Source organism: Sinohyriopsis cumingii, chromosome 2, assembly GCF_028554795.1.
Source record: "Sinohyriopsis cumingii isolate HCF-2022 chromosome 2, ASM2855479v2, whole genome shotgun sequence".
Classification (NCBI taxonomy): Eukaryota; Metazoa; Mollusca; class Bivalvia; order Unionida; family Unionidae; genus Sinohyriopsis; species Sinohyriopsis cumingii.
This window is the reverse complement of record NC_142962.1, coordinates 155,359,308-155,431,396: the sequence shown is the minus strand read 5'-3', so window position 1 is coordinate 155,431,396 and position 72,089 is coordinate 155,359,308. Positions and strand designations below refer to the sequence as shown.

The 72,089-nt window shown below is 35.3% G+C and overlaps 3 protein-coding genes across 4 annotated transcripts in view; 2 read left to right on the top strand and 1 right to left on the bottom strand.

The window, feature by feature from the left end:
* LOC149806161 (dynein regulatory complex subunit 3-like) overlaps nucleotides 1–308 on the top strand; it is a 39,737-nt gene extending 39,429 nt beyond the window's left edge. The window contains exon 11 of the mRNA XM_089951059.1: nucleotides 1–308. This exon is cut by the window's left edge and continues 433 nt beyond it. The gene's annotated coding sequence lies outside the window, so the exon portion shown is untranslated.
* Nucleotides 309–16,651: 16,343 nt separating this feature from the next.
* Nucleotides 16,652–41,937, bottom strand: LOC149806160 (ATP synthase mitochondrial F1 complex assembly factor 2-like). 2 transcript variants are annotated; one of them, XM_089951057.1, is made up of 8 exons: nucleotides 41,817–41,937; nucleotides 40,579–40,623; nucleotides 38,634–38,779; nucleotides 35,988–36,085; nucleotides 34,133–34,213; nucleotides 29,247–29,359; nucleotides 22,423–22,538; nucleotides 16,652–17,005 (listed from the first exon to the last, which is right to left on the bottom strand). In XM_089951057.1, the coding sequence occupies exons 1-8, from the start codon at nucleotides 41,920–41,922 to the stop codon at nucleotides 16,856–16,858; spliced, it is 855 nt and encodes a 284-aa protein (XP_089807183.1). In that variant the 5' UTR covers nucleotides 41,923–41,937; the 3' UTR covers nucleotides 16,652–16,855. The 2 variants fall into 2 exon arrangements, with proteins under 2 accessions (XP_089807183.1, XP_089807184.1); XM_089951058.1 differs by lacking the exon at nucleotides 40,579–40,623 and having other exon boundaries at nucleotides 41,817–41,935.
* A 99-nt stretch (nucleotides 41,938–42,036) lies between these two features.
* LOC149806159 (glucose-induced degradation protein 4 homolog) lies at nucleotides 42,037–67,466 on the top strand. The gene is made up of 5 exons (XM_089951056.1): nucleotides 42,037–42,225; nucleotides 46,439–46,606; nucleotides 54,429–54,533; nucleotides 58,905–59,035; nucleotides 64,445–67,466. Exons 1-5 carry the CDS (start codon nucleotides 42,085–42,087, stop codon nucleotides 64,506–64,508), a joined length of 609 nt encoding a protein of 202 aa, XP_089807182.1. The 5' UTR covers nucleotides 42,037–42,084; the 3' UTR covers nucleotides 64,509–67,466.
* Nucleotides 67,467–72,089: the final 4,623 nt, after the last annotated feature.

The following is a 72,089-nucleotide window of genomic DNA, read 5'->3' as shown; positions in this document are numbered from 1 at the left end:
GGAATATGAAGCCAAAATGAATTTAGTAGTCTGATGATTCAGAAGCAGAACACTATAATTAAATGCATGAAGCTGTAATTTGAAAGGTACATAGTATGAATTATGCAGGTATCCCAAGAAAAATAATGGCAAAAGTTCAGTTTTTGAAGTTCATATAAATTTGAGGATTCATTAGCTATAATAAAAATTGCTTCAAGATCCACACATTTTATCAATAAACATTATCTATGATAATTAACTGGGGCTGAAAGCCTGCAAAGTTTGTACAGTAGGTCAATGTAAATTTGTAAATAAAAGTCTTAGCTGTACCTTGTACTTGTTATTTTTGTACCATGCACTTGTCAGAATGTACATTAAAAGCTTGAATTTTACTAGGTACTGATCTCATCCTTGCATAATCTAGACAAAACATTTTTTCTCACAACAATGTTCCTTGTCATCATCATCATTTCTATTATCATTACTATTATCATCATAATCGCTATCATCATTACTAACACATCATATTCAACACCATTTTTGTTATCATCATTGCTGTCATCATCACTACCATCATAATCATCATCATTGTGTTCATACTTTTATAATTACATTTTTCTTTCATTATTACAATTTCCAACAATCTGATTGGCTAGGCCCTTTTAAATTTATCTAGTTCATACCTTCATAAACAGAATTTTTTTTATATAATTTATCCCAGCTCACTGGCACTATTTTCCCCACATTTGCATTCAAATTTAATATGTGTAAAATGTTTGCAAGTTACATTGACATAATGTTGGCTTACATCAACAACGAGGGCAATGGGATCATGAACATAAAATAAAGCTGTGAATGATAAAAAAACAAATAAAAACCTAATGAACAAAACTGACATGATAAAATTCTGAAAATATATCGCTGAAAGTTGTGCGATCAAAAATGGAGAGAATCAGCACAGCAAGTAATGATCCCTGAAATTGAAATTTCAAATGTTTGTTCAAGTTACAATCCATTTCATAAAAGTTACCATGTCATATAAGACCAAGATGATTGATTATTTGAGCGGGACTGAATAGCTGATTTCACCTCTTGATTAGTCAGAGATGCTCTAGTTGTCTGGATTAGACCTATAGTAGTGTTTTTGTTTTGAATGAAATTAGAGCCTGAATAAAAATGACGGAAGTTAACCTTTTCAGTTTGTAATTCAAATTTTAATAAATAACTTGTTGTAAATGGTAACCAGAAGGGTTGAGCGCATTCGCCCATGAAAATGGTGAAGCCATCCTTGACTGTTGTGCAAAACTTGAAAGTAAAAAAATCAGCTGAAACTGAAGCTAGTGTTGGGATAAATAGAGATGGTAAGCATATTTCAGAAAGGAATTTAATAAGGATACCGCAAAGAAGTAAAATATAAGCTGTGCAATTCAAACTGATGAGTTCTAAACCTGATGTTTAAGAAGTCATTCTTTTTTCTGGTGTGCACCCTGTCTTTCTCTCCTCACACACATACAAACACACACAAATGCACCTACATGAACATTTCCATAGATACTGTCAATCAAAAATACATAGGTTAAAACTGTATACTGACCTTTAATTTGTCATCTTTACAAGAAAGATATTTTTTGAAACAACTGCTTAATTTTTTTATATAGAAAAGATTCTTCATTGTTAGAATTCACAAGCATCCCCATTCTCCCATCCTCTGGAGCTTTAGCAAAGAGATTTTTGCTATCAGCTCTTGTCAGCAAGAATTTGAGTATTTTAATCACTTTTTGCATTGATGAAGTCCATAAACAATGGCAATTTTCTCTCATGGTGTGACAAAAATACTGTATTAAATATAAATATTTGTCACTTCCAGTCAACTATATGCAATATTGCAAAAGCAAAAGAATACTTTTTTTTTTAAAATACTGAATTTTGTACATTAGGTAGGACATGTCAGTTTCACAGATCATACAGTTTGCACAGCATTTTGTGTTTGTATTCATACTAAAATGAACAAAAAAAATATTTACCCAAATATTCTTCTAGATAAAACTCGTGTATTATCAGTCGATATAATTCATGCAAACTGTTGTTTGTTCCACATGCAGCTGAAATCATGTAGCCACCAAACTTAAGTTACCAAGCATTTTGGAAAGCAGGTTCTAGGTTTCACACAATGCTTAACTAATGATTCCACAGTAACAAAATTTTTTCATGCAATAATTTCAGGGTATGTAAATTATTTTGCAATAAATGAATAACAATGTATAAATTTAATAGACTTCCACAGTAATGGACATATTTTGCAAAGGCTTTAGAAGTTTTGAAACTTATTAAATATGAGTTAAAAATATATCAAAATTATTTTGAAAAACTTTGACGAAATTACATAGATGCATAAAAATACATCTACACAACTGTGAATAAAAGTAATAAATTATGTACACTATTTGTTGTAATGGACATTCATGATTTTATTGTCCACCTTTTATGTTTCTATTTAAAACACAGTATGATAACTACTCCAATAATTCTTTTTCTTTAAATTTATAATTTTTTCACCAAGAAAGAATAAATGCCTATAATTTCACCATGTGTACTTAATGACCACTCTGAAAACTTTTCATATAGTATAAGAGTCTATGGGATTTTCAAAGGTAAGAACTTGTTTATGATCAATTACTCAAAGTAACTCTATTTTGCCTCATCTTTAAATCTTACAAATAATCATTTAAGATGTTTCTCTTAACAAACAGCTGACAATAATTGTCAAACTATTTTAATCAGAGAACTCAAAATTTTACACTAATTACATTTGGAACAATTTGATTTTTGTTTTCTTTTCGTGAAAATAATTCAAAAAGAATTTTCCTACAACTTAGCTATAATAAGTTTAATAGAAAGGTTTCTATTAGAAAGTATTTTTACCTCTTTTAGTCACTTATCTGTGAAAGACCCTCTTAAAGGTTTCAAACATTGGCGAGAAAGAAAAGGTATGTTTATTGTTCTTGTTGCAAAACCAGATCTCTTGCATAAGCATTTAAAAAAAAAAGGTAATATGAAATATTTTCTGAACTGGACTGGTTTAGTTTTGTGGGATTGACTTTTATGGGTTTTCTGCAAAAAATGACATCATCAGTACTTAAATACATGGATTCAGGAATGAGTTTGATTCCTGTCACTAAAGGAACTTGCTATCACAAGAAAAACACTGGATTAAATTCACATTAATGGCTATCTACAATTTATTCTCCTTGAAATGACTTGGAATCTATGCCACTCAGAAACATAAGACGTAAACAAGACTGTTGGATAAACAGAAGAGATTTTCATCTGATTTTGTATAATTTAAATTTTAATTTGATTTTGTATAATTTTGATTTTAATTTGATTTTGGATAATTTCTTAAAGTCATGTTAATGTATTTCAAGTAAGTCACATGAACAGAACTTGGAATAATGAGACTACTGTAGACTGGATTATATTTTATGGAAAAGTATTAAAAAGAACATCAGTTCTATATGATGCCACAAATGGGAATGCATTCTTACACTGAATCTGGTTATCAGACAACCGCTGTTACCAAATGTATTTAGTGGCAACAATTTATCTCAGATAATGAAATACTGACTGCTTTTCTTTGTTTCATTTACATTACTGTGTACTTTGTCCAAACTCAGTTACACTGCACATTGTCCAAACTCAGGTTACACTGTACTTTGTCAAAACTCAGTTACACTGCACTCTGTCCATACTAAGTTATAATGTATTTTGTCCAAACTCAGTTACAATGTACTTTATCCAAACTCATTTACACTGTATTTTGTCCAAACTCAGTTACACTGTACTTTGTCCAAACTCAGTTGCACTGTACTTTGTCCAAACTCAGTTACAATGTATTTTGTCTAAACTCAGTTACACTGTACTTTGTCCAAACTCAGTTACACTATTTTATCCAAACTCAGTTACACTATACTTGTCCAAAACTCTGTTACACTGTACTTTGGCCAAACTCAATTACACTATTATCCAAACTCAAATTTACAATGATTATGCTCTGCTAAGAAGAATGAAATATGCAAATATATTTTACAAAAATACTAATGATTATATTTCAGGTGTGTATTTAAAGAGTATACTGACCATCTGTTTTATAAGTATATGTACAAGTAGAACCGTGACAGAGGTTATGAACCTTTCTCAATGCTTGGCCCTGTTGTCATGAGCATAAACCTAAAACTCAGCTTTAAATAACTAAAAGTTGGGATTTTCAATGATTTTTACACAGATAATGCAAAAGTAGCATCAAACAGGCCATTTTTTAAATACTCAAAATTAACTTTCAAATATTCAACATTTTTAAGATATATTTTGCAAAAAAACTCCTGATTTATTGAATCCCTTCAATTTAGAGAAAAAATAAAACAAGACATTATGTGTAATTTTGCAAATCATTTATTGGAGATTTTCCATACTTATCTTATATCACAAGGGAATACCAGCATAAATTTTGCTCCAAAATTCTTCTAACAATGCACTGTAGTTTTTATTATAAATTACATAGGTACTTGACTATATTGTACGTGAATGTACTCTTTGACCATGTTTTAAAGTGATATTTTATACATAACAATGCTTATGTCATAAATATGTCATTACTGACCATGTAATTAGTTTAGCTTAGTTGATAGAGTAATCAATGTGTATGACAGAGGTACTGAGTTCAAATTCCATTCAAGATATTATTTTTCTCTTTCACAACCTTATTAACCTGTCAGAATCACATCATCATTTTAATTTCTTTCTTTAAAACCAGATTACTTTTGCTTTTTCAGTAAATTGCTTATTTATAGTTTTAAAAATATACAGAAAAATATCATTGCAACATGGCAGCCTTTTTTCTTTGCCATGTAATAAAACATTATGTCTAGCTTTATAATAGGTTGTCATGTAATAAAACATTATGTCTAGCTTAATAATAGTTTGCCATGTAATAAAACATTATGTCTAGCTTTATAATTGGTTGCCATGTAATAAAACATTATGTCTAGCTTAATAATAGTTTGCCATGTAATAAAACATTGTCTAGCTTTATAATAGTTTGCCATGTAATAAAACATTATGTCTAGCTTTATAATAAGTTGCCATGTAATAAAACATTATGTCTAGCTTTATAATAGGTTGCCATGTAATAAAACATTATGTCTAGCTTAATAATAGTTTGCCATGTAATAAAACATTATGTCTACCTTTATAATAGGTTCAAAAGCAATTCTCTGCTCTGGCATCTGAGCTAGAAATAACTGATATGTGTCAGTTTATGCATACATTCAAGCAAACTGCTTTATCCAGATTTTTTCAGCAAAGTAAACCTTGTCCTATTAGAATTACTTTGATACTATCCCTCATACATATATGCACAACATCATCCCTCATACATATATGTACAACAGCATCCCTCATACATATATGCAAAACATCACCCCTCATACATATATGCACAACAGCATCCCTCATACATACATGTACAACAGCATCCCTCATACATATGTGGAAAACAGCATCCCTCATACATATGTGCACAACAGCACCCCTCATACATATATGCAAAACAGCATCCCTCATACATATATGCAAAACAGCATCCCTCATACATACATGTACAACAGCATCCCTCATACATATATGCAAAACAGCATCCCTCATACATATATGCACAACATCCCTCACACATATATGTACAACAGCATCCCTCATACATATATGCACAACAGCATCCCTAGTACAACAGCATCCCTCATATATATATGTACAACAGCATCCCTCATGCATATATGCACAACAGCATCCCTCGTACATATATGCAGAACAGCATCTCTTGAACATATATGCACAACAGCATCCCTCATATACACATGTACAACTTCATCCCTCATACATATATGCAAAACAGCATCCCTCATACATATATATACATCATCCCTCAAACATATATGCACAACAGCATCACTTATACATATATGCACAACATCATCCCTTATACATATATGCACAACATCATCCCTTATACATATATGCACATCATCCCTCATACATATATGCACAACATCATCCCTCATACATATATGCACAACAGCATCCCTCATACATATATACACAACAGCATCCCTCATACAGATATGCACAACAGCATCCCTCATACATATATGCACAACATCACCCCTCATACATATATGCACAACATCACCCCTCATACATATATGCACAACATCACCCCTCATACATATATGCATAACATCATCCCTCATACATATATTTACAACATCATCCCTCAAACATATATGCACAACAGCATCCCTCATACATATATGCACAACATCACCCCTCATACATATATGGACAACAGCATCCCTCATACATATATGCACAACAGCATCCCTCAGACATATATGCACAACAGCATCCCTCATACATATATGTACAACAGCATCCCTCAGACATATATGGACAACAGCATCCATCATACATATATGCACAACATCATCCCTCATACATATATCCAAAACAGCATGCCTCATACATATATGCACAACATCATCCCTTTTACATATATGAAAAACAGAATTCCTCATACATATATGTACAACAGCATCCCTCATACATATATGCACAAGAGCATCCCTAGTACAACAGCATCCCTCATGCATATATGCACAACAGCATCCCTCATACATATATGCAGAACAGAATCCCTTGAACATATATGTACAACAGCATCCCTCATACATATATGCACAAGAGCATCCCTAGTACAACAGCGTTCCTCATACTTATATGTACAACAGCATCCCTCATACATATATACAGAACAGCATCCCTAGTACAACAGCATCCGTCATATATATATATATATATATGTACAACAGGATCAATCATGCCTATATGCACAACAGCATCCCTTGTACATATATGCAGAACAGCATCCCTTGAACATATATGCACAACAGCATCCCTCTTATATATATGTACAACAGCATCCCTCATACATATATGCAAAACAGCATCCCTCATACATAAATGCACATCATTCCTAATACATATATGCACAACATCATCCCTCTTACATAAATGCACAACATCATCCCTCATACATACATGTACAACAGCATCCCTCATACATATATGCAAAACAGCATCCCTCATACATATATGCACAACAGCATCCCTCATACATACATGTACAACAGCATCCCTCATACATATATGCAAAACAGCATCCCTCATACATATGTGCACAACAGCACCCCTCATACATATATGCAAAACAGCATCCCTCATATATATATGCAAAACAGCATCCCTCATACATACATGTACAACAGCATCTCTCATGCATATATGCACAACAGCATCCCTCGTACATATATGCAGAACAGCATCTCTTGAACATATATGCACAACAGCATCCCTCATATATACATGTACAACTTCATCCCTCATACATATATGCAAAACAGCATCCCTCATACATATATATACATCATCCCTCAAACATATATGCACAAAAGCATCACTTATACATATATGCACAACATCATCCCTTATACATATATGCACAACATCATCCCTTATACATATATGCACAACATCACCCCTCATACATATATGCACAACATCACCCCTCATACATATATGCAAAACATCATCCCTCACACATATATGCACAACAGCATCCCTCATACATATATACACAACAGCATCCCTCATACAGATATGCACAACAGCATCCCTCATACATATATGCACAACATCACCCCTCATACATATATGCACAACATCACCCCTCATACATATATGCACAACATCACCCCTCATACATATATGCATAACATCATCCCTCATACATATATTTACAACATCATCCCTCAAACATATATGCACAACAGCATCCCTCATACATATATGCACAACATCACCCCTCATACATATATGGACAACAGCATCCCTCATACATATATGCACAACAGCATCCCTCAGACATATATGCACAACAGCATCCCTCATACATATATGTACAACAGCATCCCTCAGACATATATGGACAACAGCATCCATCATACATATATGCACAACATTATCCCTCATATATATATCCAAAACAGCATGCCTAATACATATATGCACAACATCATCCGTTTTACATATATGAACAACAGAATTCCTCATGCATATATGTACAACAGCATCCCTCATACATATATGCACAACAGCATCCCTAGTATAACAGCTTCCCTCATGCATATATGCACAACAGCATCCCTCATACATATATGCAGAACAGAATCCCTTGAACATATATGCACAACAGCGTTCCTCATACTTATATGTACAACAGCATCCCTCATACATATATGCAGAACAGCATCCCTAGTACAACAGCATCCCTCATATATATATATATGTGCAACAGGATCAATCATGCCTATATGCACAACAGCATCCCTTGTACATATATGCAGAACAGCATCCCTTGAACATATATGCACAACAGCATCCCTCTTATATATATGTACAACATCATCCCTCATACATATATGCAAAACAGCATCCCTCATACATAAATGCACATCATTCCTAATACATATATGCACAACATCATCCCTCTTACATAAATGCACAACATCATCCCTCATACATACATGTACAACAGCATCCCTCATACATATATGCAAAACAGCATCCCTCATACATATATGCACAACAGCATCCCTCATACATACATGTACAACAGCATCCCTCATACATATATGGAAAACAGCATCCCTCATACATATGTGCACAACAGCACCCCTCATACATATATGCAAAACAGCATCCCTCATACATATATGCAAAACAGCATCCCTCATACATACATGTACAACAGCATCCCTCATGCATATATGCACAACAGCATCCCTCGTACATATATGCAGAACAGCATCTCTTGGACATATATGCACAACAGCATCCCTCATATATACATGTACAACTTCATCCCTCATACATATATGCAAAACAACATCCCTCATACATATATATACATCATCCCTCAAACATATATGCACAACAGCATCACTTATACATATATGCACAACATCATCCCTTATACATATATGCACAACATCATCCCTTATACATATATGCACATCATCCCTCATACATATATGCACAACATCATCCCTCATACATATATGCACAACAGCATCCCTCATACATATATACACAACAGCATCCGTCATACAGATATGCACAACAGCATCCCTCATACATATATGCACAACATCACCTCTCATACATATATGCACAACATCACCCCTCATACATATATGCACAACATCACCCCTCATACATATATGCATAACATCATCCCTCACACATATATTTACAACATCATCCCTCAAACATATATGCACAACAGGATCCCTCATACATATATGCACAACATCACCCCTCATACATATATGGACAACAGCATCCCTCATACATATATGCACAACAGCATCCCTCAGACATATATGCACAACAGCATCCCTCATACATATATGTACAACAGCATCCCTCAGACATATATGGACAACAGCATCCATCATACATATATGCACAACATCATCCCTCATACATATATCCAAAACAGCATGCCTCATACATATATGCACAACATCATCCCTTTTACATATATGAACAACAGAATTCCTCATACATATATGTACAACAGCATCCCTCATACATATATGCACAACAGCATCCCTAGTACAACAGCATCCCTCATGCATATATGCACAACAGCATCCCTCATACATATATGCAGAACAGAATCCCTTGAACATATATGCACAACAGCATTCCTCATACTTATATGTACAACAGCATCCCTCATACATATATGCAGAACAGCATCCCTAGTACAACAGCATCCGTCATATATATATATATATATATGTACAACAGGATCAATCATGCCTATATGCACAACAGCATCCCTTGTACATATATGCAGAACAGCATCCCTTGAACATATATGCACAACAGCATCCCTCTTATATATATGTACAACATCATCCCTCATACATATATGCAAAACAGCATCCCTCATACATAAATGCACATCATTCCTAATACATATATGCACAACATCATCCCTCTTACATAAATGCACAACATCATCCCTCATACATACATGTACAACAGCATCCCTCATACATATATGCAAAACATCATCCCTCATACATATGTGCACAACAGCACCCCTCATACATATATGCAAAACAGCATCCCTCATACATATATGCACAACAGCATCCCTCATACATATATGCAAAACAGCATCCCTCATAAATATGTGCACAACAGCACCCCTCATACATATATGCAAAACAGCATCCCTCATACATATATGCAAAACAGCATCCCTCATACATACATGTACAACAGCATCCCTCATACATATATGCAAAACAGCATCCCTCATACATATATGCACAACATCCCTCACACATATATGTACAACAGCATCCCTCATACATATATGCACAACAGCATCCCTTATACATATATGCACATCATCCCTCATACATATATGCACAACAGCATCCCTCATACATATATACACAACAGCATCCCTCATACATATATGCACAACAGCATCCCTCATACATATATGCACAACATCACCCCTCATACATATATGCACAACATCACCCCTCATACATATATGCACAACATCACCCCTCATACATATATGCATAACATCATCCCTCATACATATATTTACAACATCATCCCTCAAACATATATGCACAACTGCATCCCTCATACATATATGCACAAAATCACCCCTCATACATATATGCACAACAGCATCCCTCATACATATATATACAACATCATCCCTCAAACATATAGGCACAACAGAATCACTAATACATATATGCACAACATCATCCCTCAAACATATATGCACAACAGCATCACTTATACATATATGCACAACATCATCCCTTATACATATATGCACAACAGCATCCCTCATACATATATGCACAACAGCATCCCTTATACATATATGCATGACAGCATCCCTCATACATATATGCACAACAGCATCCCTCATACATATATACACAACAGCATCCCTCATACATATATGCACAACATCACCCCTCATACATATATGCACAACATCACCCCTCATACATATATGCACAACAGCATCCCTCATACATATATGCACAACAGCATCCCTCATACATATATGCACAACATCACCCCTCATACATATATGCACAACATCACCCCGCATACATATATGCACAACAGGATCCCTCATACATATATGCACAACAGCATCTCTCATACATATATGCACAAGAGCATCCCTCAAACATATATGCACAACATCACCCCTCATACATATATGCACAACATCACCCCTCATACATATATGCACAACATCACCCCTCATACATATATGCACAACATCACCCCTCTTACATATATGCACAACAGCATCCCTCAAATATATATATACAACATCATCCCTCAAACATATATGCACAACAGCATCCCTCATACATATATGCAGAACATCACCCCTCATACATATATGCACAACAGCATCCCTCATACATATATATACAACATTATCCCTGAAACATATATGCACAACAGCATCCCTTATACATATATGCACAACATCATCCCTTATACATATATGTACAACAGCATCCCTCATACATATATGCACAACATCATCCCTCATACATATATGCACAACATCATCCCTCATACATATATGCACAACAGCATCCCTCATACATATATGCACAACAGCATCCCTCATACATATATGCACAACAGCATCCCTCATACATATATGCACAATATCACCCCTCATACATATATGCACAACATCACCCCGCATACATATATGCACAACAGGATCCCTCATACATATATGCACAACAGCATCTCTCATACATATATGCACAACAGCATCCCTCATACATATATGCACAACATCACCCCTCATACATATATGCACATCACCCCTCATACATATATGCACAACATCACCCCTCATACATATATGCACAACATCACCGCTCATACATATATGCACAACAGCATCCCTCATACATATATATACAACATCATCCCTCAAACATATATGCACAACAGCATCCCTCATACATATATGCAGAACATCACCCCTCATACATATATGCACAACAGCATCCCTCATACATATATATACAACATTATCCCTGAAACATATATGCACAACAGCATCCCTGATACATATATGCACAACATCATCCCTTATACATATATGCACAACATCATCCCTTATACATATATGCACAACATCATCCCTTATACATATATGTACAACAGCATCCCTCATACATATATGCACAACAGCATCCCTCATACATATATGCACAAGATCATCCCTCATACATATATGCACAACATCATCCCTCATACATATATGCACAACAGCATCCCTCATACATATATGCAGAACAGCATCCCTCATACATATATGCACAACAGCATCCCTAGTACAACAGCATCCCTTATACATATGTGCACAACAGCATCCCTTATACATATATGCACAACAGCATCCCTCATACATATATGCACAACAGCATCCCTCATACATATATGCACAACATCATCTCTCATACATATATGTACAACAGCATCCCTTATACATATATGCACAACAGCATCCCTCATACATATATACACAACAGCATCCTTCATACATATATGCACAACATGATCCCTCATACATATATGCACAATAGCATCCCTCATAAATATATGGACAACAGCATCCCTCATACATATATGCACAACAGCATCCCTCATACATATATGCACAACATCATCCCTCATACATATATGCAAAACAGCATCCCTCATACATATATGCACAACAGCATCCCTTATACATATATGCACAACAGGATTCCTCATACATATATGTACAAGAGCATCCCTCATACATATATGCACAACAGCATCCCTAGTACAACAGCATCCCTCATGCATATATGCACAATAGCATCCCTCGTACATATATGCAGAACAGCATCCCTTGAACATATATGCACAACAGCGTTCCTCATACATATATGTACAACAGCATCCCTCATACATATATGCACAACAGCATCCCTAGTACAACAGCATCCCTCATGCATATATGCACAACAGCATCCCTCGTACATATATGCAGAACAGAATCCCTTGAACATATATGCACAACAACATTCCTCATACTTATATGTACAACAGCATCCCTCATACATATATGCACAACAGCATCCCTAGTACAACAGCATCCCTCATATATATATATGTACAACAGCATCCCTCATGCATATATGCACAACAGCATCCCTTGTACATATATGCAGAACAGCATCCCTTGAACATATATGCACAACAGCATCCCTCTTATATATATGTACATCATCCCTCATACATATATGCAAAACAGCATCCCTCATACATAAATGCACATCATTCCTAATACATATATGCACAACATCATCCCTCATACATATATGCACAACATCATCCCTCATACATACATGTAGAACAGCATCCCTCATACATATATGCAAAACAGCATCCCTCATACATATATGCACAACAGCATCCCTCATACATACATGTACAACAGCATCCCTCATACATATATGCAAAACAGCATCCCTCATACATATATGCACAACAGCACCCCTCATACATATATGCAAAACAGCATCCCTCATACATATATGCAAAACAGCATCCCTCATACATACATGTACAACAGCATCCCTCATACATATATGGAAAACAGCATCCCTCATACATATATGCACAACATCCCTCACACATATATGTACAACAGCATCCCTCATACATATATGCACAACAGCATCCCTAGTACAACAGCATCCCTCATACATATATGTACAACAGCACCCCTCATGCATATATGCACAACAGCATCCCTCGTACATATATGCAGAACAGGATCTCTTGAACATATATGCACAACAGCATCCCTCATATATACATGTACAACTTCATCCCTCATACATATATGCAAAACAGCATCCCTCATACATAAATGCACATCATTCCTAATACATATATGCACAACATCATCCCTCATACATATATGCACAACAGCATCCCTCATACATACATGTACAACTCCATCCCTCATACATATATGCAAAACAGCATCCCTCATACATATATGCACAACATCATCCCTCATACATATATGTACAACAGCATCCCTCAGACATATATGCACAACAGCATCCCTCATACATATATGCATAACAGCATACCTCATACATATATGTACAACAGCATCCCTTATACATATGTGCACAACAGCATCCCTAATACATATGTGCACATCATACCTCGTACATAAATGCACAACAGCATCCCTCAAATGGCATTAAACCGCACAACAACAGCATCCCTCATACATATATGCACAACAGAATTCCTCATACATATATGTACAACAGCATCCCTCATACATATATGCACAACAGCATCCCTAGTACAACAGCATCCCTCATGCATATATGCACAACAGCATCCCTCGTACATATATGCAGAACAGAATCCCTTGAACATATATGCACAACAACATTCCTCATACTTATATGTACAACAGCATCCCTCATAGATATATGCACAACAGCATCCCTAGTACAACAGCATCCCTCATATATATATATGTACAACATCATCCCTCATACATATATGCAAAACAGCATCCCTCATACATATATGCACAACAGCATCCCTTATACATATATGCACAACAGGATTCCTCATACATATATGTACAAGAGCATCCCTCATACATATATGCACAACAGCATCCCTAGTACAACAGCATCCCTCATGCATATATGCACAATAGCATCCCTCGTACATATATGCAGAACAGCATCCCTTGAACATATATGCACAACAGCGTTCCTCATACATATATGTACAACAGCATCCCTCATACATATATCCACAACAGCATCCCTAGTACAACAGCATCCCTCATATATATATATATATATATATATATATATATATATATATATATATATATATATATATATATATATATATATATATATATATATATATATATGTACAACAGCATCCCTCATGCATATATGCACAAGAGCATCCCTCGTACATATATGCAGAACAGCATCCCTTGAACATATATGCACAACAGCATCCCTCTTATATATATGTACAACATCATCCCTCATACATATATGCAAAACAGCATCCCTCATACATAAATGCACATTATTCCTAATACATATATGCACAACATCATCCCTCATACATATATGCACAACAGCATCCCTCATACATACATGTACAACAGCATCCCTCATACATATATGCAAAACAGCATCCCTCATACATATATGCACAACAGCATCCCTCATACATACATGTACAACAGCATCTCTCATACATATATGCAAAACAGCATCCCTCATACATATATGCACAACAGCATCCCTCATACATATATGCAAAACAGCATCCCTCATACATACATGTACAACAGCATCCCTCATACATATATGCAGAACAGCATCCCTCATACATATATGCACAACAGCATCCCTCATACATATATGCACAACATCCCTCACACATATATGTACAACAGCATCCCTCATACATATATGCACAACAGCATCCCTAGTACAACAGCATCCCTCATACATATATGTACAACAGCACCCCTCATGCATATATGCACAACAGCATCCCTCGTACATATATGCAGAAGAGCATCTCTTGAACATATATGCACAACAGCATCCCTCATATATACATGTACAACTTCATCCCTCCTACATATATGCAAAACAGCATCCCTCATACATAAATGCACATCATTCCTAATACATATATGCACAACATCATCCCTCATACATATATGCACAACAGCATCCCTCATACATACATGTACAACTCCATCCCTCATACATATATGCAAAATAGCATCCCTCATACATATATGCACAACAGCATCCCTCATACATACATGTACAACAGCATCCCTCATATATATATGCAAAACAGCATCCCTCATACATATATGCACAACATCATCCCTCATACATATATGTACAACAGCATCCCTCAGACATATATGCACAACAGCATCCCTCATACATATATGCACAACAGCATCCCTCATACATATATGCACAACATCATCCCTCATACATATATGCATAACAGCATACCTCATACATATATGTACAACAGCATCCCTTATACATATGTGCACAACAGCATCCCTAATACATATGTGCACATCATACCTCGTACATAAATGCACAACAGCATCTCTCAAATGGCATTAAACCCCACAACAACAGCATCCCTCATACATATATGCACAACAGCATCCCTCATACATGTATGCACAACAGCATCATGTGTCCATCATAGTTTCCTATTTTAGTCTTGAATCTGATTTCAACTTCCATTATGTAAATACAGTGCCTGGTGAGCAACCCCAACAATTAAAATAAGTGAATGAAATAAAAAATAAAAAATTAAGAACAACTGAATATTAAATCATGATTTATTATATAGATGTCAAGTACATCTGGAAACATTTTCATAAATATCAATCAACAGTTTTGAGTCATTGGCAGTGTTATGTGACAGAACTGTGACAAGTACCACTCCGATACACATCTTTATGAAGCCATTGTTCACGATCTCATATTTAAAAATACTGTACGTATCATTCTGCATCAGTTCTGATTTACAAGTTTGATGACATCAACATAGCTTTGTGTTTAATAGATGAATTTTCACTGGTCCAGTAAACAAACAGGGTAGAGGCAGCAACACGACATTGTATTTCCAATGAGGTAATGTCATGATACCACTCCACATTGCCCCACCTGTTAACCTGAAAATAATATACAGTACATAAGAATAGCTTTTATTATGTACATGAGATTAGTTTGCTGTAAAATTTCTAACCATTATTTCTCCTGATTTAACATAATGAAATATGGAACATAATTAACTGGTGATTTTTCAGTCATTTGACAGCTCCCAATATCGTCTATACTCACTTACAAGACAAATCCAACTGCAAACTGCATAGATTCAGATCTGCCGTTACATAATGTGCCAGAAAATCTGGGTCTGCGCAGCTTTTTAGAAGCTATAAGTAGACCCCCAAAAAAGTGCCTGATCTGTAGGTGTGTTATGCTATGGCAGATCAGGATCTTTGTTGTTTGCTTTTTGATTTGACTTATAAGTGAGTATATATGGTAACAGCTTTAAATGAGCAAAGGCCTTATTTACATATGCAATCTCTATCAATTAATATGTCATCACTAATCATGTATTTTGGTGTTTCATCCATTACGGCATCATGGTTCATTCATGTTAGTTTTTTTCTTAAATTTTGGTTGGTATCATATAGTCATTTGCTCAACTTGGAAACAATCTAAACAATGATTATTTTCTTGACGGTGAAACAGATTAGTGCAGATTGATGTTTGATGTGACATATATACATATGTACTTACTTATAGGTCAGGTCAGGTCAAATTGCAAACATCATCGACCCTAATCTACTGTTACATAATATGCCAGCAGATCAGGGTCTGTGCCATACATAGCAGTAATTGTATTTACCTTGGTCCCAAGGCACTTTGTTCATGATAACCTTGAAACAGTTACTTTATTTATTATTCAAAATATGCATGTTACAAAGAATAATGGACCATAATAATGACTGTTCACACCATGTGCTTTGACCTGCAATTGTGAAAATGTGATTGCCAATCAAGGTCACAACAGAGGGCAAGATGTATTCTAGTTTGTAATCCCAGCATATATTTTACATTAAATAGATGTCATAAATCTATTATTTCTTTCTAAAATCGAAAAGAACATACATTTAGTATTCAATTGCGTCTAATAAAAGACATATGAAGGTTAACTGAAAATCTGATATTGTAACATGAATTTGTGTGGGTTTGGTAGGACAAGAGAACGAGGAACAGGGAAAAATAAAAGTGTTAATTTGATTAGTTTAAATGAGTATTCATGATAAGATTAAGGTTTATTTAGTAATATTAGGTCCATAAGTTTACATGGGAGCCAGAATGTTGTAAATCATCAGATTACAATGGATTCAAATCAGAATAATATAAATCACCAGTTTACAATGAAATTAGAATGATTTGAGTCACCAGTTTACATGGGAATCAGAATAATTTCAATCATCAGTTTACATGGGAATCAGAATGATTTTAATCATCAGTTTACATGGAATCAGAATGATTTAAATCATCAGTTTACATGGAATCAGAATGATTTAAATTATCAGTTTACATGGGAATCAGAATGATTTAAATAATCAGTTTACATGGAATCAGAATGATTTAAATTATCAGTTTACATGGGAATCAGAATGATTTAAATCATCAGTTTACATGGGAATCAGAATGATTTAAATCATCAGTTTACATGGAATCAGAATGATTTAAATTATCAGTTTACATGGGAATCAGAATGATTTCAATCATCAGTTTACATGGAATCAGAATGATTTAAATCATCAGTTTACATGGGAATCAGAATGATTTAAATTATCAGTTTACATGGGAATCAGAATGATTTAAATAATCAGTTTACATGGAATCAGAATGATTTAAATCATCAGTTTACATGGAATCAGAATGATTTAAATTATCAGTTTACATGGGAATCAGAATGATTTAAATCATCAGTTTACATGGGAATCAGAATGATTTAAATAATCAGTTTACATGGGAATCAGAATGATTTAAATAATCAGTTTACATGGGAATCAGAATGATTTAAATAATCAGTTTACATGGAATCAGAATGATTTAAATCATCAGTTTACATGGAATCAGAATGATTTAAATTATCAGTTTACATGGGAATCAGAATGATTTAAATCATCAGTTTACATGGGAATCAGAATGATTTAAATAATCAGTTTACATGGGAATCAGAATGATTTAAATAATCAGTTTACATGGGAATCAGAATGATTTAAATAATCAGTTTACATGGAATCAGAATGATTTAAATAATCAGTTTACATGGGAATCAGAATGATTTAAATCATCAGTTTACATGGAATCAGAATGATTTAAATCATCAGTTTACATGGAATCAGAATGATTTCAATTATCAGTTTACATGGAATCAGAATGATTTAAATAATCAGTTTACATGGGAATCAGAATGATTTAAATCATCAGTTTACATGGAATCAGAATGATTTAAATCATCAGTTTACATGGAATCAGAATGATTTAAATAATCAGTTTACATGGGAATAAGAATGATTTAAATCATCAGTTTACATGGAATCAGAATGATTTAAATTATCAGTTTACATGGGAATCAGAATGATTTCAATCATCAGTTTACATGGAATCAGAATGATTTAAATTATCAGTTTACATGGGAATCAGAATGATTTAAATCATCAGTTTACATGGAATCAGAATGATTTAAATTATCAGTTTACATGGGAATCAGAATGATTTAAATAATCAGTTTACATGGAATCAGAATGATTTAAATCATCAGTTTACATGGAATCAGAATGATTTAAATTATCAGTTTACATGGGAATCAGAATGATTTAAATCATCAGTTTACATGGGAATCAGAATGATTTAAATAATCAGTTTACATGGGAATCAGAATGATTTAAATAATCAGTTTACATGGGAATCAGAATGATTTAAATAATCAGTTTACATGGAATCAGAATGATTTAAATAATCAGTTTACATGGGAATCAGAATGATTTAAATCATCAGTTTACATGGAATCAGAATGATTTCAATTATCAGTTTACATGGAATCAGAATGATTTAAATAATCAGTTTACATGGGAATCAGAATGATTTAAATCATCAGTTTACATGGAATCAGAATGATTTAAATAATCAGTTTACATGGGAATCAGAATGATTTAAATCATCAGTTTACATGGAATCAGAATGATTTCAATCATCAGTTTACATGGGAATCAGAATGATTTAAATAATCAGTTTACATGGGAATCAGAATGATTTAAATCATCAGTTTACATGGGAATCAGAATGATTTAAATTATCAGTTTACATGGGAATCAGAATGATTTAAATCATCAGTTTACATGGAATCAGAATAATTTAAATCATCAGTTTACATGGGAATCAGAATGATTTAAATAATCAGTTTACATGGAATCAGAATGATTTCAATCATCAGTTTACATGGAATCAGAATGATTTAAATTATCAGTTTACATGGGAATCAGAATGATTTAAATCATCAGTTTACATGGAATCAGAATGATTTAAATCATTAGTTTACACGGGAATCAGAATAATTTAAATCATCGGTTTACAATGAGAATCAGAATGATTTAAATAATCAGGGAATCAGAATGATTTAAATCATTAGTTTACACGGGAATCATAATGATTTAAATCATCAGTTTACAGTGAGAATCAGAATGATTTAAATTGTCAGTTTACATGGGAATCAGGATGATTTAAATCATCAGTTTACACGGGAATCAGAATGATCTAAATCATCAGTTTACAGTGAGAATCAGAATGATTTAAATTGTCAGTTTACTTGGAATCAGAATGATTTAAATCATCAGTTTACATGGGAATCAATGATTTTAATCATCAGTTTACATGGGAATCTGAATGATTTAAATCATCAGTTTACATGGGAATCTGAATGATTTTAATCATCAGTTTACATGGGAATCAATGATTTTAATGATCAGTTTACATGGGAATCAGCAGGATTTTAATCATCAGTTTACATGGGAATCAGAATGATTTTAATCATCAGTTTGCATGGGAATCAGAATGATTTAAATCATCAGTTTATCTGGAAATCAGAATGATTTAATCGATCCATTTACACAAGTCTGATCAAAACGTGTTCAAAAACAACATCAAGGGATGCTGCTATATTCAAAACTGTGAGAGATCTTTGTGATATAAAATTAAATCTCAAATGCAATACCAGTAAACGAATATGAGAGTTGATCAAACTCCAAAATACAATCTATAGGATTGTCACAAGCTGATCAGATTAGAATTCAGATCATCTCATTAATTAGTCAAGACGTTGTTCTTAATATTAAACTCATCAAATATCTTCATAATAAGAGCTTGCATACACAAAAGTTCATTAATATCTGTTCATAAATATAGTTTTTCTGAGTTAGTACAATCCTGACAAATAAATGTAAGATCACTTAATTAATATGTGCAAATGTTCCTTCTAATTAAACCTGTATTTCATCTTGATGATATGGGTATATATTGAATAAAACTGTTATGAAATAACAGCATCAAAGGTAGCAATGAATTCCATCAATCAGATGCCAGATGTCACTTACGATTAAAGTGTTTGCATCAAATCTCATCAAACTCTATTTAGCAATACAGCTTATGGGGTAGCATATGTGTGTGTGTGTGATTTAGATTTTCAACGTAGCTTTAACAATTTTTCAGTCATATTGCTACAATGTCTGCAGTGTGGCAGTTTAAAGTGATGTCTAGCACTGGGACATTATGTGGAAGACATGTAGCATCAAATCCCACCCAGTCACATTATCCTGACACTAGTCCTAAAACTAACCTCTTAATGATGAATGTCAAGCGAGGCAGCTGCTAGTACCATTTTTATAAGTCTTTGGTATATCTTGGCCAGGGTTTGAACCTGCGACCTCATGCATCTGAGGCAGACAATCTAACCACTAGGCCACCGGATTGGTTTTTAGGGGTAGCAACAAGTTAGCCAATCATATGTAAGGTCACCCCATTAATATATGAACAGCTCATTCACTATTGTACATGCTGAGATTTTCTTGATGATACTCTTCTATACAACAAGTTTAAGTTCAGTCTGTTCTATATATATATATATATATATATATATATATATATATATATATATATATATAACACATGCATTTGTTGATAAACACCTGAAGTAAGACAGATGATACCCAAAAAGAATGATGCAATTATATACAATATATTGTCTTACAGTCAATATAGCACACAAAATTTAATGTTAAATAATGGCCATTAAATTATCTCACATAAACACATGGACATAAAAATATCTCACATAAACACATGAAAATGTTGTTTGCTGTGTGACTGAGTTTCATTATAGTTGATGAAGGCTGTCAGTTTTTTCTTCAGATGAACAAAATTATGCAAGCTGGAAAAGGTAAAGTTGCATCATATGGATCCAAGGCCATTATGAATTTGAAGCAAAAAATGAAAATTATATAAATACCTGAAAATCTTGTTCTACCCTTGAGAGTTGAACTGCCTTCTCCACATTTATATGTCTGTCTATTAACGCCAGAGTTAAAATGACTGACCTCAAAGCTTCCACGCAATACTGATAACCTACAAGAAAAATGCACTGTGTAATAAAAGGGAATCGGAATACTAGAGTACAAATCCTTTTCACTGATTTAATAGGTACAAATTAATTTTTACCATGAAAGGAAGCACAATTTTTTCTCATTCTCACAATATTCAAGAAAATTAACATATTAAAAGTAATATATATAAAAGGGTTACCGACACAATATAAACATATTGTCTTTATTTTTCTGTCAGGTACAGTGTAACCTACCTTAGTAGACACCAATTTATTGCAGACACCTGTTCATAATGGTTACTTTTAGTGATCCCCAATGACAATGCTTCTTTAACTGTCAATTAGATAGCAGACAGATGTCTAACATGGACAGCTGGCTGTGAATGGTGAACAAGGTTGCATATAATGGACGTTGTAGCCTAACATATACATGGATTTGCTTCCCTTGCAACAAGTGCTATCAAATGTATGCACAAATCTAGTTTGTTTTGAAAATTAACTACCAGTGTTCAATGAGGATTTTCCACTAGGTCCCATTACAACATCAGACTGCTTTGCATTACTTCCTAACTGATACGAACTTTGTTCCATCAGGCTGACAAGAATACAAAGATAGTAAAATACACCATATTGATAAACAAAATAACAGATGGAATGTCATGTAAACTATTGACATGTGACTTAATCTGGGTGAAATTTAGTACAAGGTTAATAGTGCTCTTGATTAAATGCAGTCAAGGTAGAATGTATTATGCTGACTTCAGTGAAAAAAAATTATTTTAAGGTCAGTAATATTGCACATGAGCATGTCTACTTCTGACTTGGGTCCACTGGCATTACAAGACCCATGCTTTTATGTTAATGCAATCTTTCCTTTATAAAGATTGAAGGTTACAAAGAGCAGAGAATATAAATGAAGCTAATTTTATATTTAGATTTTACCCCAAATTGCTTTTGATGACACTACCAACTGTTGGAATCAAATGCCATGTCGGTCTCTGTTCTTGGGGCTCATTATAAGCAATTATAATGGTACCTTGATTCCTGCAAAGCTTTTCAGTATCCCCCTTCCCCAATGTGTCACCTCAAAATAAGCCATACAATTTAACTGATTTGTGTTCCTATTTGGAAAATACTGGTAAGGAAGGGTAAATGAGTAGAAATACTAAACAAGTTGAAGACATTATCAGAAACATATATTTACTTAAATAATGGCAGTTAAAATTAGTTAGACTAGATGTATATACAGATATGCATATCCCTGGACTTAATGCATGTTCATATAATACTCCAAGCAATGCAAGGGGGAAAGTAAGGGGAATATGAATTTCCAATATACCCCTTTTTGTGAACAATTTTCTAAAAATTTGGCCAAAAGAGGAGAAAGGTAAAACCTTGGCACATTTACACCAATCACATATCTAGTTCACAAAGTTTCAATAAGATAATCCAAGTGCCAAAGAGCATTAACAAACTTAATTTGAAAAACAATTTCTTGATGAATAATTCTCAAAAATGGACAAGAGAAAAAAAAAAGTAAAACCATATTACACAGCTGTACAACCTCATGTCGAGCATTCTGTCAATAAAATCATTCAAGCAGTGTGGGACGGGAAGTGATGATGAGCTTAATTTTCAAACTATCCCCTTTTCTTGCCAATTTTTCAATAAAATATCCCCAAAATGGGCCAGAGGAAAAATAAGATATACCCATTGTTTTTCATCAATATCTGCTACATATTTAAAATCCTGCAAAGGGTGTGGGTGGAGAAGCAATGCCAAAGCTTCTTCACAGATGGATACAGACAGACAGACAAATACACTTGGCAACAATAATTTCCCCTTCTCTGAACTTAAATATGGGGATAAGAAATTCCTTAAAGCAGTTTGGAAGAGAAACACTGACAAGCTGAGTTCTCAAAATACTGCTTTTCAACAAGTTTTATACAAATCTCCCCAAAATGGGCCAGAGGAAAAAATTACTAGAAGTAATGACAAGATGAATTCTCAACATTACCTGTTTATGCAAAAAATGTTCAAGAAATTTATCCCAAAACATGCTTGAAAAAAAAGTAACACTTTATTGCACATTTTCATCAAACATGTACCTAACCTACAATGTTTCAGTAAAATTATACATGCACCCTCACCAGATCTTGGAGAAGACCCTGAGGTGAAGGGTTTCATGATGAAAGGTTTCGCGATGAAAGGTTTCACTACAAATGACTGATTACCTACGAATAGTCTGAAAGCAGGGGAATAAGTGAAATTGAACTATCAAGATTGAGCAGTAGATTCTTCAAATCAAATGAGAAAGCATGTATGTCACTGATTCCAAAAGCATCATGCATACACTATGGCCTTCATCTCTAGAAGACATATACAAAAGTCAGTCCCATGAGGACACAACCCACTGGCTTCCCAAAATGATGGTAAGCCAAGTGAGATTCTCCCACTTGCTGAGATGTGACCTCATATAATCAGAGACTAGAACTGTTCCAGTCTGCAAACTTTTGGTCACCACTGGGACAACAGAATAATCTGCAATCAACTCATGAACAGCCCACCCCGGAACAAGGAAACACCAGTGTGTGTCTAATAGTATGCACTTTTATCGCTGAATGGCAGTCATTGTTGTGTTGTGACAAGAAAGCTCTTTTGACACTTGGACTTACCTCTCTAAATAATGTAATAAGTCTGCCAGAATACAGTAAATGCATACATTTATGCATATCTTTGCTCAAAAAGAGATTGATGTGAACGTCGGAGTCCTGCTACTAGGATACTACTACTACTACTGATTATCACGATGATGACTTAATAGAACGCTTAATCTTTAGAAAAGCTCTTTACAAAATCAAACACAGGAGCATAAGAACCGTTTGCATACAGACAACATTAAAGCACATGAAAATGAAATATTACACAAAATAACAACATGAAACAGGTGTACAAAAAATAAAAAAAAACACAAAAGAGATTTATAATACAGTTTCCAATGATAAATGCTGACAAATGGATGAATGTCAAATATTTTTTTGCTGGTGGAAAATATGTGTTTTGAGAGCACTTGTGATTAACAACATGGTGTGTTTGTGTCTAAGATCCAGACAATTCATCATAAGTAAATGGACCCAAAAAAGCACAAGACTGTTTTTACATCAGGAATAATAAGAATATGGGTGTCGCATAATGAACAATAAGAATAATCCTAGTTGCAGTGTTTTTGACCTTTTTAAGTTCTACAGAAGACACAGTGGCAGACCAGAAAGAAGACTGTTACAATAGTCAAGTCTAGAGAGTACTACTGAACACAATGGATTTTTGTGGCATCAACTGTGAGAAGATTGCAAATAGTACTGACACATCTCAGCTCCATGTATGCTGTTCTACAGGTGTTCAGGACATGCTGGTGCCATAAGAGAGAGCTATCTTAAGTAACATAAAAATTTCTAAGTGGTGGTCTAAATTTAATGGGAATGTTGTTGACATTAATTGATTATGGTAGATGTTGGGCTTGAGAAATTCTTTGTAAAGCAACAAGCAAGGCTTCAGTTTTACCATCATTCATTTGTAGCTTATTATACTTCATCTATTACTTAACATCAGAGAGGCATTTCTCTATGCTTTGGATGGTGGAAGCAAGTCCATTTGGACAGCTAGATTGGTATAGTTAAGTGTCATTTGCATACAACTGGTGGGGCACTGGATGGTGATTTATAACACTTGACAGGGGCTGCATGTATAGAATAAAGAGAACTGGTCCAAGAACAGAACCCTGTGGTGCACCATAACAAAGATTATCTGGGCTGGAATGTTTACCATTTATTGAAATAATTTGATATCTGTCAGTCAAGTATTACCTGACACATGATAAAGCAGTACTGTGGTTGCCAAAAATATGCTGCTGATGGTGAAGCAAGATATCATGGTCTACTGTATCAAAGTAATGTGAAAACTGAAATCTTCCCATCATCTGAAGTGGATGGAAGGTCATTAGCAACTTTTAGGAGTCCAGTTTTATTGCTGTGATAGGGGTAATAGGCTGACTGGGCATTGCTGAAGAGATTATGTAAATTTAACTGAGATGCTATTTGAGACAGAAGCACTTTTTCTAAGACTTCATGAGAAGCTGGAGACAGAGCAATAGTTTTTCTAGTCATTAGGGTTGATGGATGTTTTCCTTCAAAAATGGTTTTGCAGTTTTAAAAATGGTGGAAAAACACCAGTAGAAAGAGAAGTATTTATGACGTCAGTCACACCAGGCAGTATAGCATTCAGACACTCAAATAGCAGTGGTGTAGGAATTGGATCAAGTTTACATGACTTTGGGGCACACTTCTTCAGGACTATTAACAAAAAATCTGTAGATATAGGCTGAAATGTTGTGAATGGAAGTTGTTGAAATTCTGCATCATAGTTGTAAAGTGAGGATTGCTCAGATAGTACAATGCTGTCAAGCTGATCTCATAGTTTTCACTTTAATGTGGAAGAAACTAGTAAACTGATCTGGTAGACTGTCTAGGGAGGCTTTGGTTGGAAGTGGTGTAGATTTGTTCCTTGACAATAATTTGTCCGTAATGTAGAAAAGCTGTTTGCAGCTTGTACTCTCAGTGAGTTGTGTACTGAACCAGGTGGATTTTGCTGCATGGACTACAATGGTGACATTCCTTTTGTCAACTTCATAAATCTGCTTATGTACTGTCAGACCAGATGACAGCCGTCTCTCAGCTCAACAGTGTTCCCTCTTTGTAGCATGCAGCTTGTCACTTATGCTGCTGTACTATGGAGCACATTTCTTCACCGAGACTTGACTAGAGGTTGTAGGGGCATGTTTATCAAGCATTGAGTGCAGTGTTGACAAACTCAGTTCTAATTATACCCCTTTGTTGACCCCTTCAGCTACAAATCTCTAAAGACACCTGGCTACAATGCATATCAATTTCTATAAATCTGATTACACTTGATACAGCCCTTACAAAATATGCTCAAAAATATTTAACAAGATTACCACAAATGTCGCACTATATGTCTATGTACATACCTCAAATTTTTGGTGCAGAAACCACTTTTTTCAGCGATCTTGACATTACAAATTGTGAATCAAATTTTCTGATAATGCTGGGTTTATCTTTTTCTGCTGTCAGTCATAATGATGTGTAAACACAAGTAAATGTACTTATAAAGATACGAAAATGTTGACATGGTTTCTTGTTTTTTTATACACATGTTTTACTTTGGGATCACTATTTTTTTATATTTTTTGTATCCCCAGCTTAAATAACAACAGTGATAATAATGGTGTCATACTGGTGATATTTCTGATTTGAGTTGTATAGGTAATGTATCCATTGCTTCATAATTTATCTTCTATCCATGGACCAGGCAAATGTGTGTGTGTGTGTGATTTGGATTTTAAATGTAGCTTTAACAATTTTTCAGTCATAAAGCTACCCAAGCAAATGAACTTCCACATTCAAACAATGATACTAAACAGTTTTATGAGTTCTAAAAGTTCATTACTGTTATGTATATCTATATTTCTTGTAACTCCTGGTATATGGCCAATGTGGGTATGTGAGAAAGCTTGCCAGTAGCTTCTCATGGGTCAGTGGTTCTTTCCGGCGTTTTCCCGGGTTCTTCCTCCACCATTAATACTGGCCGCCATGTATAGCCTATCGTGTGCTGAAAAATGGCATTAAACCCTACAACTACAACTACTACTCTTGGTACATGATTTTATTTATGCTTTGTAATTTTTATTCAATATTGTAAATTGTACAGAATATCTTGGATTTTGCCTATATGGCATAGGGTCTGTTAAGAGTAAAATTACATAAGATCTATAAATAGATACATATATGATGACAATTACTAATAATAATCTTAAAATAAGACTTAATAGTGCCATTGGATTAATTTCTCATTGGTTGATGGGGTTTGGATGGTTATAGAAGAATTCAGTAACTTTCCAATGGTTGGGTTAGGTCACAAGAATAGGTGTTTTTGAGACAAATTTAGTAAGATCTGTCATGTGGGGTATATTGTGAAATATAATCAAAATAGATGATGTATATAAGGAGCAAATGAGCGATCAGGTTCATTCCTATTTTTGGAGTTATCCTCATTTCTTGTTGTATGTCTGCAGGCCTGTTTTATGTTGTACTTAGATATTATCGGAGAGGAAAAACATTAGTTTGGACTGTTCAGTGGAAACAGACAGTGCTCATTACTTTGACTATAATATTATTCTGGGACTGTTGTGAATTATTCGTCAGAGTTCTGGACAATGCCATATTGATGTCATGATTCTTGGCAGACCAGTACATTTCCAGTTTTGAAATTTATAAGGATCTTTTCACCTATTTGGCCTTCATTGAACTGTGTCAGGATTATTTTGGATTCACTTCATAATACGGTAAGTTCCTCTCATAATTTCATTCATAACTTTGATAATTCAATCATTTGCTAAGTTTTAAAAACTTTTTAGTTTTTCTTCTTTCTGTTACTTAGTTTATGACCAAAAAGTTGTAACAGTTACACATATGCCATATATAATCTCCTGAATAATTTGTAGTATTGAAATGGCCAGAAAAATCACACTTATTAATGATGTCATGAACTTAATAATGTAATCAAGTGCAGTCATGTGAGAAAATATCATCCAACATGATTTCCTTATATGGGCACACTCTATCATGCACAATAATTTGAGAAAATGTTACTCTTACCAAATAAGGCCCAATCACTCATTGATAAGAGATGTCTTTCCAGGGTTAGGTATGTTTCTTTGGGTACTTTAAGACTAGCTATTCCTGTTGTTGTCCCGATCTCTACCTTATACCTGAAAAATGTATATGATATAATTATCCAACCTCCACCAAAAATAGAAACTGAAGAAAAAGCAAATTTTGAAGTAAATTATTTTTCTTGATAATACTTACCAGGTCACATTAACATTAGGGACATAAGCTGAACTGAAGAGGTAAGACACCTGTACGGAGTTGTCCAACATAATCAGAACTGACTTTTTGCAGATTCTGTCCTTCTAGAACTGAAAGGCATTTATGATGGATTTCATATGGAGGTTTATGTGATGAGGTAGTTCCCCTGGTCCCCACTTGCTGCTGACCATATTCAAAGTCAGGCAACAAAAGTGGGCTCCAAACTATGTTTTTTTCAGGTGCGCATACAATCACTTCTGCTTGGGGGTTTATCCAGAGGAATTCATGCCATGAACCAACTGTGGTTGCATCACTAACACAGGAATTATTGTGCCTCATTAGTGATAATGATTGAAAGGACTGGAAAAGGGCACCATTTAGCCAGCAACATAGCTGCCAACCTTCCAGGCTCACAATTAGTGAAAATAGGGATAAAAAGTCGTGAATTTGGACATGAATTCGTGAAAAATGCCATGACAATAACTCCATCCACTCTAACCACTCCGACCGTCAATACTACACTATATCAAGTTGCAAAATAAAAATAAAACACTACATATATGCAGAAATATTTATTTATCAAGACATGATACTGTGGCAGACTTGAACTTCCTCAACTGCTTGATCGTAAATTTGTTTTCTAAACAGTTCCGACTTCTTGCCTGCTGGTTGATCTTGGGGACTAAAATTGCTGACAAATTTTCTGCAGCTAAGGAGGCCCTAAAGTCTGTCTTATTTTTTCTCACTAAAGAAAATACTTTTCACTGTTGCTGTGAGGAATGCACAGGAGCTGCAGCATTTTTGGTTCTTCCACAGGAAAATCTGGAAGCGATTTTCGAGTCCGGGAACATTTGTCAGAACAAATGTTTAGCATGGTCTCCAGCTGATAAAGGTAGATTGTGTTTGACAAGAAAACTAACAAATAATGCTTCAGCGTTAGTAGCTTGCAGGTCTTCCGCCAATGGTTTAAAATATTCCAGAGCTGAAATCTGCGAATTCTTAATTTTCCCAATTTCTACGTGTTTTTTGCAACCAACATTCTTCCTCACATCGTCTCTGTGATGGCACACTGAGTGCAAAAAGCATGAATGAATATCAATGTTTAATGGCAGAATGCACGGCCAATTTTTGATATATTCCAAATTAAACTTTACTTTTTGAGTAATACATTTCTTTATCCTTGGTGGTGAAGACATTTTTAAGATCTTACATGCGATGCTGAACGGTAACTCAAATCAGTGTTTTGACGCATGCACGGAGCAAATTTCTGGTTAGGCCCCAGTTTCTCTCAAAAGCATTTGTAAAACTACTCTTATACATATAGATTAAAATAGGCTAAAATGCTTGCTACCGGGCCAACTGTACTAATCGGCTGTAGATCTACTAATATCGTGACCAGCAGTACCAGACCGTTTCGGCAACTGCGAATATCACGACTAGCACTTAACAGGAAATTGGTTATTTTATTAAAGATTTAAAATAATTGAGGATTGGAAAATTCGTGAATTTTTGGCTTATGGCGTGAATCTGTGAATCACTGAAAAGGTTGTGAAATTCACACCAAATTCATGAGGGTTGGCAGCTATGCAGCAAAGTCATATGTAATATGTGCGTATAAAGGCAGCCTAGTGGAATCAAATCTGCTGCCACATTGAATAACCAGAAGGTTTGCAAGAACTCTCTCACTGAAATACCCATCCAACAACTATACGAGTTAAACAAATCCATATGGCGCAGGCATGATGGCAACAAACAAGATTGAGACTAGTTATAACTTTCATACCAAGTGGACAAAACATTGGGATGGGTGACGGTCAAATTTTTCCCCAATTCAAGAAAAAACCAAAATAATCAAAAAGGGTCAATGGATCACTTCTGACCTCAAGGAGAATAGAACTTACCATACGTTTTTGGAGGAGATTGTCCAGATACACTGCAACTGCCATAGAGGAAGTCAGATGGAACAGGGTGGTGATGCAATCAATAATTTGGTAATGACCTAGGAACTGATATTTAGACTGAACAGAAGGACATGAAACTGGTAAACTTTGTCACAGTAAGCAAACCAAAGAAACTTTTGTGACACCAGATGAATATGGACATGAAAGCAGGCATCCAGATTGATGGCATACTTGTCCCTTTGGAAGAAGAGATTTAAATCTATTGCCATCTCTATCTTTAACCTCAGCAGAAGAAAGAATTCTTTGAGGGGACTAGGTCTATGATTGGCCTCAACTTACCTTTGGCCTTTTTGCTACAGAACTGCAGTAGAGCCCGGAAATTGTGGTTTTTCTACAATCTCCACTGCCCTGTTATTGATGAGTGGCTATATCTCCTGCTGAAGGATTTCAATCTTCTCCTGATCTGATGGCACATCCGTTAGGAGTGGAGAGGAAGAAAGAGGACATGGGACAACATAAATCTGAGGCTAGTCTGAAATAACATTGTTTTGTGGCAATAGGTTATCTAATGTTATTGGAAATGTGTGTTTCTGATGGCCCCTGGTGGACTGTCTGTGGGTAGTGGAAGTCAGCAGCTAGAGACTGGAGGCTTTGGGGTGGAGAAACTTGGTTTCCTACCCTGGACTGGTTTAGCTGTCTGTTGGCATGAGGTGGAGGTCCGAATAGCAATCAGGATGTAAAATATCCTTTTGCTTGACTTGCCTATCTTCTGTCCATTATGACAATATGGCAAGGATGGATGGCCTCTAAATGGATGATATGGGTGTAGCATCAAGTTGGAGGGGTAGTTCTTGAGCTGCCAATGTCTGAACTTCTTCAAATTAGCTCCCAAACAGCAATGGCAAGCCAAATGGAGTCATACTTAAAGCAAGACCATGATACTGTTTTTTTAACAAAGCATCATTGAGTGCAAAAACATGTCACAATGTAACAAATTAAGTCTGGCAGAGGCAATCAACATATTCACTATTGACTGCTGCTTTATTAATGGCCTGGGCAATTTGGGGCACTGACTCTCAGGCATGTTGGCTGTTTTCCATGTCACTCTCAAAATTGCCATGGAGGAAAAATTCAACACTGAAAACGCAGTGACAATATTCTGAACCTGCTTTGATGTGGTGAGAAACTTTTAAATCCACTTTATAAAAGACATGTTACCTACCAATACAATTTTATCTAATGCTGGACTTCAGTATGATAGGCAGTGGCATGTGTCTTGTACTAGACTGATTAAGGTCAGTGTCCATTTTATGAGAAACAATTTCCTGTGGCAATGATGATATAATGCCATTGTCTTTATATAGTTTATGGCAAATAAACTGCAGGTAGGCAGTGTGGACAAACCAGTTCTGATGGATGATTTTATCATACTGGTAAAATGGCTGGTTTGCAGGGAGTATGGCTGGCACAGTTACCAACTGTGCAGAAGGCAGTCTGGTTGGTGCCAGTACTGGCCATACCATGGGAATGGCTGGATGAATGTATCAACCACTAAAATCCCTGTCATAATGTGCTTGGGTAGTCTTATGCCTGGTGAAACATAACGATCTATCACTAAGATCTTTGTAATTGTGATTCTATGTAGCTCTTGGCAAGTTAGTATTGACAACTGTGTCCTTGGCATGTTAGTATTGACAAATCTATCCTTAAGATCTCTGTCAAGATATGAAGACCTGGTGAGATGGATGGATCTTTAAGTAAGATAAACTGGATGGCCAGCTCACCTGGTTGGAAGATCGCGGACGGCATCAGACAGTAATACAGTAGTAAAGGATAGACCCATTTGATCTATATATAAAAATACATGCATCCAGACATACAGGCCTGAAGGCAATGTTTCGATATGCAGGGGAACTTATGCCACATAGGCTGCCTAGAAATGGAGGTATAAAATCAAAGTTGAATATTTGGAGGGCAGATGCAATAACATATTGAGCAGGGTAATTACCTGAAGTTATAATGATATTCAAGTTCTCATTTTATAATGATTATAGATATTTACATGTACAAATTTGTTCAGAACATTCAGAATCATATATATTTAAAAGCTTTTTGTTTTTGTTTCTTCATATCTTGGCAAAATTTACAAAATAACAACCAATAAACCTGAGTCGCTCAATTGAAATGAATCCTCAAATCACGAAATAGTTTTAGTAATAGAAGAATAAGGAGCATGCCATTGTCTAATGACCTTCACTAAAAAATAAGTGTCGATTCAACCCAGTCAAAAATCCTCCTTGACTTTTGTTCATGTTTGTAGTTTGTGTTTGTGAAAAAAGGGACATAAAGGTAACAAAATATTCTTCCATTAAAAAATACTGTGATGTGATTTGGACAGGTTTGAATAACTTGTTACTGATATCAGATGGAAAAAACTTTTACAAAAGCCAATGTAAACAAACTACAAATCATTTGTAACAAAATCCTAGCAAGTTAAATACTTTAGCCATTTTTACTTCCTAGGTACTTCATTAAGAAGGTAATCTGGTGCTTGCTTCAGGATCATTGTTGAAAGAAATGGTTTAAGCAATCTTTCAGCAACTATTAATTTCAGTGACACAATAATCTTTATTCTTTAATCTGAGTTCTATTCAACCTTTACTCTGAGTGCTCTGTATGGAAAATCAAAGTTTGTGATGCTTCAAGTCTTTACAGAATTAAGTTCTGGTCTACATGAAAATTTTATAAGTTTCCTTTAAACCAGATCACTACCTTTTCATAAACCAGTCTATAATTGGATCCCACTGTTGACACTGGAACTGAAGCAATTCTTCTGGTTCTGCCAATCTGTAACTGTGAAAAGAAATAACAACAAAAAACAAAAACACTAACAAAAATATATTACTGAATATAAGACTGAATGAAAAGATGAATTTTAAAAACAAGAATTTCTTATTGCATTTCTCTATCATCACTCAAATAATTTTCATAAGTATACAAAATACAATCTGTTTTGTTGAAATGTTTCATAATCAGAAGATTGCCATATATTCTTTGCAAAAGTTTATTCCCAAGGTGACTCAAAACAGTGTGTTAGATGCCAACAGGCTGGTTCCTCATACAGTGTTGTGTCAGATGCCAACAGGCTGGTTCCTCATACAGTATTGTGTTAGACGCAAACAGGTAGTTCCTCATACCGTATTGTGTTAGATGCCAACAGGCTGGTTCCTCATACAGTATTGTGTTAGATGCAAACAGGCTGCTTCCTCATACAGTATTGTGGTAGATGCCAACAGGCTGCTTACTCATACAGTATTGTGTTAGATGCCAACTGGTATTATTAAATAAGCTGCATAATGAACAACATTTTCTTGCTAACAAAACATGAACTTTAATAGAAAATTGACCAGCATATAACAGTGTTGTCCTAGATTTTCAATGCCAGTAAATTACAGTTAAATCTGCTTAAGCGAGCACTGCATAAAAAGGTTATCTGTGTATAATGGCTAAGTTGAAAGGGTTTCATTTATATATAATCTCATTTACTTTAATATAAAGACCAAACCTGCTAATATAGATCACTTTTTGATGGTCCCCTGAGTGAAGTTATACAAAGTTTTAACTACTGTAAGTGTAGTTACTATTCTCTGAGCTTGACTCTCTCTTAGGAACAAGAGACATACTGATAAAATGACAGACGTTGAGAGAGAGATGGGAATATGAAATCACAGAAGATGTATCATACAAAAAGATGAGGAAGAGAAGGAGAAATATCCATGCAACAAAGCCAAGTTGTAAGTTGTGGTCATAATATATTAAATTACAGACCAATATGTATATTATGAAGCATTCTGAAGAAATAAAATTTCAATTTCAGAAAAAAAATTCAGCTAAAATATTCTGAATTTATTATATTAATAGATGCACTAGTCATTATGACATTAATCCATATCTTGAAATAGGTCAACTTATAACAATTTTCATGAGATAAAGAGTATGTAAAGTCATGAAATAAACTTTCCCACCTGAGTGAGTAGATAAAGTGTGCCTGAATAAACTAATAATAGTGTCACACAACTGGCTTAAATTGTTAAATGATCAGTGCTTGCACAAAATTGACTGACGGATGGTTATAAATGGCTTATCAAACTTCGGTGTTGCATGTATATTCTAAAGTCATGCTGAACACCAAATGAGATGACAGCTCTCCTAAAAGACTAGCTATAATGTTAAAGCTGAGAAAGACCCAGGTACACAAGTAATACTGTTCAGTTTAGAACAATCTGTTCATGACGATTTAGTTATTAAAAAAATTTCATTCTCAATTTTTCACTTTTAACATTTATTTTTTATGTATTTATTATTATCTTCAATAGTGCAATTAAAATGATCATATTTAGCAACTGTTTTAGTAAAAGGAAATAGTGAAACTGAAGCTAACACATGAAAATCAACTAAGAGATATATGAAGAAGCATACATACACACACATATGTGTATATATATATATATATATATATATATATATATATATATATATATATATATATATATATATATATATATATATATATATATATATATATATAATGCCAGAACTTGTAATCCACATGTTGAAAACTACCTACCATACTGTGTCTGTCTCTAGGAAATACAAACTGGCCTGTATTAGGTCCTCTCTGGTTCGCTGTGTTGGGTTATCTATTGCCATGTTACACAGAGATGTCTGTTAAAAATAGACTTCAAATCAGAGAACCATATTTAATAACAATAACACATCTACAAACAGCATACCAAACCCAAATCTATCATTGCTTAATTTGCTAGAAGGTCAATCAGCAGTGTTACTTGACATCCTCAGTAGTCAGTAGAGTGACAATCTGATCAATGGATAAATTATTGGACTGAAGATCAGTGCCTGTTATTGGGCACATGGTGTATATGAGGAAATATTGCCTGTTAAATGATTCTCACATAAAATCTCTTCAAAATTACACTGACATTTCATTACAAAAAACTGTTTTAAAGGAGTACTATAAGAAATTCAGACATACACGTTTCCTTACATATGTATAACTTGCACACCAAACTGCTTAAATTCTCAATAAGAGAGAGTAAATCAACACCGGGGGAAAGCTGCAGTGTCATGTAAAAATACAACAGTGGAGGGTATATAAAGTACCTATGATGGAGGTTAAACCCTTACCAAGTTGAATTTTTCCACTAGATGAAACTGATTTATTTCCACTTGGTTTAACCTTTACTGTCCACAAAATAAAGCAATAGAAAAAGCCACAACTAAGGCAACAGTGATATGGCTACAATGAATAAATCATTTTCAACTAATCACAATCAACATAGGACAGGCTTAAATGTTCCCTCAAGCTGTCATTTAGATACCAGGCAAATAAATAATAAAATGTTTCTACTAAAAGACTAAAACGTTTACTCAACACTCAACAGTCTGATATAAGTTTAACTCGAGCAATAATTTTGTGAACTTTGCAGAAATAATTCTTAGGAGAGAATCTGAGCCAGAAATTTCATGACAGTGTCATCAACAGCTTTGCATCTTTAAGAAAACTGCCAGTCTTAGTGTTGACGTAAGCTGTAGCTTCTGCCATGTTTCCATGCATGTCATAACTTATCACAATACTTTTTTTCAGTTGGTAATCCATCTGTCTGAACTCCATTTCTCTATCCAATGGTAAGCAATTAATATAATTCATCAAGATATATATATGCAAGGATAAATATATCTTAAATAGAAATTTGTGTATTATTTCAAATATCAAATGTACATACTGACAAATTTGACTTTAATTCAATCTGTTTACATTTAGGGAGTGGTTGTTGCAGTGTTTTATTGATCTATAGCATTTCCTTGCTGTATATGCAAGATTTTGTTATAGAAATAAAATGTCTTATTTTATCACAGGCTATCGAAGTACTGGTGACATACAACCTTATATGTACCAAGTGTCCATTACCAAGTGCATGTGTCCATTACCAAATGCACATGTCCATTACCAAGTGCATGTGTCCTTTACCAAGTGCAAAGGCATTTGTCCAATAGCACAGGCATATGTCCATTACCAAGTGCATGTGTCCATTACCAAGTGCATGTGTCTATTACCAAATGTATGTGTCCATTACCAAATGCATATGTCCATTACCATGTACATGTGTCCATTAGCAAAGGCGTTTGTCCATTAGCAAAGGCATATGTCCATTACCAAGTGCATGTGTCTATTACCAAATGTATGTGTCCATTACCAAATGCATATGTCCATTACCAAATGCATGTGTCTTTTACCAAATGTATGTGTCCATTACCAAATGCATACGCCCATTACCAAATGCATGTGTCCATTACCAAGTGCATATGTCCATTACCAAGTGCATGTGTCCATTACCAAGTGCATGTGTCCATTACCAAAGGCATGTGTCCATTACCAAATGCATGTGTCCTTTACCTAATGCATTTGTCCATTAGCAAAGGCATATGTCCATTAGCAAAGGCATGTGTCCATTACCAAGTGCATGTGTCTATTACCAAATGTATGTCCATTACCAAGTGCATGTGTCCATTACCAAGTGCATGTGTCTATTACCAAGTGCATGTGTCTATTACCAAATGTATATGTCTATTACCAAAGGCATATGTCCATTATCAAGTACATGTGCCCATTATCAAGTGCATGTGTCTATTACCAAATGTATGTGTCTATTACCAAATGTATGTGTCCATTACCAAAGGCATGTGTCCATTACCAAAGGCATGTGTCCATTACCAAATGCATATGTCCATTACCAAGTGCATGTGTCTATTACCAAATGTATGTGTCCATTACCAAAGACATTTGTCTATTACCAAATGCATATGTCCATTACCAAGTGCAAGTGTCCATTACCAAGTGCATGTGTCTTTTACCAAGTGCATGTGTCTATTACCAAATGTATGTGTCCATTACCAAATGCATATGTCCATTACCAAGTACATGTGTCCATTAGCAAAGGCGTTTGTCCATTAGCAAAGGCATATGTCCATTACCAAAGGCATGTATCTATTACCAAATGTAGGTGTCCATTACCAAGTGCATGTGTCCATTACCAAATGTAGGTGTCCATTACCAAGTGCATGTGTCCATTACCAAATGTAGGTGTCCATTACCAAGTGCATGTGTCAATAACCAAGTGCATTTGTCTATTACCAAATGTATGTGCCCATTACCAAGTGCATGTGTCCATTAATAAGTGCACATGTCAATTACCAAGTGCATGTTGTGTCTCTTGATGATGTTTTCTTGAGCATTCCACTCAGTGGCAACTGCAAGGGCAAGTGCTTCATTTGGAACCCTAAATAAATTTCCGGTTGGTGTCCTTAATTTCCTCTTGTCTAAGTTTATTTCAAACCAACCTAAGAAGTAACAAAGATTCATCATTAATCTATTAGTCTTTGAAATAAATTAATTTGTGAAGGTAACCACCCCATTATTAATGCCAATATATGATAATGAAAAAGAAAAGTCTTAAACACTTTTATAAAAACAAAATGTCAATGAAAGCTTTATGCACTTTGTTTCAATTAGCAATAATCAGTGAAACTGTCATTTACTGTACAGTTTACCAAATTACATATTTTAATACTCTTATCCTAATTATTTTCAGATTGCTACATGCCTGAAATGAACACAAATGTAATTAAAAATATGTACACGAGAACATGCTGAGTTGCAGTCAAGAGGCATATTTAATTGATTATTGCATGTAATTTCTGCAAGTTCACCTTTGTTTTTAACTGAAAAAATGGGATGCTCATATTCACTTATTTTCATAATAAAGTCAATTCTGTCTACCAGATCTACTATATTAAGCAATCACTTGTCTTAAACAGTCAACATTTCAAGATCTAGCAGCCACCTGTTTTGAGACCAATTCTCTCACTTTCCACAAGTATGTTTAAGATGGGTTTATTATTTTCACATATGCAATTTACATATTGCTGTCAAGTATTTAGCTGTATATGTTCTTTATTCTTCCCTGTGCAATTTACATATTGCTGTCAGGGCCCCCGAGTGGCCGAGTGGTCTAAAGCGCTCACCATTATGGATCACTGCCATCTCACCTCTGTCTGCGTTGGTTTGACTCTCGGATTCGGCTAATGTGGTTATGTGAGAAAGCTTGCCAGTAGCTTCTTGTGGGTCGGTGGTTCTTTCCGGGGTTTTCCCGGGTTCTTCCTCCACCATTAATACTGGCTGCCATGTATAGCCTATACTGTTCTGAAAAATGGCATTAAACCCTACAACAACAAGAACAACATATTGCTGTCAAGTATTTAGCTGTTCTTTATTCTTCCCTGTGCACTTTACATCTTGCTGTCAAGTATTTGGCTGTCATTCTTTATTCTTTACTGTACAATTTACATCTTGCTATAAAGTATTTAGCTTTTATTTATTTTTATGGGGCTATCCATTTAGTACATATGCAAAAATCTGGCAAAGCTTGACCCCTCCCTCCCTGTACACATGCATACTTTTTACACCCCACACCTACATAAGTATGCTTGATGCCCCACCCAAATTCTACAGAATGTCCTATATTTAATCCATGCAGAAACGATCAAGGATTAATAATATTAACATGTTTAATAAAACAGATAGTCATCCAATATTGAATGTCTGGCTGCATGAAAGAAATAAGCTGCGTAACTTTTAAAAAAACTGTCTAGTGTCCATTAAAATTCAAATGCCAACTGAACCTAGTTGAATAGGTTATGTATTAGGCAAATTAGTATCTAGGTTTCACCCCCACTGTTTCCTATGCATACATACATTATCAGTAGACACACACACCCCATATGCAAGCATATGTATTTGGGTTACCCCCCTCCATGTGTATGTACTAAATGGACAGCCTCTTACTGTGCACTTTACATCTTGCTGTCAAGTATTTAGCTGTTCTTTATTCTTTACTGTGCAATTTACAGTCCAACTCAACAAGCATCCATCTCAGAAACATAATCAACTGGCCTCTTACAACAGGTGGTTAATAACTGATATGGGTTCATTTCTTTAAAATTTGGTTGAAGGAAGTTGAGAACGTGGCTAATAATGGTGACCTCTAAGGCAGGTCTGACTATAATTGACTGACCAAGAAGAACAGCAAGTAACGAGACAAGTTCAAAATGAAACATTAATACAACATGAAAGTACATACCATTGTGTTGGGATATGTATGCATGTCTGTAGAATTTCTTAAGTTCTGAAATAAAGAGATTCATACCTCTTAATATAAAGATGGAGTTTTAAAAAATGGAGAATAAACAACTTCTTGACTCTATGGCCCATTCAAATATTTTCCCCAAAATACACTTTGTAAGATTGGAAATAATTCCTATTCAGAAAACTCTTGTTTATTCTTTAAAAAAGTTGATATCCATGGCAGTTGTTGAAAGATCTGTTAACAGGTAAGCTTGCTGGTTCACAGTATTGTAAAAAAAATAATATGCACCGAAAACAATAACTTTATGAAGATATGCATAAAAATACCTTTCTTTAATTGCTAAATATTTAAAAAATTCCTTACCATTATATGAGTTCTACTGACTCATTTTAAAATCAACATAGAAAGTACAGTTTTGATTTTCACAGAAATAGTAACAATCAATCTCTTAGATAAATCAGATTCCTTATTATATAATAATTGCTGAACAATGTCAAACTGTCGTGAAACTACATGGACTTCTTTACATGTTATTGATCAAAATATTTGTTTTAAAATATTTCATTTTCAAGAAAATGCTCAATTGTAATTTTTTATATTTTTATATTCTGGTCACATGTAAAAGGTCTTCTCTGCATACATTATATCCTAACAAGCGTGAACGATCAAAATTTTCTGCTAATTAATCTGCAAATCCAAACATCCCATAATTTTGATTTTGAAAGTCAGAAAAGTAAATGGTCCAAGTCACTTTCCTAATTTAAATTAAAGCAAATTGGGCAAAATGCTAATTTTCATACTCTAATCACTTTGTCTACCTGCCATATGTACTTGCATATAAAAAGAGTCAAGCTCCATATTACACAGACCCAGATCTGCTATTGCTTAATGTGCTGGCAGATCTGGGTCAGTGAAGCTTGTCTCAGTAGTTTTTTTGTGTGGAATAATAAGGATAAAATCCCAAATATCCCTTTTATAACACCGCCAAAAATTACATTGGAAAATCTCTGCCATCAGTAATGGACTTATAAAAACCCCAGGGGAACGATAAGTTGCTTTTTCTTTAATTTCAGGTGCAAAAGCCGTGAATGGAGCATCATCTACATATCAAATGGGACTCGGCATTGATTCAGAATAGGCTTCAATAATAAATATGTGTAAATTTTGTCCTATACAGTATTAAAAATGCATTTATCAAACTTCTATTTGCTCTTTGTATGCAGTATAATAACCTCTTGTGCTGAAAAATCTAATCTTTGGAACCATGCTTATTATCCTTTCTGGTCTATGGCAGCAGAAAAGCAGTTTCGCAAATGCCGTACACATAGAACCTGACATTTTCAAGGGCGCAGCCATCTTGAAATATAGACAATGTTACCTAACTGATGATTGGACAATATTTGCGGAAGTCGTAAATTAACCAATCAATAAATAGATTCCATTCGACATAGAGGGATTTTCCCCGACCAGCGGAGTTTCAAAAGACGAGTGGTCCGCGAAATGCCGGTGAAGCTTGATCCACCGCCTCCAGCGAATTTTAAACAACCTGGAGTAACCACGACTTTACTCTATAACGGTTCAAAGTTTAATGGCTATCAGAAAAGCAAAGGAAACTGCTATGATGTTGAAGTCATTTTGCAGGTAATAGGTTCTCATGTTATAACGTTAACTGCTTTCTAAAGCAATATTTTGGGTTTACTAGCAACATCGACATTAGCTCAAAAACTGTACACAAGAAATTACATGTTCTCGGTGTACACCGAAGTTATGCTTTGTAATTGTTTTAACAATAAAAAGTAAAATATAACTTAAGCGATTTTGATACTATTATTAGCTTGTTACATTTTTTAGCACAATTCATTTAATGACGTCACTGTCGTTTTGATTGGAGGTACTGTATGATAAACAGCGAATCGTCCCGAAATCAAAATATAAGATAGTATATGCAAGAGTGGGATTTTAACAAGCCAGAATACCTAATTACACGTTGTTGGTGGGTATATATATAATATACTGTGTGTTTTAAAATAACAAAAAGATTTAAAATGTATGGATAGAATCACAGGAACTGCGGGTGATTCAATTAAACTTGACTTATTTTAAGTCCCCAAATTGAGATTTTAATTGATTGTACACCCTTTATAGTCCTTCCTTTGATTCCGTAACTTATTCAGACTAAGAAAACAACATTGTGCACAGCAAAGAAATGGCACCTTTTTGCTCATTGTTGTCATTGTTATTGCTCGTTTAAAGAAACCTAACCCTTCAATGTAAGACATATTGCATGTTATTTATGTTTTAGTGGTACATCACTGCCCAGATAACAGTTTTGTGTAGTGTGTTCCGATGACTGGTGACATCAGAACAATTGGTCCAAGTTTCAGGAATATCTCACACACTTGTTAGCCCATTTTGAAACTCTTCCACAAATTTATGTGTAATTAGTATACCTACTGTGCTGTCTTTGTCCTGGTGGAATAAAAATCTGACACTTGCAAATGGATGCATTTTCCTGTTCTGTTTACATACATTTGAATTTGTTGAACTACGATGGTAGTTGAGGTATGCCAAAGTAGGTTCATGTTGAGATATATTTCTTGAACGAAATGAAACATTGCTTAATGTTCCAAAAGGCTCTGTAGATATGATATATTTTTATTTGTTTCATTAAAGAATAATACTTTCAACTTAACCTGATTTTGTCATTCCCCAACCTCACTGAGAAGACCAAACTGCGTGTCTTCCAGGCATGCATAGCTGCCAACCCTCACAATTTTGGCGTGAATTTCATGACTTTTTCAGTGATTGATGCCACAAGCAAAAAATTCACGAATTCTCTATTTCTCAATTATTTTAAATCTTTAATAAAATAACCAATTTCCCATTAAGCACTAGTCGTGATATTGGCAGTTGCCGAATAGGTCCAGTAATGCTGGTCGCAATATTAGTAGAACTACAGCCTATTGGTGCAGTTGGCCCGGTAGCAAGCATTTTAACCAATTTTAATCTATATGTAAAAGAGTAGTTTTACAAATGCTTTTGCAAGAAACTGGAGCCTAACTGGAATTTTGCTTCGCGCATGTGTCACCACTTATTTGAATTACCATTTGGCATCGCATCTAAGATCTTGAAAATGGCTTCACCACCAAGGAAAAAGAAATGTATTGCTCAAAAGGTGAAGTTTAATTTGGAATAAACCAAAAATTGGCTGTGCATTCAGCCATCAAACATTGATATACATCATGCGTTTTGCACAGTGTGCCACAAATTTTAGTATTGGGCATGGTGGCAAAGATGATGTGAGGAAGCACATTGGTCGCAAAAAAACACATAGAGGTTGGGAAAATCCAGAATTCGCAGATTTCAGCTCTGGAATATTTTAAGCCATCGATGGAAGAGCTGTAACCTACCAATGCTGAAGCATTATTTGTGGGTTTTCTTGTTGAACACAATCTACCTTCATCAGCTGGAGACCATGATAAACATTTTTTCCAACAAATGTTACCGGACTTGAAGATCACATCCAGATTTTCCTGTGGAAGAACCAAAAGTGCTGCACTAGTTAAACTGATGTCGGAGAATGCCACATAAAACTTGGTCACCAAGATTAACCAGCAGGCAAGAATCCTGAACTGTTTTGAAAGCAAATTTATGATCAAGCAATTGAGGAAGTTGAAGTCTGCCACAGTATCATGTCTTGGTAAATAACCACAGGATCAAGTGAAGTTTATGAATACCATAATAATGAGAAATGCAGATATATTTTTGAATATCTGTAGTGTTTTATTTTTATTTTGCAATCTTGATTATTGATATAGTGTAGTATTGACGGTCAGAGTGGATGGAGTTATTGTCATGGTATTTTTCAATAATTCATGTCTAAATTCACTAATTTTTATCCCTATTTTCACTAATTGTGAGCCTGGAAGGTTGGCAGTTATGGGCATTTGTGTTAGCTCACTACTCTACAGCAGCGAAACATGGACCACCTATGCAAGACATGGAGGAAACTCAGCAGCTTCCACCTGAGATGCCTGCGGCATATTCTGCACATCCAGTGGCAGGACAAAGTACCCAACACAGCTTTTGGAATGTGCCAACATGAACAGCATATTCTCCATTCTCAGCAAGAGGCACCTTCTCTGGCTTGGCCATGTCAAGAGAATGGACCCAGGCCACATTCCCAAGGACCTATTATAAGGGGAGTTAGCAGAAGGTGACAACCGACTGGACGACCATGTCTGTGCTACAAAGATGTTTGCAAGAAGGACATGATGACAGCCAACATCAATGTTAATGACTGGGAGAGCTGTGCCAATGACTGTTACACTTAGCTCCTAGCTGTCAGACAGGGCATTCAAAAAACTGAGGAAGACAGAAACATAAAGCAAGCTGAAAATAGAGCTAGAAAGAAGGAGAAACAACAACGTACTCTGGAGCTACACCATCGTCTTCCGTGGACGGATGCCAAGGATCCCTGAGGTGTTCTTGTTTTCTCTTTTAATCCCTGTGGTTATGGAGATGGATGATACACTTCCATAGAGACTCTCTGAGCGCTCAGTGGATTTGGGACCTATCAGATTGGATTCCCGAGGAGGGTTGCCTTCACTTCCAGTTTAATTTAAAATGAAAGAAGGTGTTGCCTAGTAGAATGTGTAGGTGTTTCCTCCATCTGCTGGGGTGGCCTAGTCACCCCCTTTCTCAAACTGGTTTAATTGTCTTTGTAACTCTTCAGAGGGAAATGGTCTTATTGATTCATTTTTTTAAACTGATCCACGGACAGGGGGTGACTTAAAAACCCAAGCAGACTGGGGGGAATGCCTCCACATCCTATCAGGCAGTACCTTCTTTCATGTTGAGCTTGACAAGTTCATTGTTCCTTGAGTTTCTTTTGCATTATTCCATCCTTATCAATGATGCCATGTGCATAAAGCTAATAATATTCCATTGTTTTCTTGGCGTTTTTCTTTTCTTATTCAATGGGAATGTCCTATTCCATGTTTCCTTCCTTGAATCTCTGTCTCTTTATCATTCTGTTTTAGGAGATGCATCAACTAATTTCTGTTGGCTATTTTTGCAAGAATCATACACATCTACAGTCTTATGCTTGGCACTCATATGATAATCGCTTGAAAACAAAGGAACATGTGATGCCAACAGTATCTGATTTATAATGATTAACACGAGAGTTCATATTCCTCAGGCAAGAAATAAAATCTCATTGTCTTGGTACTATTTTTTGTAAATTTGGTATATGATAACATGCAAGTGTTCCAAACACCATGTGAGGTCTTTTAACCAGATGGATTAAAACTGTGCTGCATAATGCTTATCAAAGCAACGTATCAAAGCACATGGGTAATTAGTATTTTGATTTCAATCACCATTAGGCACAGACATTTAATTAACAAGTATTGTAGATTAATTTCTTTGTCTCCTGAGATCCAACCCATATGCAGCTTTACACAATCCCTTTAAAATCACATGAACTTTGATATTTGATAGCTCACCCACTATATGATTGATACTCACTTTTCTGACAATAATGCTTGCATACTGAGTAGATGGTTGTTGGAATTTTCATGTATCCAAAAATGAAAAGCATGCGGATTTGGTGTCCTGGAGAATCCTGACATGGTTCTCCATAGGATTTTGAAAGTTGCAGTCCAGGACTCCTTCCTTTAGAAAAAGTTACAATTGCAGCCTTAAAGAGTGGAGTCCCAATAATGATCATTTTTTTTCTATGCACTCATTGATTGTGAAATAGTGTATGTGTGTGTGATTTGGATTTTTAACATCAGTTTAAAAAAATTTATGAAATTATGCTTTAATGATGTTGAATTTATGCTTTCAGCATGTTGACATAGAAAATGCATACTTGTGTGGCTATCTGAAGATTAAAGGACTGACAGAGGAGTATCCAACACTGACCACTTTTTTTGATGGAGAGATCATCAGCAGCAAACATCCATTTCTAACCAGGAAATGGGATGCAGATGAAGATGTTGACAGAAAACATTGGGTATGTTGAGATAAAATTTTAATCCTTTCATTCTATCCAGAAACAAGGAAAAAAATTCTTTGTATCATGTGATACTAATATGTTTTTTGCTGTTTGATTTTTTTTAGGAAAACTGTTTTCTAGTAATGCTTGTATTAAGTTTATGAAGTACAGTGACATCTATTTTGCCCCTCCCCCCCCCATTTTGTTTGAGGTTTAATCCTGAAAAAAATATACATGGGGATGTATGTATGGAAATGTTGACTAATAAAAGCAAGTTGCTTATAACTGAAAAGTGCATTGGAAGCTCAACTTGTGTGGTTTCATTGCAACTGCATCCTATCACTAAATTGCCTAATGTACAAAGGTTTATTTTTTAAGTAACTACAAGACAGTAAAAGTGTGAAATTAATTTTAAATTATTCAAGTGTAGAGAACAAATTTGTACCCCACAAATATATGCACCCAAGTTTTGAATTTGTATCATTCTTCATACCATTGTGAATACATTCAAGCAGGGATCGTGCTGGGCGATCTTTGTGGCTGTTAAAAATTGTATATTCAATCTTGGGTTTGGAGTTGAGAAATTGAAAGGCACCATGACAGGATGCTGCAAATTTGGATCTAAAATTGCACTGTTACATAAACAAATCCTTTGTTCATATTGACATACCACTCTAACACTTCATTGATATATCATAGCTTATGCTGATGTCTGTCCTTAGTACTCTATGCTGTAATATAACCCAAATAGTCATGCTACCTGACTACTCCTACATGTAAGACGTATCACATGAAATTTATGTTTTAATACTACATCTTACTGCCCAAATGACGTCCTTGTATAGCATGTTCTGATGTCGGTTGACATTGGAACGACTTGTCAAAGTTTTGGGGATATCTCACACATTTGGCAGCCCATATGGACACTTCCAAAAATTGATATGTAATTAATATACTTACTGTGTTTTTATCCAGGTTTAATCAAAATCTGACACTAGAAAATGGACACATTTTCATGTTCCGTTGACATACATTTGAATTTGTTAAAATGTGGCAGTAGTTGAGGTTTGTGGAAGTAGGTTTATGTACAGGATATATTTCCTGAATGAAACGAAATGCTTCTTACAGTTCCAATAGGCATAATATATTTTTATTTGTTTCGTTAAAGAATAGTATTTCAGCTTAACCCTATTTCTGCATTCCTGGCTTTCACTGATTTCTAGCCAATTGAAATGTAGGCCAACAAAATTTGAAAACAGGTCCTTTTCTTTTGTGAGAATTTTAATTTATTAGAGAAAAGACATCAGATTAAGTAAAGTCTGACTAAAACATTATGACTTTACATCGTAGAAAAGTGTCGTTATTGGTTGCCAGTTGTATGAGATATTCCTGAAAATTTTACTTTTGTTACGATGTTACTCGACATCAAAACACGCTACACAGTGCCATTAGATAGGCAGTAAAACCCTGACACCCAGAACATAAATATCAGCATCAAGCAGGGATCGTCCTGGGCTTCGCCAATGTCGCAAATTGCGATTTTTTTTCCTTTTTGGCGACAAAAATATCCCATCTGGCGATTTTTTTGGCGACATACTTTTTGGTTATTTAATTTGTACATACAATCATGGATTTGGACTGGATAAATTAAAAGGCAGAACGAAAGGAAGCCACAAACTTGACTAAGCAATGCATTGGTATCAATCTGTTACACAAACAATCCTTTGTTCTTATTGACAACCCCATCTTTACAGTGCATTGTTACATCATAATCTGCTTATGCTGACATCTGGGCTGAGTACTGTGTGCTGCGATACAGTCAATCATGCTACCGCACTATACCTACAACTGACCGACTTCTGAAGACGCGAATAGAACAGATACAATTAATTGAATGGCTAATCCTTCTGTTTTTTTTTTATACATATACCAATACAATAGTTCTGCTGAACCTTCATAGAAAACTGATAAGCTTTGAAGTACCGACAACTGTGTATAAATACAAAGCAAATGGAAACAATCTAAATCACAATTACATCTGTCGCCAGTGCAGTATTTTACTCATTGATCTTTTCCTTTTGCCATCAGTCCTGTGTTACGGCTGCAGAGACTTAAACTCCGCAACAAGAAATAGCAATAAAAAAACAAAAAACAACAGTTTTGCATAATTAATAATAATTATTTATTTCTCAAAATACAGGAGTGAAAGAATCCCTAAGTTGGGTGTGAATTTATGCTTATATATACGGTCCAATATTGCCAGGTGTTGACTTGTGTAAGTTTCATTCGTGGGAATGGAGATCCTATTTTTCTTGTCGAGAAAATTTATACAGCATTCAGTGATCATTCTTGGGATTTAGGAAGCAATTCGCTACAAGCTTTGTGAAGCTAGCCATGGGGGGGGGGGGCTGCTGAGAGACTACTGGTGTCACCTGTCAGCACTGTACACTGTGAATGTGGATTCAGTAAGATAAACTTCATAAAAACTGACATCAGAAATAAGCTCTGCATCTCATCTCTCGAGAATTTAATGAGAATCAGCATGTACAGATGTGAAAAATTAGACTTTGAAACTGCATTCAACAAGTGGGCAGCCCTAAAATCGCGACGGATCTTCATGTAACACTTTGTAACATTTTGTTAATGCTTCTTGTAATTAAAGTATTAACTAATCCATCTTTTGTAATTTTCATTGCCTGTTACATTAATAGACTAAATTAACACTTGGAAAAATGTACACTACTTTTTTTGGCGACACTTTTTGAAAATTGGCGACAAAATATTGAGGTTGGCGATTTTTTTGGCGACAGCTTTTTAAAAGCCAGGACCATCCCTGATCAAGGTCTTTCATGTTGGACTATCTACCTGACTAGCCACAATCGCATACCTCTGAAATCAGGAAAGGGAATGATTACAATCTACCAGAATTATGTACCAGAAAAAAAGTTTTGCTGAAACTTCAAAGAAAACTGATTACATTTGAGCATTGATCATTCTATGAATATACTAAGCAAATAAACAAAAATTCTGTCTCCTTCAATGTTTTACAGTTATTTGATTTTGCTGCAGCAATAACAAATGGGCATTTGTGTGGTCCTTCAAAGAGCACCTTTAGCGGCGCCTTAAATAATACATGAACCTTCATCAAGCAAGCTGAAGACCTTTGATCACAGAAAGTCTGTGATTGGAACATATTTATTTAGCCATGATAGATTCATGTTTGCAAAAAAAATGTTCATGCATACTACTAATAGCAGTTTAAAACCCCAATTAAAGTTCCAATATTTTCAGACAATAGATATCTGGCCATCGAGTTAAATGAAGGTGGGACATCTTGCAAGAATGCTAAAGTGTTTTAATTTGTTCACGTTTTCATTTCCCTATGAATATCCTTATCCCCTTGGTAGGCTCGTCATCATGGTAGTTGTCTCAGACTGACCCAAATCTAGGCCAATTTAAGTACATGTACATGTAGCATATAAACAAGTATACAGCCATGTGCTACTAGGATAATAAATAGAATGAATTATTTTGAGAAATGTGTGCATGACAACGGGATACCAATCAAATGAGGACTACCGTTTTTTATATATATGTTTTACTTGTGTTTTCTAATGGGATTTGACTGACACATGAATTTTCTAACATAATCGAATACTGGAATTCATGGAGTTTTCATATGCATGTATATTTTTAACTGTTGGAGTGTACTAAACAAATGTAAATTGTCAATATACAAATGTATTTCAGACTAGTTGTCTTCATTTAATCAAAACTTCCATTCTTTTTCTGTGTCAATCCTAGTCACTGATGACAGGTCATCTCTTAAAATGTTCACTTGTATGTAAAAATTCAATTTATTTTCATTCCCCCCCCCCAGTTTTTTTATCTAAACACCTGCTTATGTCTACAATATTACTTTGGTTCCAAGGATGTTCAGATAGACGGGTAGTACTGTATTGTGAAAATGGCAACATTTTTTGAAAATTTGCAATTTTTTGGGTTACAACTTTTTTAAAGCCAGCATTTACATTATATATATATATATATATATATATATATATATATATATATATATATATATATATATATATATATATATATATAATTTGAAATTTACCAAGAATTGTAAAGACAAAGCTTAGTGTACTCACACCAGTGATTGTAGAAATAAATGAAGATTGAATATGGAAAACATTACCTGCACACAACACTATTTGACCCCTGACCATTCCGTCTCATGCAAGATATTTGGAGACCTAAGTTGGGGTCACAAGAGTCTGATGTTAGATAAAGACAAGAACGGATAGTCAACATGTTTACTTATATTCAGTAATCATAACCTATTTTTTCTGGATTCAGATATGATAGGGCATAATCAGGGGTCACACTACCAGGCGAAGTGGGCAACTAAGTTGCCTAAAAAATGTAAACTTTGCCTTTTTCTGTTTGGAGAGCTAAAACGACTTCGCCATGTGATTTCTTAGTGGAACATTGATGCTCCCTTCCCTTGGCCAGGTTAGTTCCAGTGTTAGGTTATGTAGCTCAAGGTGAAATGTAGGCTTCACGCTGTCAAATAGTTGGTATTATATCAACATTCACAAGCGTGTGTTTTGATAGCTGATTGACCATTAACCCTTTTCCCAAGTCAGTTAGCAGCTATTACTGCCCGATTTCCACAAGTTATCCTCTGGCGATAAAAATGTACAAACTTGTGTTTCGAAACTTAAGCGTATGTAAATAGCAATTCATGTTTTAAGAACAGACATGACACTGCTGCATGCACATTATTTTCTTCGTAAAAATTAGTTTGGATCAGGAAGTGAACCTATCATGGGGAAATAATGGCAGACATTGCTTTGTCTGGGAAGTACCACTTTATTAGATTGTCTCTTTTCATAAACCATTTTGCAGATATATTAAGGAAAATATACAATTCACAGAAAGCTGAGTCTGAATATTATGTTACTGAAGATTTAGCTTTAAATGTAATTCAGAATCATATGGGACAATGCATGTTGTGGAATTTGAGAGACAGTGTAAGGTTATGGTTGTATTCTGAGTTTATTCATTTTTGTGAAGATATGAAGAAAGAAAAACCAGCAAAGCAAATATTATTTTACCATTGCCTGATGTTACATCAAGTACTTAGACAAATAATAAAACCTTATATTTGCAATCCAATCAATGGACTGTTCTAACAAAGCTATAAAGTGAGTGGTTACATTAAGAAAATCCCTTTTTCTAAAAATAAATGACCCTGCATTTTGGCTGTGTCAATTTGGTTGAAAAAAAGGGTTTAGTTTATTCATATACTGACTTTAATTCTTCATTGTGTTGTCTATTAACAGTTATGGTAACGTTTTATTGGCAACAAAGAAAATAGGATGAAGAGTATGATCTGAAAGACAAGCTCATTTGCTGATGTACACATGGTACAGACGTTGATTGAAACAAGTTTAGAAAGTCTTTCAACTGCCATTTTTTAAATAAACTTTTATAAAGTAAGAAAAACAATCTTGATTAAGGGTAGTTGATAAAGCATTTGTACCAGCTTGTACCTACAGTACTGTAATCTAGTTACTCAGTTAAATTCATTACATTGTATAGCTTCAGTTTTTAAACATGCACCAAATGTGTTTATAATATACTAGATAGAACTCAGAAAATTTTCTATTGAAATAAATTATTGCTTAAAACCAATGTTAAATGCAAATGTGCATTCTGGGAAATAGAGGGCATAGCATGTCTTGCTTTGCTCCTACTTCTCCCTGTTTAGCTCTCATTTCTCCATGTTTTGTCCAAAAGGAGACATTACTTCTCCCTAAAACTGAAGGGAAGCTTGAGCTATGCATACTGTGCACAGAGCAAATCACTGATGGTTAATATCTTTTGCCACTGAAAATGATACATTGTCTCAGACAAGAGAATGGGTGACTCAAGTTTACATCTGCATTGGATTCCCCCCTTCAGAGTGGTCTAAAAGTGTACCTACATTTAGTAACTGGAAATTGACCAGTCAGAGCACGAAATCCCATGTTTCTTAAAATATGGGATTTGCTGCATTTCTGAATCAAAGCAGTTTTTCTTTTTAATTGAATGGAAGTTTTATTCATGCTAATCATGCATTTCTACATGTCATATTCTTCTGATAATTTGTCCATTATATAATTTATACAACCTTGAATACTAGTGGATACCATTGATTTTGGGGACAAATTGTCCATTATATAATATATACAACCTTGAATACTAGTGGATACCATTGATTTTGGGGGCAAATTGTTCATTATGTAATTTATACAACCTTGAATACTAGTGGATACCATTGATTTTGGGGCAAATTGTCCATTATGTAATTTATACAACCTTGAATACTAGTGGATACCATTGATTTTGGGGGCAAATTGTCCATTATGTAATATATACAACCTTGAATACTAGTGGATACCATTGATTTTGGGGGCAAATTATCCATTATGTAATTTATACAACCTTGAATACTAGTGGATACCATTGATTTTGGGGGCAAATTGTCCATTATATAATTTATACAACCTTGAATACTAGTGGATACCATTGATTTTGGGGGCAAATTGTCCATTATATAATTTATACAGCCTTGAATACTAGTGGATACCATTGATTTTGGGGCAAATATCAGCAGGCACCATCACAAACCCTTTAATTTTCAATAACCGTATATGTTTCTGCCAATGTGAATTGCAATCTGAAAACTTGTTTTTTCCATTGTTGGTTTTGGCGACATGAATTGTGATCTGAAAACATTTTTCCATTGTTGGTTTTGGCAACGTGAATTACAATCTAAAATCTTTTTTCCATTGTTGGTTTTGGCAATTGCTGACATCAACATAGCTTAGGTCCAATTTCATTTTGAACATGCTGTCAGAATTTGATCAGGCCAAAAACAATATGTTTCCAGTAAGTCGACTGTACCTGTTGCTGACCCTGGTATGCCCCCCCCCCAAAAAAAAACCATAATGGATTGTACATCTGATTGAGCTGGTTTAGCCCAAGTACTTGGAGTGCTTAGCACATTATATATATACTAATCATTATAAAATATCTTGCAGCATCCACAACAAGTCATTGTCATGTAAAGTTTTCTGAACACAATGGTTTTTCTGTTTTATTTGTTTGTCTTGTCTATGTTTTGTATTTGCCTTTGAAAAAGACTCATTATGAGTCGAAAGTGCTCAGGCTTGTTAGATATTAGTTTTGCACTGTTCGTAGTCAGTTTATTGCATTTATCTTCATCAGTCCCTGACAAATATGATCCCTTGCTGGAACCAGTGCACTTGAAAGGACTGTAATTTGCCATATGATTGGTATTCTTTATATATATATATATATATATATATATATATATATATATATATATATATATGTATGTATATATAAAATTTTAATAAAAAAAATCTGCCTACTCTAATTTTAAAACAAGTGCAGTTGGAAACAAATTTTCCTTTTGGCCTGAGTTAAAGTCCCTGGTTGACTTGCATCTTTGGCTATCTCCAGTTTGAACCTCAAAAAACGTTATTGTTTACAGTAGGCAAATGTTTACCTACAAATAACATAAATGTTGAAAATCACAAATTAATGTTAAGTAATTTAAGTTTAATTTTCCTTTTTTGTCTGGAGCACCCAGCATGGTTATTTTCAGGGGAAATTTATTGCAACTATTAATTCATTTTAATTGATTTTTTTATTGAAAAACTATATACAGAGTTAATAAAAATTCAGGTAAGTGTACTTATTGTACCTCTTAAGACATTTTATTTTTCTTGAAGTCAATTTTTTTGTTTGTTTTACTTTTCAGGGCAAATTTTTGTCTTTTTACCAGTTTGCCAAATCGTTCAACTCTGACAAGTTTGATTATGATGAAGAATTGAAGAATACAGATTATGTATTCATGAGGTGGAAGGTAACAGTGCTGTTTTATTATCACAGATTAGCTTTATTCATTTTCTGACAGATTTACAAATTTGTTTCAATTTCCCACCCCAATCATAACATGTATAAATATTATGGTAATTTCTGCATTTTAAAAATGTCTCAGACTGATATTTTGTGAATGCTGTACAGAAAAACTTATTTTGTTCTTTTGTCACCCACATGTACATCCCTTCTAGATAGTTATGCTGCTTTTCTGACCTCACCCATATGTACACCCCCCTTTTAGATAGTTATGCTGCTCTACTGACCTCACCCACATGTACACACCCCTTCTAGATAGTTATGCTGCTTTTCTGACCTCACCCACATGTACACCCCTTTTAGATAGTTATGCTGCTCTTCTGACCTCACCCACATTTACACACCCCTTCTGGATAGTTATGCTGCTCTTCTGACCTCACCCACATGTACACACCCCTTCTAGATAGTTATGCTGCTCTTCTGAGCTCATCTACATGTACAACCCTTCTAGATAGTTATGCTGCTCTTCTGACCTCACCCATATGTACACTCCTTTTAGATAGTTATGCTGCTCTTCTGACCTCACCCACATGTACACCCCCCTTTTAGATAGTTGTGCTGCTCTTCTGAGCTCATCCACATGTACACACCCCTTCTAGGTAGTTATGCTGCTCTTCTGACCTCACCCACATGTACACACCCCTTCTAGGTAGTTATGCTGCTCTTCTGACCTCACCCACATGTACACACCCCTTCTAGGTAGTTATGCTGCTGTGCTGAACTCACCTACATGTACACACCCCTTTTAGATAGTTATGCTGCTCTTCTGACCTCACCCACATTTGCACACCTTGCTAGGTAGTTACGCTGCTCTTCTGACCTCACCCACATGTACACACCCCTTCTGGATAGTTATGCTGCTCTTCTGAACTCACCCACATGTTCACACCCCTTCTGGATAGTTATGTTGCTCTTCTGACCTCACCCATATGTACACACCCCTTCTAGGTAGTTATGCTGCTCTTCTGACCTCACCCACATGTACACACCCCTTCTAAGCAGTTATGCTGCTCTTCTGACCTCACCCACATGTACACACCCCTTCTAGATAGCTATGCTGCTGTGCTGAACTCACCTACATGTACACACCCCTTTTAGATAGTTATGCTGCTCTTCTGACCTCACCCACATTTGCACACCTTGCTAGGTAGTTATGCTGCTCTTCTGACCTCACCAACATGTACACACGCCTTCTGGATAGTTATTCTGCTCTTCTGAACTCATCCACATGTACACACCCCTTCTGGATAGTTATGCTGCTCTTCTGACCTCACCCACATGTACACACCCCTTCTAGATAGTTATGCTGCTCTTCTGACCTCACCCATATGTACACACCCCATCTAGGTAGTTATGCTGCTTTTCTGACCTCACCCACATGTACACACCCCTTCTAGATAGTTATGCTGCTCTTCTGACCTCACCCATATGTACACACCCCTTCTAGATAGTTATGCTGCTCTTCTGACCTCACCCACATGTACACACTCCTTCTGGATAGTTACGCTGCTCTTCTGACCTCACCCACATGTACACCCCTTCTAGATAGTTATGCTGCTCTTCTGACCTCACCCACATGTACACACCCCATCTAGATAGTTATGCTGCTCTTCTGACCTCACCCACATGTACACCACTTCTAGATAGTTATGCTGCTCTTCTGACCTCACCCATATGTACAAACCTCTTCTAGATAGTTATGCTGCTCTTCTGACCTCACCATATGTACACACCCCTTGTAGATAGTTATGCTGCTCTTCTGACCTCACCCACACGAACACACCCCTTCTAGATAGTTATGCTGCTCTTCTGTCCTCACCCACATGTACACACCCCTTCTAGATAGTTATGCTGCTCTTCTGACTTCACCCACATTTACACACCTTGCTAGGTAGTTATGCTGCTCTTCTGACCTCACCCACATGTACACACCCCTTCTGGATAGTTATGCTGCTCTTTTGAACTCACCCACATGTACACACCCCTTCTGGATAGTTATGTTGCTCTTCTGACCTCACCCACATGTACACACCCCTTCTGGATAGTTATGCTGCTCTTCTGACCTCACTCACATGTACACCCCTTCTAGATAGTTATACTGCTCTTCTGAACTCATCCACATGTACACACCCCTTCTGGATAGTTATGCTGCTCTTCTGACCTCACCCACATGTACACACCCCTTCTAGATAGTTATGCTGCTCTTCTGACCTCACCCATATGTACACACCCCATCTAGGTAGTTATGCTGCTCTTCTGACCTCACCCACATGTACACACCCATTCTAGATAGTTATGCTGCTCTTCTGACCTCACCCATATGTACACACCCCTTCTAGATAGTTATGCTGCTCTTCTGACCTCACCCACATGTACACACTCCTTCTGGATAGTTACGCTGCTCTTCTGACCTCACCCACATGTACACCCCTTCTAGATAGTTATGCTGCTCTTCTGACCTCACCCACATGTACACACCCCTTCTGGATAGTTACGCTGCTCCTCTGACCTCACCCATATGCACACCCCTTCTAGATAGTTATGCTGCTCTTCTGACCTCACCCACATGTACACACCCCTTCTGGATAGTTATGATGCTCTTCTGACCTCACCCACATGTACACACCCCTTCTAGATAGTTATGCTGCTCTTCTGACCTCACCCACATGTACACACCCCTTCTAGATAGCTATGCTGCTCTTCTGACCTAACCCACATGTACACACCCCTTCTGGATAGTTATGCTGCTCTTCTGACCTCACCCACATGTATACCCCTTCTAGATAGTTATACTGCTCTTCTGACCTCACCCACATGTACACACCCCTTCTAGATAGTTATGCTGCTCTTCTGACCTCACCCACATGTACACACCCCATCTAGATAGTTATGCTGCTCTTCTGACCTCATCCACATGTACACCCCTTCTAGATAGTTATGCTGCTCTTCTGACCTCACCCATATGTACACACCTCTTCTAGATAGTTATGCTGCTCTTCTGACCTCACCATATGTACACACCCCATCTAGATAGTTATGCTGCTCTTCTGACCTCACCCACACGTACACACCCCTTCTAGATAGTTATGCTGCTCTTCTGACTTCACCCACATGTACACACCCCTTTTAGATAGTTATGCTGCTCTTCTGACTTCACCCACATCTACACACCCCTTCTAGATAGTTATGCTGCTCTTCTGACCTCACCCACATGTACACACCCCTTGTGGATAGTTATGATGCTCTTCTGACCTCACCCACATGTACACACCCCTTCTAGATAGTTATGCTGCTCTTCTGACCTCACCCACATGTACACACCCCTTCTAGATAGCTATGCTGCTCTTCTGACCTCACCCACATGTACACACCCCTTCTGGATAGTTATGCTGCTCTTCTGACCTCACCCACATGTACACACCCCTTCTAGATAGTTATGCTGCTCTTCTGACCTCACCCATATGTACACACCCCTTCTAGATAGTTATGCTGTTGTTCTGACCTCACCCACATGTAAACCCCTTCTAGATAGTTATGCTGCTCTTCTGACATCACCCATATGTACACACCCCTTCTAGATAGCTATGCTGCTCTTCTGACCTCACCCACATGTAAACCCCTTCTAGATAGTTATGCTGCTCTTTTGACCTCATATTTTCACTATTTCCACTATCAAAACAAAGTCCTAGAAACAACATTCTTTTACATACCAGGGCAGGGCTCAATTACATAGATTGGAGAGCCAGCCTACAGAACTTGGTCATAACTACAGTGTGTTCTTATTCAAGAGAGCTCTTAAAACTGACTTATTTCAAGAACAGGCTTATTACTAGGCAATGTTTTCTTAGGTTAATTACTTTTAGCATGTTTTTGTTTGTAATCTCATGTTTGTTTTTGTAATCTTGTCTGTATTTATGTCCTTATGTGTCAAATAATATCATAAAGCACTTAGATCTTCTGTAGATTAAATCCTCTTTAATATTGTTATTATTATTGTTTTTATTATGTCAGAGTTGCATAACTGAAAAATGGTTGTGTGCATCTGTACCCCCAAGACATTCTGAATAAACTGAGTCGTTACTCTAAGGCATACGTATTTATTGTTGAATTCTTGTTGTAAAAGATAGAATTTACTAGAAGTCACAAGATCAGGGGAGTTGGGTGGGGGTTGTTTGAACAGAGGTTATTTAATGCTACCTACTTTGAATCAGCAGGCCAAAATATAATCTTGCAATTACAAAATTAGAATTAGAATAATGTAACTTTCTCTTAAAGTAGGTAAAACAAACAATTATGCTGTATCTTTCTTGCTTTACAGGAACATTTTCTTGTACCAGATCACACAATAAAAGACATTAACGGAGCATCCTTTGCAGGATTCTATTATATATGCTTTCAAAAGTCCACAGCAACAATTGAGGGATATTATTACCATAGAAGTTCAGAATGGTAAGTAATTGTTAGGAATCAAAATATCCTTTTCCTTCAGTCAGTCTGATGATCTGTCCATCCATCCAAAGCTCCTGAAACTAACCTTACATGTAATTGGATGCCATTTGGTTGGTGAATTCACCATTACATGTGGATGTACCTTTTAAAGATTTAATATTTTCAGGCCCAATTATGATAGAGTTATTGCCCATTTTACATCAGTCTTGCAGCTCCACTATAGCAGTTGCTTGTAACGATCAGGAACCATTCAACTTTTTTTTGTTCAGTTTGATGTACACATTGTGTCATAGTCCTAGATATGGCTTAATTGGGTTTTGTCTTATCAGTTCCATTTGGATACTTATGACTTTTGACAATTAGCTTTATGTCTTTATCTAGGATGATGCTTGTTACTGGCTTGTGTTCAGATGCAGTTTCAAACATGTTTTATGTGTGCCATATATGTGTTTAGTACCATTTAGAAGAGATTTGATTCCCCGATTGCTTGTCCTCCTTACTTTGGTTTCATTTAATTGTTATTACCAAAATTTGTTAGATTTCAACCATATTTGCCATATGGAATGCAGTTCATGAGAATTTGATTGATTTCCAGCATTCCACTGCATCATTTACATGATTTATGGCCCGTGATTGCCTAGTCTTCTGACTTTGATTTCTGCAGCATAACTTTCTTTAGCATTTGTTGCATTTCTCACGCATAACTGGGTCCACAAACATGTACTGCACTATAAGTGAGGCTCGAGTTACAGAGGGACCTCCAGAAATTGAAAAAAATCGCTTTGACATCAAGAAAACTGTGGAGGGGGAGTGGTGTTAGGGAACTGGGCTGTTTATTGACTGAATCCTCATTTTACAATCACGTCGATAATAATTTTTAATAACGCACTTTTTCTAGTGAAGTTGTTCATTATTCTGTTTAAATAACATTTTCAAAATGTCCAACATGTGAAAAATCGTTCTAACTGGTTTCAACAACCTTCACGTGTACGCCAAAAAATATGTGTATTACATCACTGCTTTTTGTATTCTTGATGAGTCTGGTTCCCGTAGTGGTGTTTAATATTATCCTGCCAAATTGGGAGTTCACAGAGCAGGAAACTAGACTAGCTGTTGATACACCACCTAAAAAGATTCTTTTTTTTCTCAAAAACACGCGATATTTATTTAGTGAGACAATTGTCTATGTCGAAACTCAATTTTTGTATTGTTTAATTAGTACAATATTGATGTTGTGATTTCATTGGAAGTAATAATGAAACTTCTTATCATCTTTGAGGATGTCTCTAAGTGCCAGTTCTCTGAAACTCACTTGCCCACAATGGTCCATATCTGTGAAATCAAGCTCTCTTTTTTTTTAACAAAGTATTCATTTCGCTTGGCTGCCTTGTTATCTTTGATCACAGTTATGAAAGAGATGGTTTATTTAAGGTAGTTTATGTTACATACACAATAACATTTGTAAGCGTTCGATTGATCAAATGAAGTGAGTTCACCCGACATATGACCGAGGCCGCTATATTTTAAGTTTGTAGGATTTTCGTGCCTTTTAACTTTTCTTTTATTCCACCTCCTTTATTTGATTCAAAAGACATAATTAACATAATAATACATTGGAGGCCAGCTTTTAATTCAGTGCAACAATATACAAATACTTCCAGAAGTCAGTTATCAAAACACGGTCTGCACTTAATTATGTTCCCTGAGAAACGCTCACAGACATAGCTGCTACGGTAGATTGACGTATTTTACGTTTAATTACAAGTGGACACATTTCAATTATGACGATTACACTTAAAAGGAACTAAAAGATAGAACTGGAACACAAATTTCAATAGATAAAACAATTATATAATTTGTATTTATTGATTAAAGTACTGCCTCCACTCTGCGTAAGTGACATTTTCATTATCGAAATTTCCTTACATATAGTTAATTGCAGTGTACTAGGAATGTCATTTGGAAAGAAAATGTAAAAAATTTGTATGACCTATTTTTAAATTTCATATTTCATAGTGTTGATTAAAATTTACAGGTCCTATCTACCGTTTTCGATGATAAAACGAGGGATACATCAAAGTTTCCGTTACCAATTTGGATCGCAATTTTCTTCAAATTCAACAAATAGGGATTAAGTTTTGGGGTATTTTCTGGTTTAAAAAATGGGATCCATGCCTGACCCCATGTTATAAGCGGGTTCGCGAGTTATTGACGGAGTGGTGTATATTGAAAAGACACTAAATTAATTTGATTTCCACCTTTCCACAATATTCATTATAGAAGTTATGGTCACAGACTGACCATCCTCTTGACTTTCTTTCCAATCAATACTTTTTACAGTTTTCTTGGAGTTTTTTTATTGAAGAGATCTTGAATGAGATTAATTTCAAGTATTCCACGTTATCATTTAGCATGGCCATCACCACTAACTCTAATTTCACCTTTGACTACAGAACGCAAGATTGAGATGTTTTTGGTGTGGCAGCAGCTTTATCATCAGTGATGTCAGCATTAAGATTTTAGGTTAATAGTTAGTACTAAATAGTTTGAGCGATTCAGTCGTAATTTAGTTTGTATCCCTTCAGTTGTTTTCAGAGCAGTGCAAGAATTTAAGAACTGAATATTACAGGATTCAGGAAGTCATGAAGCTTGAAATATGTTAACACACTGCAAGGTCTGTATCAAGGTGAAGGCCATTAATTCTTAGTGTACAGTTTGTTTAACACTGCATGAAGGTCTGTATCAAGGTGAAGGACATTCATTTTTAGTGTACAGTTTAACACACTGCATGAAGATCTTTAGCAAAATGAAGGCCATTCATGTGGTGTTCAGTCAGTTTAACACACTATGAAGATCTGTAGCAAAATGAAGGCCATTCATGCAGTGTTCAGTCAGTTTAACACACTGTTTGTCTGTAGCAATGTGAAGGCCATTCATGCAGTGTTCAGTCAGTTTAACACACTGCATGAAGATCTGTAGCAAAATGAAGGCCATTCATGCAGTGTTCACTCAGTTTAACACACTGTTTGTCTGTAGCAACATGAAGGCCATTCATGCTTAGTGTTCACTCAGTTTAGCACACTGACTGTCTGTAGCAACATGAAGGCCATTCAATCTTAGTGTTCACTCGGTTAAACACACTGTTTGACTGTCTGTAGCAATCTGAAGGCCATTCATGCTTAGTGTTCACTCAGTTTAACACTGTTTGACTGTCTGTAGCAATCTGAAGGCCATTCATGCTTAGTGTTCACTCAGTTTAACACTGTTTGACTGTCTGTAGCAACATGAAGGCTGTTCATGCATAGTTTTTTGTCGATTTTCAAGTTTTGTGACCTCATGAATTCCGGAAAATGTTCAGTTCTTGCAATTACAGACAATATAAAATGACATCACAGATCTCAAGAAATAAATTTTGAAATTTTTATTTTAAAAAATACACAAGAACAGAAGAATAAAAAAGTTGTTCCATTCTGATGTTGTGATCTAAATATTCTGCATCACAACGATGTGATTTTAAACAATCAAAATGCTTATTACAAAAGCTTATTAAAAATTGGTATTTATAAATCAGTGTCTGTGACTCTAGATTCATGTCCAGAATAAAAATGATTGACAAAGTTAATATTAGGTACTCAGCCTGGTAACAGGCAAGAAACTAGGTAAGAATAGTAGATGTCATTTTTGTCTTCATGGGAAATGACAAACATCAGTACAACAGTAAAAATTTATTTCATATACTGCAAATCATAATTTGTTTGTGCCCTTCTTTTTTTCACAAAAACAATCAACTCAGAATTCTAGCAACAAATAGGTTTCTAAATTAGCTGCAGTGCGAGTGTCAGTTTAGCTGTAGGCCTGTCAGTCCATGGCTTGGGTTTGAGGGAGGTCATGTAATACTGACAGCCACAGGTGCAAAGGGCCAGTTCAGTTTTTGAAGTTGTTATTAAAGTTGAATAAATTTTTAAATGTCATCTATTTTCTGATGCCATTATTTAATCAAACATGTTTTCAGTGTACTGCAGTTTCACAAGTTAATGAAATTATTTTTATTTGATTGGGAGTGCCAGTTTCTTTTCTGTAGAACCAGTCAATTTCCATGTATGCTGGCCAATGAAAAATTGCTAAATCAACTCTGCAAAACTATAGCATATTCTTTTGATGAAGAATATTTTAAAGAATTAGTTTCCCCAGGAAATTCATTAAAATATAGTTATTGACACTAAATATAATGAGGATTTGACTGTTTTCAGAAAGACTGTTATTCTGGAAGAGTTTTTAGTGGAGTTAAATCTTTGTTGAAAAAAATTTGAAGAAATTCGCTTCAAACAAGCAATTATTTAGTTGACTAAGTTCTTGAAATGGCTAAAAGACATATTTTATGGCCTTGGTATATCGCTGAAATAATATGTGACTTGCATTTTCAAAAGGATGATTCTTTTTTTCATGATGGAGATCTTTTGATCATCTGATTCATATTTGTGACAGTTTTCATCAGCAAACCAGTTTGGAAGATCTTTTCTCATCACTTCTTTGCTTCAGTTTTTCCCCAAGAACAAAACTTTCAATAACTGTTTATTACTCATGTAAAAAATATGTAGTCTGATCATTTTGTATGGTCTGAATAACATCTCTTATTACACTTCACTGACTTAGCTACCTCCTCTTTGAAATGTGCTATATTTCCTAGATTTCTTCATCTCTTTTCTAATAATGTGAGACTAAAAGTTAAAATTTATACTTATTGTATGGGCATTTTCCTGGTTTCCACCACCACCATGACATATTCATTCTCACAAGGCATTACAGTTTAAGTACACCCAAACTCAAATTATGTTACAGTTTCATGCATACATTAAATTGAAATGTCACAGAAATTTATTAGTGGTTTTTGAATTTTTCAGTTTATCAGAATTAGTATGTGGCAGAACTTGTGTTTAATGCTATATTACTAAGTTGTTTTACCCTGGTTACCTCTGAAAGTGTTATTTTTATTTTTTTAGAAAGTCTAGCATGGTCTTGAGGGGAACTTTTGAAATCTTTCAAAAGATACAAGTTTGTTCAGTGAACAAGTTAATCTTTTAACATGTGTTTGATTTTATTATGTTTCATCAAGTCAGATAAAAAGTTTAATGTCAGGAGTGTCAGACCAGTATGTCAAATGGAAAATAAATTAAAATCTCAACTTCAGGATAAATAGTGAGGAATTTAGTAAAATCTCAGATTTATGATACATTTTGAGGAATTTAGTAAAATCTAACGTTTAGGATAAATTGTAAGGACATAAGTGAAATTTGGGGCATGGAATATTAGTTTCTGGATGACATTAAGATGTTTGCACATAGACTGGTATGGTGACTATTTATGGGTACCAGTCACTCAACTTTGATGATACTTTTTCTCATTTTACAGGTACCAGTCACTAAATTTGACCCATGTGCCAGAGCATAGTATACCAATCTACCAGTTCAGGTGATACAAAGCATTAAATTGAAGCTGTGATAGTTTGGAAGATGACATATTTATTGATTCATTTTCTTTCCAGGACTAGTATTATCTGTTTTAATCTCTCATATTTTTCTTCTTATATATCTTTATAATTGTTCTTTTTTTATGATCAGGCCTTCTGAATTTCTATTGCTCATTGCCATGGGGAAGCGATTTGCATGCAGGCAAATAAATATTGTGTAAATTATCGATGAGGAATGATAAAATCGGATAGAATGTGTTATTTAACTTCCCATCTCATTGTGTACAAAATCATTTGTCGGGAACATTGTACTTCTAAATTATTATTGGCATGAATAAAGTCTTAAAAGGACATAGCTTGCTATTTACTTTGATGCTTATTAAAAGAAATGAAATAATGAATGGGCAAGAAAAAGTCTGAAATTTATATGTTTGTGGGTCGGTTAAATTAAAAAACAATTGAAGGCCTGATGATGAAATTGTAAACTACATACTCCAAGGCTCACAGAAATATGTTTTTGTAATCAAGCTCCAATGCCTATGGCATAGTATCTATTTCTTTTGCCAGATATAGTTTGTATTTTGCTATTAATAGTAACAAACTTCATGGTCTTCATTATATTAGTAACATGGAAGTGACAGAAATCAGTACCTTGTAAATTAAACTAAATTCATAGTGTTTTGAACTTGTTCTTGTGATCTTATCTTTTCCTTTGAATGGCTTTATTTTTGTTGTACCTAAAGTAATATAAATATTACTCTGAAAATTACCTTAGCCAATTTTATAGTTCTTGAGATTCAAGAAGGCTATATGTGAAACCTTTTGGACTTTGTCCCTGTATTCACTAAATGGAACATGTAATTTAAACTCTAACACAAAATTTTGATTGTTAGTAAATTTATGGAGGATTGTATCAGATAATTTCAAGATTTAGTTTCTTACTGTTTTCTCAAATCGTCTGACAATCAAATTTTTACTAATAGAAAAAGGCCCTGAGTACGGTTTTTATGTCTTTGCGCCCGATTTAACAGTTTTACCTGGACAGGTCTTGTATTTTTGTTTCTTTCTTTCTTTTCTTTTTTGTTAAGCTGATTTTGTATCCATAAATTTGCTCCAGATTGCATAATACATTCTGGACTCCACAGTTTTGTAATGATATATATTAATCATTCTGGGTCAGAGTTTTCATTCCGGTGATAGACTGTTGTATAGAACAATTACAAGGTATCCACATCAAATTTCATTTCATTTTAATATATTTTTAAGGACTACAAGGGAAAAAGAATTTGATATGCGCTTTAATATCAACAAGACCTAGTTTAAGTTCGATTTTCTCTTTGTACTGATAAAATTTGCTGAGTTATTGCTTCAGTTTAAGTTTGCATCTTGAGTCAATATTTCATATTTCTTATTTGTTTTTGTTTGATTTTTAAAATTTTGAAATGACTCTATGCCCAGTACATATCAATGAATTTCCTAGACCCTACATCCGGTTTTACCAAAGAATGCTTAAGATTCCAATTGATCCTTTGACCATAAGGTCAGAGGTCATAGTTCAGAATCTTACATTTATTACTTCTGAGACTGTTCTACTTTAGATTCATTTTAATATTTTTGTACGATAATCTATCCTGATGATAAAAGTTATCTGTTGGACATCTAACAGATAGAACATAAATTGATTATGAAATGAGAACATTTGCATAGATTATAGGGCAGCCTTCATTTACTGGTTACGAGTGGGAATGACAAATCTTGGCTGCTAAACAGAGATGGCTGTTTAGAGTTAGTAAAATATGTTGGAAACATGATTGATGGAAAGCAAGAAACTAGTTGGATTTGGGAGGCGATGACTACAGAAGGCTGCATTGTATAAAATCAGTCACCTTACATTTAGCAAGAAGTTATTTGCTTAAATGTTTTAATTGGAAACTATTTTCCAAAACTGCACAAGATACATATGAGAAAACTGTATCCCGTATTTGCACTGACAACCAGATTATTCATTTGTACAAATTGTGTCACATGCAGAATCAAAATACAGTGTTGTACAGTATAACTTTGAGATGAATGAATTATGTACTTGACATCACTCAAAGAGCTTAATTGATTACTCTGCATCACTTGATGAGCTTGATTCAGTTACTCTGCATCAATCCAACAATCTGGCAATGGCATGTTCTGGCTGACGATTGTTCTTGGAATGCAGATGTATGTCTTAATGTTATTTAAAGTTTACACTGTCATTTTTTACACTGTCAAAAGATGTTAAATTTCTTGTGATTGTTTTACTGTTTTATAAATTAACTAATATTCAGAATTTGCATTTTGGATTTGATCCATATTTGTTCATTCAGGAATGTGAGAAAAATGATCTGTGTTGAATAGGAAAATTCTACCCTTGGGACCAAAATTGTGCATTTGACTGTTGGAAAAGTCATGTGTGTAATGCAGAATTCTGCCCTCTGATGGAATTTTCTTATCTTACACTTAACAATTTAAAGAATTCTGTTAGCTGTCAGCCTCAGAAAACTTGAAAAAATATAACCAACATTTTCAGCCAGCAGTGTTTGTGCTTGTTAAATTTCATTGTAATTTTATTGTATAGAGAGAGGGAGAGAGAGAGAAAGATGTATCTAAACATTATTATATCTAATAAATGCTTGTATATATTTTATATATAACATTCAAACTTGCCTTAAGTTATCACATGTCTTTAATAGACACTTTTTTCAAGGCCATGTAGACTTAGTTATTACACAAATCCTTTATTAATTAACCTTCTGCGTTCATGGGACATTTTTCTTACTTCCCAGATGTGACTGCTTAAGAGAGGTTGTTACTGTATTTTAGATTTCAAACATTTTAGAAGCTTGTCCTGTTGCAACATGGTAGAATTGTTATGCCTGTTCATTTCTAAGATTGTTGATAATGCTCATCTTGAAATAAAACATTTTTATTCTACACTGTCATTATTTTATTATTTGTTTATTGCCCACTCTTTGTAAAGCTAAAGCGTCTTCCATGAATCTCAAGTAACAATAAAGTTTTTTGACACTACATGGGCTTTTTCAAAGCAGTGTGTAAAAATGTGTTATGACGCTATGGTCTTAAATGAAGTAACTTTAAAAAAAGGCAAAACCAATTAATTTTTTAAAATTCAACAAATAATTTATTTTCCTTGCATAAAAAAGTGAAAATCTAAAAAGAACAAGCAGTGATGTGAATTAAATCCAAATATTCTAAAAAGTTCTATCACAAGTACTTAAGTATAGAGTATTCCAAATGAATTCCAGCAGTGTTCCAAATAAATTCCAGTTGTGAATGTGCTGATGTACCATTATCCAGGATTAGTGCTGATATGCTAAGTCTTGATGTGTCACAATGATATAATCCTAATTGTCCTTGAATGAATTCACAGTAATATCTAAATAGTGATTTAGTCTAAAAATATTACTTAGCACTTTGTAACTCAGTGAATAGTTTAAATAAATCCTCGCAAATTTTAACTGAAACATAACATAAATTGATTCCATTAAGACTGGTAAGATTTGGAATGAGTAATTCTGTAGTAAACAACATTTATCTAAAAAAACACAATAACTGAACCAGGATGAGGATCATTTATCATCAAATTCATAAACTTGCTTCTAGCTCATGCTTAATTATAAAAGAAAATACTACACCATAGACACCGCTCCGGTGGCCTAGTGGTTAGAGCGTCCGCCTCGGAAGCGGGAGGTCGTGGGTTCGAACCCCGGCGAGCCATACCAAAGACTTACAAAAATGGTACTAACGGCTGCCTCGCTAGGCGCTTAACATCAAGTGGTTAGTGTTAGGACTGGTGTCTGGATAACGTGACATGTCTGCAGCATGATGCCACAATGCAGACATCGTAGCGATATGACTGCAGAATTGTTAAAGCTACGTTAAAAATCCCAAACACACACACTACACCATGAACTCAACACAAGTAACAATGATCTTAAAATATAATTTAAATTCATAGACAAGAATTAGCTATCTAATATGTTGCTTATATTAAAAGACATTAGTCAGGCAGGCCCTACTATTACTGACAAAGGTCAGTTACACAATAAATATGAAATAGATGTAGTATATAATCCTGGACAAAGCCAACACAAATTAAATATACATAGATGAAAGTTAAAAATGATGCCGAGTTGTATGTCTTGGAGTCTAAACATTTGAAGAAAACAATCACGGGAGGGTTTTCTTCTGTAATCAAGAAGATGAATAGTTATGCAAGATTTTAAATATAACTTAAATGGAGTTATTAGTGAGTGGTTTTATTTTTATAACATTCCTGGTAAAAGTTGAAATTCAGAGAAAATTTAACTTTGTGGAAATTGAAAAAATTAAAAAGTCTTTAAATGCAAAATCACCAAAATTATTTCAAACATATAGCATGTGGTTTGTAAAGTTGCAATATCCGCTGAAATAGAAAGAAAATGGAACACCCATCGATGTACTAATCATCAAATTATGCCCAGTTGTCTTATTTCGGGCAGTTACCTACGACCAATTGTGCGTAAGTCACATTTTTAAAACAAAATTGCAACACGCTAATCGCTAATTGTTCCTACTCTATGTTGTTTTAGAATTTTGTATTCATATCGTAGTGTACATACATACCCCCACCAGAACCACCAAAGAAAACCCAACAATAACCAACACCAAGTTTGAGTGACTGATTAAGTTTGTGTGATCTTTATTATATAATATTCAAGTATTCTCTTCGACCGGTGGACGAATGGATCATGGTATTGTATTGTCTGAATTTTTTGTCGTAAGTCACTTTCAAGCCAAAGTGAAAACCCTTAGGTATAAGAGGCAATTTTATTTAGTAGCCCTTAAATTGGCTGAAGTCTGACCTCTGATGGTAGGAGCAGGAATGACCTCAAGTGTTGTGAAGGTTCAAACTTACGTTTCGTCCATCCCTTGTTGCTGTCAGGGTCAGTTAGGTCAGCTTCTACCGGATAATTTAATGGAGACCAAACTGTCACCGGTTGGAGTGAGAGGTTCAAAATCTCTCTTAGGTCATTTGCAATCAGCTTGGCTAAGGGTATCGGATAGCCACTATAATTCTCCTCCAGAGCTCTCGTGTTTGTCGCTGATTTCTGTAAGTTGCTTGGCGTGAGATGATCCATGGTCCCTCACACTTTAGCCCCCTGTAGCTGCTGAAACTATATTGACGTCTTCGCTGTGATGACGAGCTGCTGCTCTTCCCTTTATTAGCTCACCCAGCCCCACTGTTTGGTAGTGCCGATATATTTGTACGTATTTCTTTAATGTGGATGTTGGCTGATACGGTTGATGTGGTTGCTAGGCTGAAGTGTTCTCCATATCCGTAGTTTTACGGATGTAGGTATAAGCATGCATAGAGGTGAAACTCGTTGGGTGGGCATTTGCCCCCCTCCCCTTGCTCAAATATGTGGGCGCCATTGAGAACTGTTGTTTTACCATCGATGAACATTACTTATTTGCGTTTAACAAAACAGAATCATAAGATCACAAAAGAGCATTTATATTATTGTATCATTTCTGGAAAAATCACGTTCAAAACAAACCAGTTAATATTCCAAAGTTGATGAAGAAAATACAATATTATCGACACACCGTAGAACCCGATACTTTTCATCTTTTCTCACTGATTTGAGTTGATACATTCTTCACATAAAGTCTTTGATATCGAGAGGGGGTAATGCAGAGCAATAAAATACTCCACATCTGGGAAAGTAGACGGCAACCCAATAGGTTCCTGGGCGATGACTGTCCTCCGTGTTGATGACATAAGCTCCAACGTCTGTAGGTTTTCGATGAGAAAGTTCATCTTTAGCAGACATGACCGTACGAACTGTGGGTTCGGAGGTAATAATGTTCCCAGATATTCGTTTTCAAAAGTAATGATAAACAGTGATTTCACACTTGACTTGTTCTTTAAAAAGAACTATCAAATATGTCGATGAACGGGAAGTCTTTGTTGCAAACATGCTTTGACGCGTTTCGTCTCCATGGAAGTAAATGGAGATAGAGAATGGTCATTCAAGTCTTTATACCTCTCTTTCAAGATCGAATCTCGACATATGTAGACGTTAGTTTTAGATCCATCGCAAGCCATGCTGGTAAATGACACGATCTTGTCATGATTCCAACATCGAATACAATTTTAACCGAACCTTGGCTATCATGAAAGCAGCAATGATCATATTGCCAAACTTAGAAATAAACTTCATAACTTCTTTGTAATTCGCCAAGTTGATAAATTTTGACAATTTATTTCCTCGTATTTGACCAGTTTTCATTTATCGTCCATGAACTGAAAGTAATGACTTAATGTCTTAAAGCAATATCGTTCAGTCGCTGAGCCAGTTTTCCAACAAAAAGTAAAACAATTCAGCATGACTTTCGCAAACAATTGTCTTAAAAGAGGCAACAGGGCTAGTACATTATCGTTGGTGAAATAACTAGATTTAATTAAACCTTAGTACTTGAGAATGTCTTTGTATTTGGTGAAAATCTCAGGGTGACCGGTAGGAAATCGAGCGTATTTATGCCCCCAGGTGTACAACAAACACACATCGATATATTTGATCTGTCCTCCTTGAGATTGACAGGTTTCACAAAACACGCGTGTAGCATTGGGACGCCATGGATGATACAAATTGTCCAGTGGATTCAAATGTTTAATTTCCACCACATCGTACTCATCGATGATGTGTCGAAAGTCTGAATCTGTTGTCAAATGTCGATCTTTGTCGTGTTCCCATATTTCTACCACTTGCCATCCTTAACGTTCCAAATTCTAGCGTCGTTGGTACGTTTTTTTGTACAATTCTTCCATGGTCTGCCCTGTTAAAGAGTTTTTAATCCTCGGCGAGGATGACAGGTGGAAATCAATAAAATTAGCATCTTTGAGTTTTCACACGATCTCCAACATCTACGGAATAAGATACATCCTTCGTTTCTCCAAAGTTTATAAACTGTGCTCTATCTTCCACTTATGTCATAAAATGTCCAAATATGACAATAACATTCCTTATTTAAAAGCAAGAGGGTTTAACTAACTGATTTGGTACGAGCAGTATATAGCTTCTCTGTGTTCTGTTCGCTTATAGTCGGGGTCGTTGTAATGGGCCTTAGGCAAAAGTGTTTATCGTATCCTGAAAATGTATGAGCAATGACTGTAGCGTATCGATGGCAGTTCTTGTCAGGAAACGCTTTCTCTTCCAGGTGTCCTTGGTTGGATCTGCAGCGTATCGATGGCAGTTCTCGTCAGGAAACGCTTTCTCTTCTATGTGTCCTTGGTTGGATCTGAAGCTCACTTGACAAAATCAAAAGGACATTGCAGCCACTAGCTGTCATTTCACATCCCCACTATAATTCCGATAGTGATCAAATAAAGGCCCATGAATAAAGTCGTAGCAAGCGCGATAAACCACACCGAAGTTAGAAATATTGTTTCAAACACATGCAGGTCCAGAAAATGCCGCGGCTCATATCCTTTTCTCTACACATAAGCTGTCATCCAGGTTGCATCTATACTCATATATACAGGTTTGATCA

Excerpts from the sequence above, each read along its gene's own strand:
- LOC149806159 (XM_089951056.1), top strand. The coding sequence starts at position 42,085 with ATGCCGGTGAAGCTTGATCCACCGCCTCCAGCGAATTTTAAACAACCT. Across the intron at positions 54,534-58,904 it reads ATGTATTCATGAGGTGGAAG|GAACATTTTCTTGTACCAGA; the intron begins GTAACAGTGCTG and ends CTTGCTTTACAG. Across the intron at positions 59,036-64,444 it reads TACCATAGAAGTTCAGAATG|GTACCAGTCACTAAATTTGA; the intron begins GTAAGTAATTGT and ends CTCATTTTACAG.
- LOC149806160 (XM_089951057.1), bottom strand. The coding sequence starts at position 41,922 with ATGTCAGGTTCTATGTGTACGGCATTTGCGAAACTGCTTTTCTGCTGC. Across the intron at positions 40,624-41,816 it reads TAGATTTTTCAGCACAAGAG|AACTTAAGAAATTCTACAGA; the intron begins GTTATTATACTG and ends TCTTTATTTCAG. Across the intron at positions 17,006-22,422 it reads GGGTAGAACAAGATTTTCAG|GTTAACAGGTGGGGCAATGT; the intron begins GTATTTATATAA and ends TATTATTTTCAG.